Raw genomic sequence first — 62126 nt, 5'->3', positions numbered from 1 at the left:
ATAGTTCACTTCCATTTTTTAATAAAAAGATAGCAGCCTTCTAATATCTGCAATATAAATGACATCATTTATTTAATTATTTCTGTTTTCAAAAGAAGACTTCAGCTTCACCATCAAGGGTAATAAAAAATAGCTTTCAGAACCTATTAAAAAAAGCAACTTTCTAGCATCACAAATACATAAAGAATAACACCCTGAAAACTTTTCCAACCTTGGAAATCAATTCTGGTGGAAAAGGATACTAACTTTAAAGATACCTTTTCAAATGCTCCTAGCTTCTTTTCCAGTAGATCAAAGTAACATAAATGCATAATAATCCCTCTCCACAAATGATCCTCATTAAAAAGAAAAACAAAGCCACTTCCATGGCAGAACATTTTCATTTGAAACAATCTCTGTAAACAAAATAACTTAACCAGAACTGATTTGGAAAAAAAAGGAACTACATGAAGTATCGAGGAAACGCGAAAGCTTGCACCCAACAAAGCAATTTATATGATGGGATAAACCTATCACAGTAGTTGGAAGAACTCACCATTCTAGTCATGAATAGCGTTCAACTCCGCCCATCTATTAGCACCATGAAGACACATGGTAAAACATAAAAATTGGTCCCTTGATACATAATGTCACACCATGTTTTTTCTTAGTTTCTTTATTTCATTTTCCTGTAATAAAGAACTCATGATGTCTTGGGAAAATTCAATCCTGCTGTTATTGATGAAATAATGTCCAGCAAAAAGTACACCTTCTGTTTAAAACAGTAAGCCAACAGATCAACAGATGTTCCACCTCCAATACATCCATGGTAATCAAATACCCATTAAAGGACAATTTAATCAATCAATGCTCGATGACCTAAATAGGATCCATAAAGCCAAACCCAAATAGTTGGGAAAACTCCAGATGGTTATGGTTATGGATTACTCAACGAACTAAAGTTACAAGAAGCTTTGAATCATCCCTTACAAATAATAAGATGTTTGGCTTGTCTACTGATCCCATCTGCCAGTAAGTCCTTTCCATGAAATAAATGTACATTCTTTTCCTTTGAAATGCCCTAGGCAATTACCATGCCTTCCCCAAGCAGTGAACGTAGTGAATGATGGAAGGGTATAGGGTATTTTAGTTTTGAGTTGGAGTGGAAGCAGTGGCAGTGAAGGAGAGAAAAATGGACTACACTAGAGGTGAAGAAAGGTCTTCTTCAAACTCGAGAGGTCTACAAAAAAACTGAAATAAATGAGGTTTGCAGAAATGATTTTTTGGTTGTTTTCCTTCAAACCTATCTTGCCAAAATTAACAAATCACAAAACTTGACAAATGAGTTTTATGCAAAATAAGTATCCTCCTGTTTTTGGAAAACGTGTTTTACAGAAAACCATGATCTATGATTATATGTTTGAGAAAAACCCCATACAACCAAACAACCCCTTTTAGTTGTCACCAAATCTATCTTCCTATTGAAAGGCTCACAAAATCCATAAGATGAAAGAGCTGCATAATTTGAAGGAGAGAGTATGGTGTGAGTGATACTATCATCATCTATATTTGGCTTGAAAGATGTCATACACAGTTCTGGCTACAAAAACAATAATGGCATTGTACAAATGATGACAAACTGACAACAATGGTTTTGCAGTAATAACCTTACAACCATAAATCTACCTTAAAGGTACATTACTACTTGATAATATTTCTATGATGATAATATCATAACTTCTAGCTGAATTTGTATACAGTGAGGCAATGTTTGGTTAAATTGTATCATACTTTAATCAGCTTTTATATAAACATAAGGTTATGCTAAACCCACCTTAGAGGTTAAAAAAATTATGCATGTTGAGACTTGAGATAGTTGTTGCTAGGTTTCTTTTATTCTAGATTAATATCCTAGACCAAAGCAGCATTGCTGAGACACCTTGAGAATCTCATTCAGATTTTTTTAGTATCCTCTTTCCAAAATTCAAACCGTTCAACAAATTGAATAACATGTCATCAACTATTGCCTTCTCATCCCATCCCGCTATACAATCTTTCCTCTATATCCTCTTAACTAGGCAACTATTGAGCTGATTTGGATGTAGATTTATCTAAATTTATGATACCTAGTTAACAAGCCATCAACCTTGACATCTCAGTCTCTACTGCAATCATCTCACATGCTGTCTGAATTGAGTCAAATTAGAGAGAAAAATGGAAACCTTAGAACGCTAGCCGCTAAGCGAATTCATCTTCTATATTCCCATATCATAGATTAAACATACAGAACACATACTGACATAAATCAAGGAGAAAGTCCCAAAAAGATTAAAAAGAGAGTGGTCCTGCACAACCTCAAAACATTATCCCTTGGAAATATCTAAAAGATCATTACTATCTTCCTGTTACACATAAGCTTGCTGAAGAACTTCACAAAATCTCCTATGATGATAACATCTTGCAATTCCATAACACAGGCAAGCCAATCCACTAATACAAGAAAATAAATTGGTTAAACAGTGACAGAAACAGGAGCAATGAACAAGGAAAAAAGGTAAACAATGAGGGACTAAAGCTCAGCAAACCTGTAGTCCAATTCAAAATAACACCAGATGGGTCAAATATCCATTACAAAGTCATAGAAATGAGCTACAAACATTGCCTACCTGGCTAACCCCACAAACTATTACATATCATTAGCTTGTAGATGTCAAGCTACAAGTAGACACTTGTCCCAGGTTCCACAAAACAACAAATCATATGATATACCCAAAATGAAAGATGTTTAAGGAGAAGGCAAGAAGGACTGTATTTTAACAACCTGAATGAAAACCAAACATGATACTCAGCAAATTCACCATCCCATGAAACTATAAACACATTCAATAAAGCAACCAGAATGCAGGGAGGATATCTCCACTGCACAACCAAGTAATACATACTTAATTTGCACGGCTTCTTATGACATCAAGGCCCATCTCAGTAGGATCAGTTGCTTGCAATTCCACCTGGATGCCATCAAGCTCCCTCTTGAATCTATCCTTGGAGCTGGCGTAAAGCATCTTACTTCTCACTCTAGAGGTGTCAGGAGACCTTCATACAAAAGCAAAAAGAAAGATGGCTGTGATGTATGACGTAAAAATCGAATATTTAGTTGAACAATATAAAATAAAAAAAATACCAGGCAATAAAGAAGATTTTGCTTTTCTGGCAGTTCTCTTCAGTCACAAAATCAAAGTCATAAATTGCATATCTGCATTCATCCGCTGGAAGGCTGGCAGTGAAATCCTCATAACTCAAAGTGGGCTCACCAACCTTCTCCACAATGACCTGCTTCGATTTCTCGTCGATCTTGAAAACTATGAAACGGTAAGTTCTCTTTGCCTTCAATTCCAAAAACTTCAGCTTGCAATCATCATTCACAGCCATCCCTGATGCTGCGTTGGCCTGCAATTTAACAGGAATAGAAACATGTCATCGCATTATTGGGAAGAGCCTGAGGGCTCTTCTGTTGGACTTTACTCTTGTATTTCCTGTTTAATGAAACCTCACTGTACATTCTGGCCTTTAAACTGCCACTGATGTATATAACATAGTAAATACTCTTCCATTTAATAAATCTGGTGGCAATGGCTCATACCCATCTGCCTCAGTTACATTTCAAAAAAAAAAGAACTTAATATCCGAAAGAAGCCACAATGATTGTAGGCGTCAACAGGGGCCAGCGCATGAATATATATGCACTCTGAATCTCTGAAAAGATTGGCACATTGGCACAAACAGGAACTTGAGCATTATAATCCCACATACAATAAGGGTTACACAAATCGAAGAGGAATGATAGAAAAAAATCAAGATAGGCTCATCCAGTAACGTTTAAGAAGATTAAAGAAGTTAAAAGAGAAGGTTTCTTTTTTTTCTTTCAAAAAAGCAAACAAGAATGTAAATATTAGGAGACAAGTAAAGCCTAGCACACCATCTCCAAACAACTCTAGACTTACATATGTGGTAGTAGATATCAAAATTGCATCGTAATTCAAAATCAATCCAAGACTTACCTTCTTTTTCCCCTTCGGGCAAAAGAATCCAAAAGATCTCAATAAATGCGTCCATAAAACCAGAGAATCCACAAAATCCCTCACTCTCATCACATACTGAAAAGATCTACTCAAAACTGGCACAAATTCTCGACAAGAAAGAACGATCCATGCAAGAAGAAACATTAATCAGACACTTAGATGACTTCAACCGCTTCAGTCGAAAAAAATCAGATCAGATCTAGCCAAAAACCCTAACACAGGCAAATCGGGTCCGCTAGACGCAACTAAAGAAAAATGCACAAAATTCATACCTATTCGGAGCAAATCGTCCAATTTCGCACGATCGATCACAGATCGCTCGTCAAACACAGAAAATTCCATCAATAATATATCTGAAAAAGCGGTCCGGGAGAGAGGAAAGGGAGGGCAGGAAGAGCAAATACCATTTTCGTTGACGGCGATCGGAGCGAGAACCCCGGAGGAAGGTCGTGCCGCGGAGGGAAGGGATATCTCGAGAGAATCTAGGGCACCCGGAGACGAGAATAGGCTCCGAGATCAGGGGCTCGTCCACGACGCGACGAGGATGGATGAGATAAAAGGAGCCGACGGTCGGTGGGGTGCGGTGGGCATCAGATTTATATCGTGACGGCAATCATACGCGGGCCCGCTACAAAGCCACGTCTTTCCAATCAACATTCGCCACGTCTCCGGTGAACTGTCACCCGTGGATAGCGGCGTTGCTTTTTAAAGATGTATTGCTTAAATGCCTGCTTCTGTTGCGTTAACTACGATGGTGCCATCGCTTGACGGTTCGCGGAACGGGAAAAGGTGACGGCCGGCCGCGTCAGCCGTGACTCGCGGGGAGAGTTACCGTTGGAACATCGTCAGTAAAATTTCCGAAGGAAACTTTCTCATAGAGCACCTGCATCGAAGGCATTTGATCATGTGAGGCTTTTGTTTATTGGAAGATAGCTTTTACAGGATCGGGAGTTTATGATGGAAGAGTGATGGATGATGGGCTCATTGTGACCAAATGAGACCTCTACTTTGATGCGTTGCAAGGTATGTATACTAGATCTATTTGGAAGTTTATGATGGAAGAGTGATGGATGATGGGCTCATTGTGACCAAATGAGACCTCAACTTTGATGCATTGCAAGGTATGTATACTGGATCTATTTGGATACCTGCACGAGCTTTCCAATCTCCATGCACTCATAAATTTTAGACAAATACTTCACCCGAAGTTTGACATGAGATCGGCTAAACAACTGTACGTGTGAATTTTGGGGTTATTTATGTTTTTGCTCGTAATGGACAGTTATATTAGATGCTTCGAGTACAAGCGTGCCCGCGCATTGAATCGTTGGAGGCCATCAATGAAGGCCACCAGGTCTCTGGCCCACTCGTAACATGCTTTAAAAGCTTGAACAACATTATCTGTCCAAAAACATGGCTGCCTTGGGTTCTTCTGTTGTTTGGAATGAAAACTGGACCACCGAAAGTTTAGGTTATTAATCCACCATTCTGGTGGCTCTGATCAAAGCCCTCTCAACAGATCAGAGAAAAGATGTTAAGATCAGCAATTTCATTGGAATCCGACAGTTATAAAGGCCAAACAGAAAGCTAGGCTGACATAGGGAAGTGTTGCCTGTTAAGCACTCATATGGTTTCCCGGTTCCAAGACAAAACTTTTAAAAGAGCTAAAGGTAGTGTAATGGTTATTGGCTTGACTATCACAGCCTGGACATAAGATGGAAAAATAAAATAGTGTTATATGTCATGATAGAAACAGTCATTCACTCGTCCAACTATATCCGAGCCCTGTTTCAGACATTACCGCTAGATCAATATCCATAGGATCAATAGCATTCCACATCTGTAGGTACTAGGATACTATGGTCTCCACACAGTTTATGTCTCTATTTGGTAAGGAGTAATGCTATGATGACCAAACAACAAACTTGAGATAAGCATCATAACCACCGAATGGCCTTAAAAGAAATTCTCAAAATAAAGAGCTAGCAAAAACAACAAGACAGCCAATAAGCAGTCAACCAATCCTCTGCAGTATGTGGGATGCATTGTGCGTCGGCATACCGTATATGATATGGTATATATTTGTGGATTGCCTTATCTTCTGATGGCGGTTATTGAGGGTTGTAAAATATTTTGCAATTATGCTCGTAAGAACAAAAAAAAAAAAATAAAAAAATCACCCTCTCGCTTCCAAAATAGACAGCTGTCAATTTGAAAGAGCCCACACTACAAAGTAAATGAGCTATCCTGATATTTATATGCCGATGCTAGGTAGAAGCGTCGATAATTTTGGCTCCAGCCCCAAAATATACCGACGCTTTCAACCCATGATCAAGAAGTAGCGGAAACTACTGTGGTCAATTTTTCTTGGCTTGATCCTATAAATTTAGGGATTTGCTGTCAATATCAAATCGGACTAGCGTTGTTCATCACAGTACAGATGCCTCCATGACGCGTTAGAAAAAACCTCAAAAGATGAACGTAGATTGGGGGTTCATTAGCTCTTTGGTGAAAAGAAACAGAAACCTGTATAACTATTTGCTTCTCCTTGAGGACAAAAAGGAGATTCCATCTAAGTTGAAGGCGCATAAAAGAGAGGCTGGGTAGGAAAGTCACCTCTAAAAGCGGAGATCGGCAAGGAGGCAGGGGACTTTAGGATTTCGTCGGGAAAAAAGAAAAAAAAATGGAGCCTAAGGTTTTATAAGGTGCCGCCAATTAAATCGCTGATGGGGAACGCCCGAACGGTGTGTCTAAATTCTAGCAGGTTCAAACAACATTCTTTTTTTTTTTCTTTTTTTTTTGGTGGTAACATAAAACGGCGTCCCTCAGTGCATCCAACGTAACCTGCATCCAATCTGATTGCTGTGGATCTTGGGCTGGGTTTAGGTTTCAGTTGGGTTGTACTTGTCGAGCTAAACACAGATTGCTCGCAAATATTTTGCTCGATCAGCAATCCTTTCCATTAGCTTATGCACATTAAATCTGGCTGCAGATGAAGGTGTTCATGAGACATGGATACTAAGACAGGGAAGCTGATTGGGAGAGGCCGTAAAGCTAGCCGCTTGTTCCACTTAGAGTTTTGTCATCATCTACCTACTACTTTTCTTACAGCTGAAGATACAAATATGTCTTTGTTGGATATTCTAGCGGGCTTTATCACCCCCAAAGAAATAAAAGATTTGTATCCATGGATGTCACTTTCTCTTAAAATGGTAGGACTCTTTTGGATCCATACTCTCCTCAGGAGGAGTATGGAGGTCTGAAGGAGAGTAGTGTTCTTACTGTCGTCGGTTAAAATATTTCTATGTCTAAAGTGAAAAATTATATGGATTCGAAAGAGGGAGAGTCTCAAAGTAGTGAGCAGCTTGGTGAGCAAACTACAGAATTAAAGACGTATGTGAGGAAGATATTTGTAATTGATCATATATCATATCGGGAAGGAACAATATTATTTCCTTGCTACAAATATGGATTCATTGCTACAAATATGGAAAAAAATAAGATATGTTATTTGGATACTTCCCTTCAACTCCGAAGTATTATATTTCTTAATTGATACAAATAGTTGAAGTGGACTTTTCGAAGGGAGGATGGATTATGGGAGTGTGTGAGTAAAGAAAATATATGGGCAAATAAATTATTTTTTCTTGCATATATAGGAATTCATATATTTTTTGATACCCATATCCTAGTGGTCTTCATACCTTCCAAACTAGTAGTAAATAATGGGCCTTTGCAGGTTTCTTTGAGAACATGAGAGAAAGCCCAATAGACCTATAACAATCTGGTCGTCAAATCTGATCGGTTGAAAAGATCACTAACCGTCGCTTGAGAGATCCTTCTCACGTAAACTTCTTCCCACAAAGTAGATAAACTCCAAAAAGTAGATAAACTCCAAGGATAGCCTGCCTTTATCCCAAAAAAAGAAAAAACCCTAGAACTTTGATTTCTTCTATCGCAGAATAACCTTTCTAAAAGACTACGAACAACAGCACCAGAATTCTGACTGTCTTCCATCGCCATTAGTTCCGAGGGCAAACCCTTGAAAATAATTCGCTCTCTGTCCTTGCCCTCGAGATTTCAGATGGCAAAGAAGGTTAGTTTCTGCTTACCACCAAGTAGTACGAGAGAACTCCGTTTCAGCACTTACAATGCAAAGGAGGCGGTTCCGAGCGGCGGCTACTTCTCCAACGTGAGGCATCTGCTCGCCACTGGCTTGCTTGAAGGAGTCCCCGTTACTTACAAATCTAAGAAGCACCAAGTAAAAATGACTACATTCCTTTCTTATGTCCTCTTATCTTGGCTACGAATGGACGTTTTCATTTTTGCATGGCAGATAGAACTTCACGGGTTTATAAAAGGCGATGGGTATCAATGCGGCTGTTCGTCGTGCAACTATAATCAAGTATGTGGAAAGTGATTTATAGTTGTTCATCATGCTGCAAAGGAGAAGCAGAAGCAGGATATTGTTTTCATTATTTTTATTTTCATTAAAATGTTTATATATATATATATATATATATATATAGAGAGAGAGAGAGAGAGAGAGAGAAACATCTCTTTTTTTTTTTGATTCAATATAAAAAAATTCTTGTAGCATGGATGGATCTTTAGTAAATTTCGATGCTCTCTCTTTCTGTTTAAATCTAGCAGCCAAACAGTATTGAATGAAGGCTGTACAAGTTGAATATTTCGTGCCTGTTCAATCAAGATTTTTCCCCTATTATAGATGTTGTACCATAACGGATTTTCCATAGTTGCTTTCCTTCAAGTATTCAAAAATAATTGGTATGTTAAGAAATATCTGAATCTATTCTGAATGCGACTTTTATTGTCACAACAATTTCCAGGTGTTATCAGCATACGAGTTTGAGAGGCATGCAAAAGTCTCCTCAAATCATCCAAACAATCACATATTTTTGGAGAATAATAAAACTCTTCATGAAGTAGTCAAGCACCTGACGAAAATACCCCTTGAGTCCCTGTATGAAGAGATAGAAAAGGTGACCGGATGTTCCATTGATTCAAGGCGTTATGAGGCTTGGAGGAAAACTGAAGCTATTAGCTATGACGAAAAGAGGTTAGTAATTCATGCATAAAGAACATCACAATAGTGAACAACTGTATGCTTACATTCACCGTTTTTTAGCTATTATAGCAACCATTATGTCAAACAAGTTACATGCAAATCGTGGGGATTTACCCCTTGATCCCATATTAATAGCTATAATAGCTAAAAAAATAATTACTAAGTAAATAAATAATTACTTCTTGCTCTCCTTGCTCCCATATTAATGGCAACCAATATGCTGAGATCCCTCGTTCATGATGCAACTTGATTTAGGGAAACAATAATTACTCCAGCTAATTAAAATAAGAACTCATATACTAAGTAATGCGTTATGCCATTCCGAAAGCGAAAATCATATGAAATGTTTCAAATTAAGTAAAATATTTCCCAGATTACATACCGTATGGAAGGAACGTTAACATAGAATACATTAACATAGGAAGAAGTATGACACAATTATAGAGCCATTGCTTACCCCTGACCTAAGAGCTCGTTTGGTTCGCGGGAATCATTTTTTCTCCTATGAATATGATTTTTGAGAAGCAGATTTGTAGGAAGAGAATGTCTGGAAAAATACTTTTGGCATATTTGGTTGACAATAGGAAAGTGATAGATTTTTAGAGTGCTTATGTTTGGTTGACCATCCACTTTCCCAAAAAAGTTATGTATAATTCCTATTATACCCTTAATAAAAATTAGGTCTTTAATGCTTCTTTAATCCTGAAGGGCTTTTTTAGGAAAAAATAAAAATGGAAAAAGTAATCATGAAGAAAGTCTATAAATACCTTCTCATAACATCTTGTAATGGAGTTAATGAATGAATAAAAAAAAAAGAGCTTCTTTCTTCCTTAGCAATCTTGCTTTATCACCTTGAGAGAAGGTTGGGCGTGAGACCCTTGTTCCAAGTTGGGCGTGAGGCCTTAAAGCCACTTCCACATCCACTGCAGCCCTATCTCCTCTCGCCTTCCTTTTTTTTTGTGATTTCTATTCCTCTCTCACGCCAAACCTCTAATCCCTGTTTCTTTGCAGCATGTTTTTCATGGAAAAGAATTTCTCTTATGAAAATATAACTTCTTTTTATCTTTTTTTTTTTAAAAATTCTAACTAAATAAGAGGCATTTTATTATTTTTTCGTTAACTATATTTTTTTTCCTTTTTTTTTCCCGCGAACCAAACGACCCTAAGTAGGGTTTGAGGCTGTCGTCTCCTGCCGGCCCAAGGGACCAACAGAGTCCCGCTCGACATTGAAGCTGTGGGGCCCGCCAATATATTTGAAACCCACGTTCCAGCCGTTGCCCGTCGCCGGTTCCTCTCCCTCCCTCCCTTGCTATAAAATCATACCCCCTCCTTCCGCTCTGTTATTTGACCGTCCGTCGGAGAGATAAAGATCCCAATCACCCCATTCGCTTCATCTCAGACAAACCCTAGTTTGGCCGGTCTTCCATCGCTCAAGAGTGTTGATAGTAAATTGACGATCGAAACCCGAGTTTGTTTTCATTCCGAAATCTTTCCAATTCTTCATCGCAATTGCTTCCAGTTCGACAGCTCCAATCAGATTTTTTTTTTTTTCATCTCTGATTTAGAATGATTTCTTCTTTAAGCCATAAATGGTTTCTTGATTCGATTTCATTTATTGAATTATTTCTTGATTCGATTTCATTTCTTGAATGGTTTCTTGATTCGATTTCATTGCTCGAGTGGTTTCTTGATTCGATTTCATTTCTTTTTCTTTTCAGCTCAGTTTCTAATTCTATCCGCCATGGCGTTCTTCTATAAATCATTTCTTAGGACTTCTTGGTTTCCATTTCTTTTCTTGATAGTTTTCAGGAGGGGCAGCAGACGCCGAGAGCCTCCATCGGTGAAGCAGAGGCGACGACTGACGGCCTCCCTACTCTCAGTAATGCTTCAAGAACGGAGTCGAAGAGGCCTCACCATTGGCTCTCGAGTGCCCGTGATCTGGGCGACCCGTCTCCCAACAAGAAACGAGGAGTAGAATCTTATGCCGGACCGGTCTTGGATATTTCCGGCTGCGCCGGAACTATTTCATCCCCGTCCTCGATCCCCAGTGATGCCACTGATCCACCTCGTTGCCTTCAGTTAAAAGAACCCGAAAGAAGTAACGAGCTTAAGACCAATTCTAAGTTCACTGGCTCTGTAGCGCAGACCCCTGAAAGGAACGAGAGGAACAAGGGCGGTTCAAGAAGTGAAGGTTTCCCGCCTTGCACTCCTAATAAGAGGGAACCAAAGTTTCCAAAGTATACTCCAAATAGCCTCCTTATTGATGTCAAAGGCTTGCTGGCCACCAGACTGCTAGAAGAACTACCAGTGAAGTATAAGAAGGATAAGGTATAGTTGATTGAATCTTTATTGGTTTGTTTTTCTTATTGTTTTCTTATTGTTTAACTTGAATCTTTATTGGTTGATTGAATCATTTTCCTATTGTTTTACTTGCATGTTGGGGTGTTTGCAGGTAGAGGTGCATGGATTTGTAAAAGATCCTGGTTATCGGTGTGGCTGCTCATCTTGTAACTATTCAAAAGTAAGTCACTTTCAGCAATCTTTTGTACTTCATTTCTTGAACTTATTTGGCAACGGCCAAACAACATCTATTTGTTACTTTGTTTCTCTATATAGCATAACGCATCCCTTTTCTTGAATGCTATTTCTTCTACATCAATTTTGCAGCACTTCTTAGGCTGTACAATTTTTTGTGCTGAATTTGTGGTGATGTAGGTGGTTTCTGCTAAAATCACTCACTCTTAGCAATATTTTGTATTTCATTTCTTAAACTTATTCGTCATGGCCAAACAATACCTATCTGTTACATTGTTTCTCTGTATAGCTTAATGCATCCCTTTCTTGAATGCTATTTCTTGTACAGGAATTTTGCTGTTCTTCTTAATTGTGACTGTGCTGAATTTATGATGATTTAGGTGGTTTCTGCTTATGAATTTGAGAGGCATGCGAAGGTGACTACAAGCAACCAAAACAATCACATATTCCTCGAGAGTGGGATAAGTCTTTATAACCTGGTGAAAGAGTTGAAGAATATACATCTCCACTCATTAGGTGAAGTGATTGAAGAAAAGATTGGCTGCACAGCTAACATGAAGGGCTTTGAGGACTGGAAAGGTGAAATACTTCTTGATTTCCTGCATATTGGGTTCTCGAATAGTTTTGAATTTTCTTGTTGATTTCCTGGGCTGATGTAAATTTGCCTTTTTTCACCTAGAATCATTTAAAATAAACCATGATCTTCCAAAGACAAGCATAAATGGTGAGAAGATCCAACCGAGTCAACCAGAGCCTCATGGCAAGCCTTATTCAATTAGAAGGTCAGTTTGCCTTTTAAGAAAATTCTATAGTTGGAAGAAAAGTAGCCGTGTTTGAAATGCAGATAATGTTTAAGAAGCACGCTTAAACTCCTTTGAATCTTGGACATCTTCTTATCACACTGAATAATGTAGTCGTTTTTTCTTTTTTAAGTATAATTAGTCTTGCTACTAGATTTAAGCCTAAGAATATTAGTTTCCGTGCATTAAATGTTCTATGAAGTCAGATTAAACTAAAAACTACAGAGAAGAAGCATATTTGATCTTATATAGATTTTCTTAGTCTGTTATTTATTATCAGAACATAAATAAAGCTCTGTTCAGGCCAGAGAGAGATTATGTTTTGTCCAGTGATGATCTTAGAAACCTGCACTTCAAGAAGATTTCCTTCATGTCAAAACCAAGATAAACCTAAAAAATAGATAATTTATTCAAACACAACTTATTGAGAGAGTTCACTGCGAATAAAGCAAGATGAGACCTTAAGCAAGATGTTGTAGTTTGTGATCAACAATGTGAATCCTCAATCTAAAGAACCTACTCCAGAAGCCTCTGTCCTACTGGAAAATAGAATTCTAGTTACATACATACATACATACGTACATACATACATACATACATTATATATATATATATATATGCAGAGCATCTGGCATCAACTGAAGGATCCTGCTTTAGATGACAATATTATGCTAGCATGAGGGTTGGACTTTGAATGATTCATTGTCATAGATCTGAAAATGCGTTATGAAGGAAAGCACAACAGTCCTTGCATGATTAATGTCTAATTAAGGGCCTGTTTGGATCTGGAAGATTTTATCAGTGTGATAAAATCTTCCTGGCAGAGCTTCATGTTTAGCTGATGATGGAAGATGGTTGGTTCCAAGAGATCGGGGCCACTCCAGGGAGAACCAACCCTAACTTTAAGAGAGAACTAGTTCGGTTGTAGAGGTGGTTTTTCTTATTCCTATTTTATAGGGATTAGTTATTGCGCCAGCTTCTCCATCTTTTTCAAATGCCTGCTTCCACCAAATCTTTGGAACACCACCGAGAACATTGCCAAGAAGATCTTATCGTACTGATAAGATCTTCCAACATCCAAACAGGCCCTAAGGCAGAGAAAATGCAAGTATATCACGAAAGAGAACATGCCGTTATTCTATTTGGGTCTTACTGAGATATTTATATCCCATGAATGGTTTGTGAGACTAATTTAACCAACTGTTATATATTGAATTTTCTTTGACAGAAAAAGAAAGTCTGATAGTAAAACTTGTGCAGATAAGTGAGATCAAGACACTACATTTCTCTATGCTCTTCTGGTGAATGATGTTGACTTTTAAACAAATGTGATACGAAATACAGATCATAACTAATATAATTTGTAATACCACTCCCATTTTGCTGTGATCCAGTCTCTTACCTGCAATAGCATAAGATCTTGTTAACCTTTTATAATCTGTGGCCGCATGACCAGTGCCCTGAAAATTTTTCAAATTCTGCCATTCAGATAACAGAAAAGTGGATTGCCAATAAGCGAGAGGCATAATAAATCTCTCATGGTTCTTTTTCTTTTTCTTTTTTGAAATTTAAGCTGTAGGTAGGTTAGTTTTGAGTCCTTGCAGGTGTCGTGATACCTTGGTTTTCGTGATCAGTAACCAATTTTCACCAGTAAGGATAATAGAAGGGGAATAGAAAAGAAAGCTTGATTAGATGATATTTTTATTTATTGAGCATGAGTACGTTTTCGTGATCAGTAACCAAATTTTCACCAGTAAGGATAATAGAAGGGGAATAGGAAAGAAAGCTTGATTAGATGATATTTTTATTCATTGAGCATGAGTTCAACTTATTCTTTCTGGATATTGTCTCCTTCAAAGCAATCTTAATTTTGTGGAGCTTTGAAAACCATGAATTCAAAGGAAATGATTTTTAATCGATTTCATTGCCTGAAAATTATCAGAATTTTATGAAGTCTTACTCTTTAAAAATTGTTATGCAGACCATGCAAAACAAGATAATTAGGTGTGGTATTTGATGTTCAAAGAGCTTTTGTTCCCCTGATTCTAAAATGATGAAGGAACTCACAATACATTAGACATTTTCCTTAAAAACATTATTCAGCTCTGTGAGGCCAGCTACAGAAAGCATTACTGGTCCAGCTCCAAGCATTGCTGCGGAGTTCAGCTCTGCAGGGCCAGCTACAGAATGCATCATCAGTCCAGCTCCAAGTGTCATCATGGAGGATAGCTTGCCATGTCCATCTGCAGAAGGCAGTAGCAATCCGGATTCAAGTGTTAGGAAGAAGTTTAGCTCCTCAGGGCCAGATGCAGAAGGCCTTGTTGATCCAGCTTCCAGTATCAATGTCGAATTCACCACCGCAGCACCAGATGCTGAAGGTAATATCCATCCAGCTTCGAGTCTCTCAAGACATGGTCTACAGAAGCGTTCCATGATGGAAAGTAAATCAGGATCGGAAAGTAGAACAGAAAAAAGGTAAGTATCTCTCAATTCATTGCCCCTCTTATATTTTTCATTTTAGAAATCAAAGTTTCAAGTTTCAAACATACTAATTATTTTAATTTCCACTCATGATATTCTTAGTCAGCTTGCGATTGATGATCTCCTTGAATGCATTATTTTCTCCTCTCTAATGAGTTACCTTCTATTTAAATTATTCCTAGGTTGGGTATGCCAAAATCTCCTGCTGATACCCTGCAACAGAAGACTGCTGCTCAAGGTGGTGCTAAGAAAAGGTTATACACACTCTGATAGAAAAAAAGTGCTCGATTAACGTCATCTTATTGTTTCTGTTCATGTTTCGAGCTGCTTTTCTCTGTTCAGGGATCATGATTTGCATCGGTTGATTTTTAAGGAAAATGGTCTACCAGAGGGATCTAAATTAGCATACCGTGTGCAGGGAAAGGTTTCTGAATATTTATAATATTTTCAAGATGTTATCTTTCTTTGGAGATACACCTTCTCCCTATGGCTGAATTTTCTTTTTTACGTTCTACAGGATGTGCTTACAGGTTCCAAATCTGGAAATGGTATAATGTGTAGTTGCTGTAACACCAAGGTTTCTCCCTTGACCTTGTGTGAATTTTGGTAAGTATGCCTCTGAAGAAACCACTATCTTAATTTTTTTTTTATAATCAGGTTAGCCCTTCGCAATTTGAAGCTCATGCCGGATCAGCAAAGCGGCGCCAACCGTAAGTAAAATTTTTAGATGTCTTTTCCTTCTAGTGCTGATACGATATGTCAAGATTAATACTTGCCAATTCAATGGAAATATTCTATACTTGCAGCTATCATCACATATATACTTCTGATGGCTTGTCACTTCATGAACAATCAATGTCTCTGATAAATGGTCAAAACTCAACTGCAAAAAATTTGTGGAGATGGAGGAGTACTAATTTCTTGTCACACATGCTTTAAGGCCTTTCATGCAGGTATTCTTTTATTTTTTTCCAAAAAAACTTAAAGAAGTATTAGAACTGGTACTTAATATTTACAATATGCTACTGATTGAAATATATGCCATACTAAATTGCCACCCATAACTAATAGGCCGCTATTTGATTTTTTACTTTAAGTTTATTTCATAACCCACATACATACATGCACAGAAATGCATACAATCATGCAGAGAATGTTAGAGTTCTTCCTTTTTTTTGGAAGGCAAGAATGTGCTGGAGTATGCTGCAAGAGAGATAAGTATAGAATAAAAATAGAGAATGGTGGATAAAATGAAAAGGTGCTCCAAAGGAGTTGTGTGAATTATGCACGATTGCAATACTTGTGGAAGAAATTTATTGGACAACAGTAAGGCCAGAAATGCTGCAATGATCAGCATGTCAAAAACAGTCCACATATGGGCATTTTAGAAATGAGAATTTCTGAGACGGATAGCACCATTTTGGAAAACCTGATAGTTGATAGCAAGCAATGTCAACGTATAGTAAAAACCTTGTTCATGAGATGAGCTTTATTTATATTTTTGTGTGCCAAACGAGATGCATAAGTCATCAGTAAGGCAATGACAGCTTTAGAAGGCCTCTGGCTGTTTTGTCTTATGGACTTCGAATTTATTTGCGTGCAGTTCATGAGTACTTCAGGAATGGTTGTTGAGAAGGAGCGTTTAATGAATCATTGACCGCAAATACCATCATGGTGTTAAAATGAAGGTTTTGAGCAGATAATAACTTCATTGCATTTAAAAGAGAAGAATTCAAAAAATTGCCAAGACATTAACAACATAAAGAATCATGAGTATATAGCCAAGAAAATGGCTGGCTATATGCTTCGTTACTTAATCTGGCAAAGCACTCTTGCCAAAATACATAATGAAGGTGATATACTATCTCTAAACTGCCTACAGACCAATCATGCATTTTGGGAGATCTCTTGTCCATGCATCAAGTGGTCACAAACAGACTGTTTAAATAATACAATACAATACCCAATTGTGACCACTTGATGCATAGGCAAGGGGTCCCTAGAATACATGGTTTTGGTTTATTGGCAGTTTATAGGTAATTGATGACACTCAATGGCTCAGATTTTTGTTTCTGAACTGCTGTCTTCTAATTTCACCTAACAAGATTTGGCTTCAGATCAGTTCAGCTGGAGCCTAGTCCACCTCGTACAAAGTAATGTTAAATTGTTCAACCATGTTAGCCAAGTCACATGAAGTGGATGAAATATGAGTAACAGATAAAGGCATTAGACACCAGTAAACTAAAGGATTATGACAAAATTTGCCACCGTGACTTTGAGGTTTTGTCTATTTTCAACTTCATCAAGATGACAGACTAGATTTGTGTGGGTCATCTTTGTCTTATCTCTCTATCACATTTTTCAGACCTGTTTGATTCTGTTCTTGCAACTACTTATATACTTCGTGAACTTGAATATCGTTTAGGATCTTTGCACATTCCTACATTGCTAACCTTCAATCAGTCTTCTTGTTGTGCTTCTTTTAGCAGTCTTGTTATGCTCATGCTCTCCTATCTGTTGAATGTTTTAGTCATATCTTTGACACATTACTCCTTTCACAGAGCCTCTTAATACTTTTCGCTCTTCATAATTTCCCTAGTCACTGGGCGTTAAACCTTCTACTCTATTGGCAATTATCTTTCTTTCCTTAAGTTGCTTGTTTCTTCGAGGTCCACAACTTTCATTTGCATTCATATTCGCCTCTCCTAGCTTGGTATAGTCTCTTGATTAACCAAGTTATGTCAGGAACGGATTGTAAGATTCTTAACTCTTTTCATGTAATTGGTGGCTCAACTCCCATTAACATTCTGTGGCTGCAGATTCCTGCCACTGTTTGTCATTTTCCAGTATTACTTCATTATTGTCACTTGACTTTATTGGCCAGCTTTTCTTGTTTTGAGTTGACTCAGTTGATTTATTCACCTCAGCACCAGCATGCCTCGGGAGCATGGTTCTCTTTATTATTGATCCCATTGTTTCAGATCTTCAGTTTGTCATCCATGCTGCTGCTTGTGGCTTCTTCCAGAAGGTGGACCGCATCATATTTTATTGATATGGCTCTTTTAGCTCCATTAGTACCATCTCAGCTTTACTTTAAGCCAGTGCTGTCACCTATCTGTGCGGTTTTGCACATTAGCTTGACTAACACTTTATCATGTTTTTGATTCCTCATTTATAATCTTTGGTCCTCAATCATCTTCTTTATCTATCCTTTTGGTGTATGCACCTTGGTTTCTCTTTTGCTAGTTCTGGTTGCTCCATATCCTTATGCTATGTTGCTTTGCTTCTTTCTGAATTGGTAGTTTGTAGGTATGGTTCCCATTTATTTCTGATGGTAGAGTCTGTATGATTCATAGTGTAGTCAGCTTTATTGTACTGTAAATTATAGCACATGAATTCCTTACATGCGGCCATGCATGTACCCATTTCATGTGGTGTTGCCCATAAGGTAAGTCCACTCCAACAGTTATTATTTCGTTCATGAGTTTTGTGGCCAAATGTTTACACAACAAAGAGTATTTCCTCCCATCGGTACTGGTCATGCTCAACTTTACTTTGAACAGGGCAGATGGTAATCTGCTGGTATAGCCTGGCATTTCCTAAAATTCCAATACACCCTGCTCAAAGAAGCGCATATGAACAATATGAGTATATATCATAAAATATTATATTGATGGGCACCTGATGTTTGCATGGAATGTGAAAATCCGTGCTCATCATGGCATAATTTGCATGCTATTACACAGCAAGTGTTAAATATGGTCAAAGTCCAATTCTTCAGCTTCTCTAACATATGATAGACACCTCTGTGTATTATTACGTGTTGCTTTGACTTGTCTTCCTATGACAATACTGCAGTTTGCTTGAAGTTACAATGTGCACCTGTTGGTGAATGGCATTGCCCCTACTGCATGGATAATTTGAAGTCTAAATTAGCTCCCAGTAAAGGACTCTCAAGTGCTGTCAGACCAGTCGACCTTCGCTTGAGACGTATATTAAAGCATCGAACTGATGACCTTGAATATTGCGTCCTTTGCAAGTACGCTTTTATACATGTCTAGTCCATCAACTTGGCAGAGTTTTCTATTATTAATTCAAGTGTTTCTTGTAATTCATTCATGTCAAATTGCCCTACATGTTTCTATGTTGATAGATTTTCTTTTTGTTGCATATAATATACAGGGATGGCTCTTTCAGCACTGTTGTATTCGATGCAAAAGTATGTGTTTTCTGTGGTCAAGTAAGTCATATATTTGGCTCTTGTTTTCTTTTCTTTTTTGTTTTTTTGCTGATTTTGCTTATTGAGATCATTGCAGGTCTTTGAAATCGACATAATTCTCTTTCCTTTTAGTGTGACAGGCTGTATCATATTGGTTGTTTAGAGGACCCTGGATCATGTGACATAAAGGTGACAAGCAGACCCCACTTGGTTTTTTTGGTGAATTCGACTCACACATAAAAATCACAAACAATGCTTGATATATTACACGTTCATATTTTTGGCACATCTTTTGATACAGGAAGTCGTGAAGAACAAGTGGTTTTGTGAAAGAGATTGTGAGACAATTCATGCTGCTTTACAAGACTTAGTTAATAATGGACCAAAACTTATCCCTGAGTCATTAATGAGTATACTGAAAAGGAATCCTGAGGAGAGAAATCTACCCGATGATGGTGAAGCTGATGTTCAGTGGCGACTATTAAAAGGAACAGATTTTGAAGAGATAAATTTGGAGGATAAGGTTTTACTTAGAAAGGCTACTTTATTTCTTGAAGTAAGTGATCGCTTGCAAGCAGATCTTCATCACCTTTTTAAATGTTGAAAACTTAAATCCATCTGTCAGCTAGAAACTTGACTTTTGGCAAATGAAGTTTTTATCACCATTTTATCTGCAATATTTCCATGCCATCTATAATTTTCTATACTTTATGTTCGTTTTGTTTTTGTTTCTGCTTAATGCTGCGACTTAAATTTTTTAGGGAGTTTTATAGCGCATCACCAGTGCCAACCATAGGAATCTAGTTTCACCTTGGCTTTGTTTGTGATCCTCTCACACTCCCACAGACACATTTTCATGCATGCACATGGACCCACAGGTACATGTTTGAATGTATGCATGTGTGCTCATAGGCACGGACCCGCACGTGGGCAGACTCCTGAGCATACAGGGCACATATTCATTGACAAACTAGCACATGCGTATGCATGCAAACATGCGTGCACGTGCATGATTGTCCCCACAATCACACCCAAGTACACTCACCCACCTGCAAACCTGCAACCAAAGACATGCTCAGGTGCACTTGCTTGCAAATATATGAGCCAATGACATGGGATTTGACTTTTGCTGCTAAAAAGAGTTCCTACATTTGTCGCAACTTTCAATGGTGGAAGGATTCAAATTTCAAACAAAGAGAGAAGCGCATCTGACAGACAATAAAATGTTGGGCAGCGTGTTAAGTAGAGATTAAATGATTTGTTAATGAAACAGCTAAAAATCAATGGTCTTTTCCTTATTTGGCATTCTTATAGAGATTTGCATGCACTATTATGTTACCGAAAACTGTCATACATTCCCTTGTTATCTACCTTCTATCAACTCATCATTTTAAATAAATCCAGGAAACAAATGCCTCCTGTAAGTGTAGGAGATTATGTTTTACTGGTGTCAATCATGGATAACCTTTTTGAGTTTTGGTCTAATAAACAGAGTCATGTGGGAGTTTGCTCCTAGGGGTTTTAACTGTTGGTTGGGTTGATGCTGTGACATATGCTAGTATCTTAAATGTGTTGGTCTTTACAAATCAACCTTAAGATCTGCTGGTTTTCTAACCTCTAAATTATCATCTGAATTCCATGGAGCAAGTATTCAGGTGAATCATCATAACATTTGGGTGTACAAACTATATGTAAAATTTTAGAATTTGCACAACAATGAGCAAGTTGCCATACATGTAGTGCAGTATTTATTGACAATATAAATCAGGAAAGTAAAAACCTGTGTGTAGAATTTTAACAGAAGGAGCATGAGTTAATATATGAAATTATGAACACATGAAAGCTATCATACTGTCCCTATATATTTGCAATATAAGGATCAGCATACACCAATTTATTCTTTTGAATGTTATATAGTTGGTGGGGAAGGGTAAGCAAAAGATCATTGACTTGTTTAGGTTGGAAACTGACTGTCATATGTGTGCTAATCCTGTAATCTAAATTCCACTCCAATAAATTGCATGCATAAAACAAATTGTGAACTATTGCTTGTTGCTAATACTGTAATCTGAAATCCATTCCACTTCATAAAGTGTACATATATATAGTTTTTGCAATCTGCTCTGCGGTGTAACTTGGACTATTGCTTTTTGCTCAAAGAATCCAGATCGGATATTCTGTTAAGGCCTGATATTTATTGTTGACCCATTCCCTAACTGCTTAAGCTTTTGGCTTCTGGTAGTTAGTTGACAAAACCACCTAGTTGGATGCGTGTGAAAAATTAGTTACTTGTGGCAATTTCCTTAGTTGTACATCTTAAAAATTAGTAGTAGTCTGATTCTTTTTGTAGCGATTTCTACCCACGATAATGACATTAGATATGGGCTTTTAAGGCTTTTGGAGCTTGGTTAAGAATGAATGTTTAAAAAAAACTTTCTAAATTATCGTGTATCTTGCATCCTTCAGTTAATTTTGGGCACTAGTATTTTCCGTGGTTAAAAAAGCAGTTCCCCAAGGTTTCTGAAAGTTTATCACTGACATTATATATTTTGGTCTTGTTATAACTGTGTACATGATTTTGCCATGGCCGCATCTCAGTATACACAGATCCTGATTTCTGTTAGCATATTTTATTACAAATCAAATGCATGCCCATGATGTCTAAAAATGTACCTTTGTTGTTTATAAATTCTTCTGGCTTGAAATGCAACCTGAACTCACCGAAATGATGCCAGTAAGAGATCTTGTTTAATGACTCATCAGATAATGTTGCTAGAAAATCTTTACAACAAAACGGATTTGCAATTGGCACTGGGAAATAGACTATCTTGTTAATTGCAGTACTTGAAATGACTATAGGAAAAGCTGTCAGTTTCTTAAGTCAGAATACGAGTATGCAGTAGTTCATGAAGAAATTTTCACAAAACTTGTGCCTCTCACATGTACATCATTAAAGTTTGTATTAGTCAATAGTCTGACGTCACACGTGTATCTGTGTAGGACCATGAGATCTTGCAAGTTCATCCATCAGTTCTAGTTGATTATTGTTTTAATTTACTGGAATTAATTGTATATTAGCTTTAAGCTAGATAATCCTATACCTGAAGGATGTTTAGTAACTTGAGCAATGATACTATGGATTTTTTGCAACATTGTGGAATTACTAAGAATACTAATTGAAAAGAAAATCATATCACAACTATATCTGGCATAACTTCAAAAAATTCAAACAATACACATACAAAAACAATTTTTATTTCCATCCAATAAAAGAACAAGAGACACAATTCAGCAGCATGCGACCAGTTGCTTGGGATTGAGCTACTTTTTCTGTTCTCAGGATTCATTTCAGCCCATAGAATGTTGTGGTCGTGATTTAATACCTGCTATGGTTCATGGGTAAGATCTTGCCTCTTATTCTTTTTCTTTCCCTCTCTACTGTTATATATAGTGCACATTTAACTATTTTCTGCTGTGCATTCCCTTTATCCTGAAAGATATGATGAAAAAATTGCTTAAAAATTGTGAATGTTTTGCAGTTTAAAGGTGGAGGGGTCAGATTGCCTTGGAATGTATTGTGTAGCGATAACTGAAAAGTAATGCTCCTTGGCTTTCAAGCACTTCTCTTACCATGGTTAATGTTTTCAGTTTATTTGTATTCGTCATAACCATTGGCTTTTGGCTTTGCCAGTGCTTGTGGCACAATAACTATTTCATGCTGCCAATGCCTAGTCTGAGAACTGGGTTGGGAAGGGCATCAAATGGCAATATTTGCCCTTGCTCTTTGTCATGAAACTAGACCAAAACCCAAGTAGAATGGAATAATGCTTGTTCGAGATGATTAACTATGATGCTGATTTTAAATATTGCCCGTGTGGTGAATACAGAGCAGATCCTGCATCGGGAGATTTTAGCTTATTTGGTCTTCGGCCATTAGATCTTGCATCAGCTGGAGTTCTTAGGGTATTTGGTACAAAGGTTGCGGAACTTCCTTTGGTTGTTACTTACAAGGGATATCGAGGCAAGGTGAGACAAGCTTGCAACTCTCATTCTGTAATCTTCAATCTCATTGTTTAAGTTTCAGATGCGCTCGAAGGTCTCAGAAATAATATTCTGTTATTCTCTCATCTTGCCTGTTATGTTAGGAACTTGGGAAGCTGTCTATGCAGTGAAATAGATTAAGAAATAAACACAAGTTAAGGACAAGAAAATATGAGAGAAGGATAAATCGCCGTTTAAAGTTTTAGTTGCTTCAGAAAATGTACAATATTAACTCACGTTAGACTTCCGCTTTATTTTGTACAGGCTCCTTTGCAGGCAACGTAGGCTGTAGGTGTTCAGAAAATACAGAATATTCATGAAGTCCAGATTCTTATATATCCCTCTATGGAAAAACACAGTTATAATGACTCTAAGACTCATCCTATTACTAAAATAAAAGTTTACAGCACGTCCTAGCCAAAACAGGACTCAGAAACATTGCCAATGGTCCCCAAACACTTCTAGTCAAATTTGCTATCCTGATCTTTCTGTAACTAACCAATGATAGTCCTTTTTGGACTCCTAAAAGTGGTGGATAAACATAGCAAAGGTAAACGAGAACTAAAGTCTCAGAACTAAATGAACTTGGATTGAAATTGAGGACTCATATTTCCTATCTAGACCTCAGAGTCTTCAATTGGACTATGAGGCATTATTTGATATCCATTCTGGTCATCATGTTTCTTGGCTTGGTCATCATGTCTGTCAATCTTCTAGAGCTCTAAAATTTGATGAAGTTGTTATCTGCTTCTATAAATTCAATACTTGAACTTTGGTGCGGGGAAAGAGGATCAAAGTTTTCCAAATCCACAGTTTGGGTGATTGTGTCATCACTCACAGTTCAAGTGCAACTACAAGCAACCTTTGAAAAGATGTTATAATGCTAGAAGTTTCCCCATGTGATATTGATTAACTGCTTCTTTCCCTCTTGCCCTCATTATTGTCATCATACTCCAATTTCATGGTGAAAAGAAGTCCTTTTTTCTTGAGCGTCCATGGCCTTATCTTTCTCTATTAATAGATAATTAGAAAGATAACTTGCTGAAGTATTATTCTATTTTAGTATCTTAGTTACAAAAACAATCTTATTTATAGGGGACCCTTGCTCACAATCAGCTGGCTTGATTCTTCAAAAGAATCCTTCAGTTTATGACATAATCCTTCTACGCTCACGAAGGGCCCAGACATAAACCTTATTATGGAAGAGAACGATAATGGCTCAATTTCATTCACCTATATAAGTATAATAAGGCTTTTGGCACTACTCTCATGACCAAAATAAGACCTAAGAACATTGCCAAAGCAGTTCCTAAGCACTGTCTAGATAGCTGGTACATGCTCCTTTCCTAACTAATTCATCCTTTTCTTTTATGTCACTTGTAAAAACCAAGCAACTAGTCAAAGCATCCACAGTAGTCCTTTGTCTCAGAAATGTCAGTAAACGTTTTCCCCCTAAATATAGACGTAGAATAAGTGACTATGGCAATATAAAAATAGCACTTGAATTGAAATTTGATGGAGGCTCTGTATCCCATGTAGAAGAGTGTCATATATTTTAATTTGTGCTATGAAGACTTATTTTATGCATCGGTAGTGGCTGGGCTGCATCTGTTGCCTTATTTGGTTGGAGGACTACTTCTAGTAAATAGCTAGAGGCTTCATTAGATTAACCCCTTTTTTTTCCGCGGGGGGCATTGCAATACAGCAATGAAGGCTGGCTGTTTTTCAAAATAGTTCTTTCAGAATCCGCAACAACTTTGTGATATTGTTTCCTTCTCTAACTGATGTTTTTCATCAACCTTTGTTTGGTGTTCAATGATATAGAATTGTTGCCACCTACAGCTGTGCATGATTTAAAAAGAATAACAGATGATAAACGTTGACATTGTCTCACAGGGTTACTTTCGAACTCTTCTTTTATTAATTGAGAGGTTACTGAGTCGCTTGAAGGTGGAATTCCTCCTAGTTTCTGTTGATGAAGACATGCAGTCAATATGGACAAATAAGCTTGGGTTTGCAGAAGTAACAAAGGAGCGGGTAAAGACAACCTTTCCATCTTTGTAGTGAATAATATCCTTTTTGCCTTTCTTATGATTCAAGTTAGTTTACAGCATGCCGTTGCATTGTTATTGACAACTGGAAATTTGACAGTTGCAGGCATATCTAGAGCACCCGATAATGATGTTTGAGAATACAACCCTATTGGAAAAGGCAATACCTCGTTCCTTTGCTGATGAAAGCTGAAAGAGTGTGCATTAATTCCCGTTTCTTCTTTATCTCCAACTTCCGGTATTGTTTTCTGCTGCCGGTGTTTTATGGATGCTACAACAGCGGTTTTGACTTCCACAGGAAAGCTGGCACTCTGAGCGCCTGTTTGGATGTAAGAGAGAAAATTAACAAAGATTGGAAAAATGTCAGAGTAGAATGATGCTCCAAAAAGAAACCAAGAAAAACACTAACTACTGTGGTATGTTTTGGTGTTTGTTGTTTGAATAATTACAGGAAAAATATGGGGAAAAAATTAACTACAGTCCAAACAAGTTGATTATAAGATTACACTCTCGTTTGACTTAGGCCTGACTAACTAACTGGTCTGAGATTGCAATTTTGATCCAACACACTTGCAATCATGGTTGAAAGCTAGCTTGTTGAGATGTAAATTTCCATTTTTATGAAAAAATCACAGCAATATAGGAACAAAAGTTGCAATGCATATGCTTATCTCTGTAATCATTCGAAAGTTGCATTTCTTTATTTTGGACAAGTATAAGAGAGTGTTATGTCCCCAAAAAGGGGAAAAAACAAGAGATTGAGAATTCAGTGCAAAGATTTTTCACTGTAGTTAGCCTAAGTTATTATTGATAGCAAATCTATATAGCTTGACATATTCGGATAACCAGTGGATAAAGATCCATCACATGGGGAGGTGACATATTTGTTGTGGTTGCATACTCCCATTCGTAGCAACGTGATATAGTAGCTGTTTCACCGGAGGGACAGGATGGAGGATTAAGAGACAAAACAAGGTGTCCTCGAAATTACTAGGCCAAAACTAAACGCATCGACAATGAAACGCTCACAAGATCTGAAACTTCACAAACGAAGATCGCAATACGGGCAACCCACCAAAGACAAACAGCTGTCCCGTTCCAGCATTGCTTTACGTTTGGAAAACTCCAGCGTGCAGGTTGCTGTCTCCGTTTTTTTGATACCATCTGGTAGATGACATCTCAATGTGTATTCACCATTTCTTATTGTTTTATAAATCATTGCATGACCTGTGAAATTAAGCCAATCCTTTCACCGTGCATGACCTGTCATTTAAGCGCTTTTCTGGGTCCTCAAACCAAGTTCGTGCTTATAGGGCGGGCGAGACAGTGATTAATTTAAGATCTTGGAGTGGAAACCAGCAGATACTGTCGGTTCTGTCAAGAACTAATCCGGACATTGAGAATACAAGTATCATTGTTGCAACAAGGTTTCATTGCCTGGATAATTCATGATTGTCAAAGGCATAAAACCTGCAGTCTCCTACAGTCTACTGTTTTTCAAAGTTTCCCCAGACCAAATGAAGTACACCAAATCACATTGCACCAATGGATAGAGAATCTCAGTTCAGATTCAATCAAGGTCTGGATTGGGTTGTCAATAGCACGGGTGAACCTCGATCAATCATTATGTTTGGCCAGAAATTAAGAGAGAGGAAATCTAACAAGGGAGAGAAAAGAGAAAGAGAGAGGAGAGAGAGAAAGAAGAGAGAGACCCTCTCTTCTTCTCGGGAGAGCCGTCTCTCCCTTTCCTCTTCGGATTAGAGGGGGTGACAGCCACGGTGACCAGCTCCGACGACGGTGGCCACGGGTAGCGGTCCGTCGGCCGTTGCCTCGCCGGCAATGGTGGCCGGAAGGAAGAAGAAAAAGAAATCAACAAGAGCAACAAGCATAGTGGTACAGAGCAAGACTTTAAATACCATGCGATTAGGCCAACCAGAATATCTTATGAAACAAAATGTCCTATGTCCCAGCACCTAAGATGTTGGATGTCCCGTCTTGTCCCAGTCTATTTTCTAACTCGCCACGTCTCGATGCTTGAACGGTGGGATGCCCCACTATCTTACCAATATTTGAAACTTTGGTGCAGAGCAAATAAGAGCACATTTGATTTTGCTCTCTTATAAAAGGTTTTTGGTTCAATTTGTTGTCATCTACTATAAGTGCATAAAATGAGGAAGAACCTTTAAACTAAATGTCATCGTTGCAAGCCCGGAGAAAAGCAAAAAACGAAATAAAACAAAGAAACCAATATGAAAAAAATAAAAAAAGAGAGATGGTTGAAGAATGATGTTATGATGCAATATTATGATATCAGTTCTTTGTTATATATTTATTAATCTTGATTGGACTATTATACATGAAGATCGGATTGTTGACAAATTTGTCTTACCAATTCTCATGTTTATATATGACACGCATAAAAGATTTCAGCCTTTCGATTCTTCTATTGCAAGAATAAAATGCAGTTAGATCCCTCCGTAACACACACGCTCATGAATTCAAGCCACTGATTTTTTCTTCTTTTTTTTAACAAATAGACATCCATTCAGAGGAGGGAAAAAAGGACTAAAATTATACCAAAGCAACTAGAAGTCATCCAGTCAAAAAAAATAAAAATAATTTAAAAATTTATAATAATTCAAAGAATATTATAATTATGATCAGAAGCAGTTCAATAAGCTATCACGTGACAATTTCGTCATGACAGTCGGACCAAATTCATGGTCAAAGTTTCAATTGGACAAATTTAAAAATTCGATGGTGTAATCATACTGTACTAAAATTTATAAAAAATATTTTTTTAAAATAATTCAGAATTTTTTTGTATAATTAGTCGGTGTCCAAACATTTTCTTTGTTTTTTTGTTTTTATGGGCGGCGAAGAGTGAGTGATGTCCAGGGTTGATTCATTGATTCCGCGCGCAAAAAATTGGAAAACCACGGCTCGAAAGATCGCATTTGTGCAAACGTTTGGGTCGCGTCGTAATTGGAAATCGGACATATGGACTTCAGGTCAGTCTCCGCCGGACAACTTGCAGCGTCGCATTCCCTTTTATTCCGCCGCTCCCCAAAGCAGAGCTAGACAGTGGAATATATGCCGCCGGCTCCCTCCACTCTCCGCTCCAGTACTCTGGTTGTCACTCTCATCACTGTAGAGCCGTCGTCCCTCTCCTCATCTTCGCCTTTGCTCCTAAGCTAAACACAAAGAAAGCCAAGAAGGGATGATCGACGAGAACAAGAGAGTCTTGGCTTCTTAACCCGAAGAACGATCTCTCGTCCCCAATTCTATTTCTCCAACGACGACTCCTGAGATGGCTTTTGCCCTAAATCACCCGATCTTCACCCGAGTTCCTGAAATCCGTCGCTCAGAGGTGACATAATCCCGCATCTCCTTCTTTTATTTCTTCGCGGCTGTCAATGGCCTTTTTTTATATATATACATTCTTAATTTCAGAGCTGGAGCTTGTATGGATCTTGTTGGCGTCAAGCTAGGGTTTCCACTGTCATCTGTTCGAAAACTGATACAGCCTCTGGATACATTTCCGCGTCGCCGATTCTTCTTCCCGATGGACCATGGAAGCAGGTAGGTTCTTTCCCCTCTTGAAAGAGATGATCTTTTTATCCTCCCCTTACAGTAATCTTGGACCCTAAGGTCGAAACCCCAGAAGCTTATGGGTAATCCTTAGGAAGAGATCATAACGGCTTTCCAGGTGATCTCTTATCGATCTTTTTTTCCATTTAATAAAATTCTGCATTGGTCGTTCCTTGTCATGCCGAGTTTCCTTCCAGCTTCCACCAATGGCACAAACAATGGTTGGTTGGTTTGCCGAAACTCTTTTTCTCCTCGGAGCCTTGAGGTCTAATCAATGAGACAGAGACATTGGCAATAGGCTACTGGCTACGAGGAAGAAAGACTACTGAATTACTCGAACCATATATGTTCAAGTAGCTAATCGCCAGAAACATCATCTAAAGCACAAATAATTATGAAACTTCACAAGCCTAAACCTTTTTTGTAAGAGGAGATTCTGTAATGGTCAATCCATTGCAGCTGATGTCTCGTGAAGTGTATCATGAGCTTTTACTTAATGCTAGCTTCAATTAAGTTGTAGGTACCTGGTGGTGTTACTTCTCCAAAAGGATTCAAAGCTGCAGGCATGTATGGTGGGTTGCGGGCAAAAGGACAGAAACCTGACCTGGCTCTGGTGACATGTGATGTGGATGCAGTTGCTGCGGGTTAGTAGGAGTCCTCACTATGCTACAATGTCATTCCCACCCTAGCAATAAATTAAGGTGCATGACAAAAATCTGCATGTCTATGGACTAAAATAGGCTGTCATGTCTGGAGACATCCTTCTTTTTGTCAGCTGTTATTTGCTAAGATTGCTAGTTCTGTCTGTCTAATTATAGGTTTGCTCATGTCACTGTTAGCAAGTTCTAGAATTGTGTGTTCATGTTGAGTTTCTAACGCTGTTAACAAGTAAAATATTCTTTTTCTATCAATGATCAAGTGAAGAAGCTTTAATCATCGCAAGCCCCTATCGTTTCAGGAACTTTTACTACAAATATTGTTGCAGCTGCACCAGTTGTCTACTGTAGGCATGTACTTGAAACTTCCACATTGGTATGTGATTTCTACTCCAGTTGGTTGAGTTAATTTGATATGCTGGTTGATGAGCTTGCTAATATGAAGCAAAGAGGTGGAAGATCCTCTTTTGTTAATAGGGCTAACTGGCAGATAAGACAGATTCTGATAGTTTCCTTTATGATTGTTATTAATCAATTCTGATCCACTTTCCTTTCTTCATAAAAATTTATCAAGTTCACAATTTTGCAAATTTTCCAGGCACGTGCAGTATTGGTAAATGCTGGGCAAGCAAACGCTGCTACAGTAAGTGCATGCATCAGTTTTGTTAGTTTCTATGTACTGATGTATTAGAATGCTGTTCTGTACATTAAATCTTACTTCTACAACTGGGTTCATCAAATGAGGCTAAATTAATGTTTGGCATATCACAGGGCGATGCAGGCTATCAGGATGCAGTAGAATGTGCAAGCGCTGTTGCTGAGGTTCTCCATTTACTATATTAACTATCCTTTCTGTACCTCATATTAACTATACGAGCTTTGCGGATATTTTGTTATGTTTCTGCTTCAGCTTCTCCAAGTGAGACCAGAAGCAGTATTGATTCAATCCACTGGTGTTATTGGTCAAAGAATAAAGAAGGTACAGCAGCATATATAGGATAAGTGTATGTTTAAAGTTCTCTATGAAATTTCTGCAAAGCTTCATGTTGTAAGTCTCTATATCCAACTATTTCGATTCTTTTCAAAAAAAATCTAATATCTGATTTGTGCCTTGTCTTGAAATATATGTTGTCATTTTTTTAAAAAAAATGCTCAGCAAGTTTCTGCTTCTCTTGAATTTCTGTCTTCTTCCAATTAATGCTTGATTGTATGTCTGCAGGGGGCTCTTCTTAATTCACTCCCAGTACTTGTTAATTCACTATCATCAACTGTTGAGGGGTATTTCTCCCTGTATTCCTTTTTATGTTTGATTGAATAGCACACCTCCTGATAATTGAGCCTGCCAGTAAAATTTTATTTTGTAACTTTTGGAATATAGAAGCTTCCTTATATTCTAAATTTTTGCTTCTCTTTCGTAAATAGTTGTTTCACAAATTTATGGATGTAAAGAAGAGTCCATGAATCACAACAACATCTCAGTTTGTGCTATGAAGAAACTATAAGAAATGCCAAAAGCCATCAGTGAAACTTTGATGGCCTGGCCAAGGCCCAGTTCGCTAGACCGGCCTCGCAAAGAGGCTCTAAATTGTCCTAGTGCCTGGGCCGCCTACTGGATCGATCACTCCGGCCTTGTTAAGTGTCCCTGGAACCCATTGATGATGAACCCTATCAAACAACTTTGGCCCTAATTGAGTCTATACCCTATGATTCATTGATTGAGTTGCTTAGACCTGACCTAACCTGGCCACCGTCATTCGGCCAACCATTTTCTTTGTCTTATTTCAATCTATTAAAGTTATTGAATGGGAATTAATCTTACTCTTAATAGTTTTAAATAGGTTTAGTAGGTTCGCCTAGTGAAGTTTGAAGGTCTAAGACGGAAGAGGTAAGTAACCCAAGCATCCTTTATTAGTCTTCAAATTTTCACCTATTTTCTAGTATTATGAAAATACAAAAATAATATTAAATGTTGATGATAACATGTTTGCTTAAAATCAAGGATCAAGCATACAATATTATGAAACTCATGATTTATTGTGAAATAATGATTTCATGATTATTTTATCATTAAGCACTATTTATGAACTATGAACTCCATATTTATGAAATTTATATTTTGTTATGAAAAAAATAATTTCATGATTATTCTACTATTAAAATTTAATTATGGACTACAAACTCTTTATAGTCTTTCAGCAATTTAGGCCCTGTTGGGGGGAGCTTTTGGAGGGCCAAAAAGCACTTTCTGGCTCTCCAAAAGTACTTTTAGCTAAAAAATGGTGTTTGGTAAATTTTTTGAAAAGCTGTTTCAGCTTTTGCGGGAAGCTGAAAACAGCTTTTGGGGGGAAGCTCTAATTTGGAGCTTTCCGAAAATGCTGTTTTCAGCTTTTTCGGAAAGCTGTCTTTTTGACCAAAATACCCCCATGTAAAAAAAAAATTCCTCCCCCCAAAACCTCGTCGTATCGCCTGTTCCTCTCCCAACCGACCCGCCCCAAAACCCCCCCTCCCCCCCCGCCTTGTTCCTCTCCCAACCCACCTCCCAACCCACCAGCACCCCCACCCCTCCCCCCGCACCGCCGCCGCCGCTGCCGCTGCTGTGCCTCCCTCTCCCCCGCCGCCGCTGCAGTGCCTCCCTCTCCCCCGCTGCCGCACCCCCTCCCTCTCCCCCGCCGCTGCAGTGCCCCGCCGCCGCACCCCCTCCCTCTCCCCCGCCGCAGCTGCAGTGCCTCCCTCTCCCCCGCCGCCGCACCCCCTCCCTCTCCCCCGCCGCCGCACCCCCTCCCTCTCTCCCGCCGCTGCACCCCGTCCCTCTCCCCCGCCGCCGTAGTGCCGCACCCCCTCCGGCGCCGTCGGCCACCGAGACTGCCGCCGGCCACGGCCCGGCCCCCTCCGGCGGCCGCCGCGGCCCGGCCCCCTTCCGGTGCTACGGAGAAGGGGGCAGAGGAAGGAAGGAGAAGAAGAGAAGAAAAAAAGAAAAGGAAATAAAAGAAGAAAAGGAAATAAAATAAAATAAAAGAAAAGAAAAGAAAAGAATAAATAAATAAATAAATGCATAAATAAATATTTATATAAATGAATGAATGAATGAATAAATAAATTAGATAATAAATAAATATATTTCAATGGATAAAATAATAAATAAATAAATGCATAAATAAAAATATATATACGAATGAACGTATAAATAAATAAATATAAAGAAAAATAATGAGTGAGTGGCAAATAATCTGATCCTTATGATATTGATAAGTACAGTGAATTTGTCGCCATTGCAAATAGTTAAGTAAAGAGATAATCTATTAAACAGATAAATGGTTATTTATTGTTGTATTATACTATAAGTATATTATTATATTACATTATATCATAATACATTAATATGTAATCTTAAATAATTTAATATTATGTTATATTATGAAAAATTAATTTATACTAATAATATATTATTTTATACCTTTATTATTGTATTATACTATACATATTATATTATATTACCTTATATCATAATACATTAATATGTTATTTTAAATAATTTAATATTATTTTATATTATGAGAAATTAATTAATACTAATAATTATAATATTTTATACCTTTATTATTGTATTATACTATAAATATAATATATATTACATTATATCATAATACATTAATATGTTATATTAAATAATTTAATATTATGTTATATTATAGAAAATTAATTTACTCTAATAATTATATTACCATTATGCTATGCTATGCAATATCATATTACTATATTATAATAATAATATTTTATATTACAGTAATATTATACTATATCGTATATTATGTATTAATATATATTATGTTTTATCATGCTCTATTGTATAATACTATGCAATGTCCTTTATGGTAATTTTATCATATAAAAGTACTTTCTCAGTTTGTTTACCAAACATATGTTAAAGTGCCACAGCACTTTAAAAATATAGTTATCAAACAACAAACAGCTTTTTATAACAGCTCTACTTCAGACAGCTCCACTTCCAACAGCTCTACTGCCAACAGCTCCTCCAAACAGAGTCTTATTCATGTATGATTTAAGAAAATATGACTTAAAAAATTTTATTTTAAGAAAGATATGACTATAGGCATTATACTGTTATTATGAAATATTTTTTTAATGGTAGTTATCTTCTCTAAATGATTTATTGTTTCATGTAAAAACTTATGCTTGATCCGGTAAAGTAGTGAAAGATTTACTTACTAAGCTGTGTTTTTCATATATTTCTATTTTTATTTTTTCTCATTTCAGACGAATAGAATTGATAGGAACGAAGGATGGTACATGCTTGGTGTTTCATGCTAGCAAGTTTGACAATTTTGTAGAAGAATTTTAGTATTCTAAATTGACTATATTTTTGTAGTCAATGATTTTCTGAATATTGAGAATTATGGGTTTGGTATTTATGTTTGGATTTAGACGTTCTAAACCAGTATTGGTTGCATTTAAAGGATAATGAAATTAAACTTTTATTTATTATATTCCGTTTGAAATGAATTTGGAAGTTAAATGAAATGTTTGGCTTCGTGTTATCGTGGGTTGTACCGCTTGGTAGTATGGTTGTGTTATGTCCCAGATTTGGGGTGTGACAGAAACAATAAGACTTTCATAATGTGCAATATAAGTATATTAATTGCTTGGGTAACAGGTAATAGAAGTTCTAGCCGAAAAAAAAGGAAAATACAAGTTTCACCATTTCAGACCCAGATTATCCATTAGGTTTTCTAAAAGGTTTCTTAAAGCATTTATAAGAGGCATCCTGTGTAATGGTTTGAGATATTTAATATGTTCTAGCCTCAGGTATTTTGCTCTCCTGGTAAAGTTTTAGCTTACATTGTCTCTCTACCTCTGCAGAGCAGAGTCTGCGGCTATAGCCATTACTACCACTGACCTTGTAAGCAAGAGTGTAGCTGTTGAAACTGAGGTTTGAACTACTGGTTTCTTCCGTAGTTTAATATTATAATTTAACTATTGACTATTATGATAGTGTGGAAGAATATTCTGATTTGGAAGCAGTAAGTTCATTGCAGTTATTTATGCTCCAAAAATTGGTGCAAGTTAGCTTGATCATCTATCAAACTCTTTGAATGAATAAGGTTGCAGGGGTGCCAATAAGAATAGGGGGAATGGCAAAGGGTTCTGGTATGATTCATCCAAATATGGCAACAATGCTTGGTGTATGTCACATCTCTTTCTCTGTCTCTCTCTCCCTACCATGTCAATGCATCTCCTGAGTGAAATCTATGGTTACTAATTGATGTTATAGGTGGTAACAACCGATGCTCTTGTGACAAGCAATATTTGGAGAGAAATGGTGCAAATGTCAGTGAACAGAAGTTTCAATCAAATAACAGTAAGTAATGGTGCTTTCATTTTCTCAGGATACAGCATCAGCTTCCAAAAGCTTTTTCAATCAAGGGGACTTTGATAAAAAAATTCTAGATTTAACTATCTGATCAGTGCAGACTGACTGTGCAGTAAATGGTCTCATGGGACAAGAAGCAAATGAATATTGGACAAGTAATTTTTGGTTTATTGGGTGTTGTTTAGTTGGCATGCAGGCTTGCTGGAATGTTCTGTGCTTCGTGCCTTGTTGAAGTTTGTAACTTTGAGCTGCCTATGTTCATGGTTGATGTTAAATAGTGTTTATTTTTGGAACTCGTCTATTACCATTTGGTTGCATGAATCTTATATTGGCTTGCCGTCCTTGACTTCCTGCATTCTGCAAATCGATGTTGTGCTAGTTTTGACAGGATCCTTGTTGTCTAGATCTCTTCTTTCCATTTTTGTCCTCATTCATCTATCTATTCTCCCCTCTGCTCTGTTCTCTTGGGAGAAAAACAAAAAGGAAACCAAAAAAAAGATAGATCTGTCTCTGTTATCTGTTGATTTTATAATTTGTGCTTAAGCTTTAGCCAAGTAGCTGTAGCCCGATCATCAATATGGAAACTAAATATTATTTCATTTATTCCATTCCATCATTGGATTGGTGTCTGGTGGATGTGTTCTTGCATTTGGTGTTAGTTTAGCACCTAACTCAGTAGACTGGTGTCTTGTTGAAGGTAGATGGAGATACAAGTACCAATGATTCTGTTATTGCTTTGGCTAGTGGAATGTCTGGCTCAGCCAAAATTTCTTCACTTGATAGCTATGAAGCTCTTCAACTACAAGCATGCTTGGATGCAGTGAGTTTTCTTAGCTGTTGTTTTTTTTTACATGAAGATGATCTTTGTTCTATCGCATTATAACACTGACACTAAATTGCCTGTTTACTCGTATTCATTTTAGCTGTGGAGATTGATGGGTTAAAACATTAATCGGTGCCTTTGTTGGATACTGTTATCAAAATAGAGAGTGCGAAGCATGATAATTTCAATATTGTCTTCTTGAAGTGATTTTTTTGTAATAACTCGTTCAGATATCTATATCACCTCTGCAATAGATAGAGCAAGACTTTTGTTGTTTTAGTTTTGTCTCTTTAAGCCAAATAGAAACCTGTGGACCGGTCAAAAATTAGAAATTGCATACAAGTGAGAAGGTATGGACATAACAAAACTTAACATGTAGCAGAAGGAATCACATTATTGATATGTGTATACATATATAGTGTGTTTATATAAATATGGATGTAGGTAAATTTTTAGATGTAGATATAGTAGGGTCTATTTGATTTTTACTTGAGCATCCACATGGTAATGCATTAGTAACTAAAGTTTTCTAACCTAGTGACTGATGGATGGCCACAGGCATTGTTCGATCTCATGAGAGTGGATTTCATTATATCAATGTAGCCTTATTTTCATGTTTTCTTATTATTCTTTTCTATTTTATTGTTTGCGAGACCAGGCTCATTTTTCCTACCAAAAAAAAGGGTTTGCTAGGATAAAGAGTACACATAAGGATGCAAATATACTAGAATCTATCAGAAGTATCCAAAAGTACCAAGCACAATTTGAGTAGGGTAATCTCCCATATTTTCTACTCAATCTTTTGCAAAGTGATATTCTAACTGTGAATTAGATCGCCAAAAAAATTTTGTTTAAAAGCAGACTTCTCCCAAATGTTATCTTTCCAATCAACTAAGCAGCTAAAAAAAAATTCCTTTGTAAATCTCTTACCACGTTGGTCTTCAGTAACTGCTAGGCAAACTTGCAAACCGGTCTATGATGCACTGTAAATGTTTGGAGAAGTGGGTTTTTGTTGGTGTTGAAGATGCCTACTACAAATTGTATTGCACCATATTTACATAACCACATGCTCATCTATTACATCATATGCTATGACCTATCCAAGTATACTTTGGGAGCCAGCAGCTCCCCATTAGCAGATAATTATATTTTTGCATCATTATGACATTTGCTTGTCAAATTACACTCATTAACAGTATAAGAAAACAGGTTTGGAATGAGTGGAATAAGAGTCCTTGCATAAAGATTTTGTTATCCATGCAAATCCAACTGGCTTCATTTCCCATCAAGCTCTCTCCTGTGTGGATTCGAATTTTCTATTAGTTCCAATCCAGAATCATGTATGACATATTGATGGTCTGTAAATCTCGTGTGTCTGTTTTTACCTTCATTTGTCTTGCTCTTTTCCATTCCCTAACACATACTCAAGATTTCACCTCATTGTGGCCATCTGTGGCCTAACCACATTGGGACTAGACAATTTATTTTTTTATTACTTTATTCTCTTCTGTTGCCAAATTTAACCTTCCTTTTAAGTAGTGTCACGATTCTATCCCTCCTAAGTCCTACCACTAACATGCGTCCATCTCAACATCCCTATGTCTACTTTGCTCATTTTAATGGGCCCTCCTTGCTCCCACAGTTTTGATTTTTAAAAATATAATTTGCACCCTAACTATCTTGTAAAACCATATGATTGCATGATATGAATTCCATGTGTGATGTCTTAAACTTCATTCCTCCACTTGTGCACCTAATAAAGCAACATGAAATGAAGTCACCAGCTATGAGAAAAATAGGAAAAGTACCTTGATTTGCATGATTGCTAAGCATCTAATGCTCAATTGATCTAGACACATTTTATACTAGTAAACATGATGGTGGGGGAGATAGCATTCCATATTCCACTTCTTAGAGCATCTCTATGGCACAATATGAGGGAAGAAATCATAAAAATGAGTCCAGTGGAAAACCCTTTTTTTACTTTTACAAATCATCTTGCTCTATGAGAATTTGCTTGAGTATCCCTGTACAAGGAGGATTTAGTGATTGTTTCTTGAGGCAAGATAAGTATTATATATTTTAAAGAAAACTAACTTCCATATGTTTATCACAAGCTGCAAAATAAGCCAATTATAAATTTGTTAGTCTAAAAAACTTAGTTTATTGAGAGAATAAAACTAAAATTTAGGCGAAAAAGTCTGCTTACATTGAATTACATATTGATGTCCAACAGGCTGTAAGTTGTTCATCTAGTTTCTTGACGAGGCACCCATTTATGTGTGTATTTCTGTTATAATGCCCATTGGAATTAAATGGTACCATGGGTTTGTTGTCTTATAATTCCTTTTGTTGTTTCAGTCTATAAGTGCTAATTGATGTTCTGTTGCATTTGTTCTTGCTTTTGCAATTAAATTTATTTTATTTCATATGCAGAATATGCAGCTATTACTTATCTAATGGTATGGAACTCTTATTTCCTTTCCAGGTGATGCAAGGTCTTGCAAAATCAATAGCATGGGATGGTGAGGGTGCGACATGCTTAATTGAGGTTTCATGCAATGACAGAAATCCATTTATAATTAGCACATTTATATATAATGTATTAGCACTATGATTTCGAAAAGATGGATGAAAGCTGCATGATATTATAAACATAGCCCAGTTGGCTCTCTTTCATACTTGTTTATGATTTGATGCATGTAATTCATTTCGATTGGTTTCTTTCAAAATGTTCGATAAAAAATAGAAACAGCAATCACTTTATACAGACAAAATTGAATGGTCCATAGGTTTCTGTGACTGGTGCAAATAATGAGGCAGAAGCAGCAAAGATTGCTCGCTCGGTAGCATCTTCTTCACTTGTAAAAGTACGTCTTCTATGTTAAGGCGTTTTTCACTTCTTGATTTTAAAGGGAGTGAGCTTACAACTAGATTATATTTTGTTGCCAGTAATTGTTGCACTGTTATTTTAGCTATTTTAAAACATTAATTGAAGATCTATAATTTCCACTTAGGCTGCTGTATATGGTAGAGATCCAAATTGGGGTCGCATTGCATGTGCTGTTGGCTACGCAGGTGTCCGTTTCAATCCAAATGAGCTTCACATATCCCTTGGAGATATTCCACTAATGAACAATGGCCAGCCACTTCCATTTGACAGGTTTGAGAAAAGCTTGATATCATATTCAGAATGAGAATTTCATTTTGGCCGTTAGCATAATTTGCGCCTTCTGTTGAGCAACTCTCCACAAGATGAGATCATTAGCACTTTTAGTCTTCTACGGTTTAATTGATTGCAGTTCTTTGCGTGAATTTGTGTTGACTGCACAGTCAATAGCATGAAGAGAAAAGAACTGATGTGGACATTTTTGTGATGCCATAATTTTATCCATTTTGACAGTTTAGGGGACATGAGGGAATTGAAGATAATAGCATGAGACTATCAGCTGGTATCGATTTAGTGGCACAAGAAATTCAACGAAAACATTTCACAGCAAAAGAATTGTGAATTTATTAGATTCTTTTTTTATTTTCTTGTAATTGCAGATTTATATTTATTACTAGGGGTGTGAGGTGAGAAGCTATGTGGAGAAGTACATCTAATGAAGCATATGCACCAATAAGTTTGAGGAGAAGAAATTGGGCTGCTAAAGTAGGGAAAAGATATCTTCTGGTGGTTTAGTGGTTAAATAGTGGTTGACAGGTTGAGTAGAGAAGGAACTCTAGTTGTTGAGACACGGTATACAAGAATTGTGAACATCATAAACATTTGATCTAGGAGGAAGTTTTGGATTTGTTTGGATTAGATTCATCCATATTGAGGAGATTAAGAGACATGTTTTAGTAATGAATTCAACTTCTCTCAAGAATTTATTTCTTTGGTCTATTGCCAGTCATATTGAGTAGTTGCTCCCAAGCAGAAAAGAACACTGAAGCTGAGTAGAATCAAAAAGTTTCATGGCTAGAATGTGCGACTATGATACCATAAAGTAGCAGAACAAAATGATGAAAGAGTGGTGTCTCACAAACACATCATGAAACTTAATGGCAATTTTTCCTCAACTATTTGTGATTTGGATGATTCAGAACCAACACAAAAAGTATTGGCATGTCTGTTATGCACCAAAACAAAATAATAGCAACAGCAGATCCTTTATTGCATTTATGTTTAATGTCTGCTAACAAATTGGTAACTTTTCTGCTGCAAAAAAAAAAGCCCTCTGAGCATCTTGTTATAAATTTCATGCATCATAATTGATGAGTAAAGGCAGAAGGGAGGGAGCTAAAAATCTTGACTAACCAAATATATTTGCCTGGGGCATCATATCACCTTTTTCCCTCTTCAATATTATGTTAAAGCCTTGGATGCTTCTGCATTATTTTCCCTTGAATATTGTGTTGCAAAAACTGGCACATGAATGATAAATATCATACATAACCTGGATTCTGTTGCATCTTATCATTATATATTGCACAGATTTTCTTTTTAATCATTATTCATCACTCATTTATTAAGATCTTCTACATCAGTTTTCTTAAGCCTCAAAGCTTTTCTTTTTCTCAGGGCTGTGGCTAGTAATTATCTCAGGCTGGCTGGAGAGGCCCATGGGACTATTGAAATCCATGTGTCTGTTGGTAAGCTTTTAAACTCTTTCAAACTGTGCCTGCTGCACAATCACATCGAGTATATTATGTTCAGTATGTGCAGTTCCACATGGCATGTGAAATTAAAATAAATGCTATTCTTGGCCATGCAAACATTATAGCATCTCTTTCAAACTGTAGTTCTTCACCTGTGGATTATCTTAGACATTTTTTATCTGAGTTGAAACTTGAAGGTCGACTTTGTCCTCTCTTTTTGACTACTGCAAACATTGTTTTCTTTGCTGCATAGACAGCAACTACTTTGACAGCCTGAACCAAATAAAATGACAAAATTTACATTTTTGGACAACATGATCAACCAGTCAAGTTGATACCCATTATGTAGTGCCAGAGCTGCTGCATCCCTTTGCTAGAAAAAGTCCTTTATGATTAATAGGCCTCCTTGTCATTTTGTTGATTCGTTGTATATAATCCTTTTCTTTCATTTTGAGCTTATATTTCCTTCTCAAAACACTTTTGCTAATGACAATTTTTTGATATTACAGGAACTGGCCAAGGAAGCGGAAAAGCATGGGGCTGTGATTTAAGTTACGATTATGTCAAAATAAATGCAGAATATACTACATAAGACTGAAGACTGCATTTGCTCTTGTTTGCATTGGATTGACTTTTTAATTCTAAACTGGAGAAATGCTACCAACAAGCAGAAACATGAACAGAGGTAGAAAATTCTCCTCCTTATGAAACCGAATTACTGGGAATCGATAAAAGCACCCATTAGTTCAAGTTATTCCAATAGATACGCGAGAAGGACCTAGTAGTTTACTACATTTAAGTGCAGCAGCAAACCACGGGTGGTTCAGGTTGCAACGGTTTAACCCATGTTGCAACCCAAATTTCAGGATGATATGTGGTAACTCCGTGGTATAAATCACTATTTTAAACCATCGAAACTTTCTTTTTAGCTGTAATATAAAAACTTCGCAGGTTTTCCTACTCTAACCATCTGAAGGGATTCTCTAGAGTGGTGTAAACAAAGGTTCATCGAAAAGGACAAACAGACGTGCGATAATGGAACAACTGGTTTCCAAAAGGGAGTTTAAGGTCAGGATCTGTCAACAGTTCATGGAGATTTGTGAACTAAAATTTTGTAATCTTGGGACGCTGGTAAATGATGAATCACGTCCTCCATTGTCCTCAATGGTGAAAGACTGCGATCAACTTGCTGGTCGCACCAGCCTTGGTTAGCAATCGTTGGTTATTCATGCCATGTATATCTACAGTCATCAAAGCAGCATTTCCATCAGCGATCGCAGATGCCATCTGCAGACAGCCGTCCCACTTACAACAGCTGACAAAACCTCCAGGGCCCTTCCGGCAGGCAGTAAAAATTAAAAGAGAACCGGACCAATTCGCTTGTCATCAAGGCCCCTCTACAGTCGTGATGATCTCTTCTTCCATGCAAACTCCGACACAGGAAACATACCGCTTCAGACACTGGCACATACATCAGGACTGACTTCCCACAGCCATGGTCGATGATACATAGATTTCTGGATGACTAAGATAACAAATACCCCTCGACCTTAGACCGTGTCTTGTCCAATTCCAATTTTAGCACCATAACTAGGATCGACTAGATCTTTAGCATCTTTATTTCATGAGTTCGATTGTTCACCGTTTGCAACGGGTAGCAGAGGATCAAACTATTATTTCAGACAATTCCATGTTCTACCTCGTGCTGAACACAAACCCGAGGCAGTATAATTTAAAGCAATAAAACGATACACAAGCTGAGCAGAAAGAAAATGGCAAGATGCTGTATAACACTCGAGAGCATTACAGCAAGCAGCTGAAAGGTCATAAATTGCCAGGCATCCACCCTGACAGACATCCACCATCCATCACACACAAAATACACTTGTACCGTTCAGTTTCTAAATTTGAAAAACATAAAACATCACCGCCGCTTTATTGTCCTCGACCCACTAATAATCTTAGTGGCAACAAGTTCTTCCGATCACAACAAAACTACCAGGTACACACCGAGCATTTTTATCATACATTATTTATCTACAATCATCAAGATGATAATTTGTCGGCATTGCCAAAACTGGGATCCATTCAAGAGGCCTCAGCTGTAGAGAGATTTACTTTAGCAAGTGCCTCCCTCAGGAAGCCGCCGCCGCACTTGGATTCACGAGTGCTAACTGCATACTCTAAGGCTTCCGCGTTCGATTTGCCATATCGATCCAACAGTAACCTATCTCCAGCAACTGGGAACCTGAAGACCGCATAAATATTGCATTTAAAACTATGGTTCAGATGCATGGCAGAGAAGTGCCATCCATACAAAGCAAGCTGGAAACGAACCTCATATCCAAAGGATTGGACACAGTGCCTATACTGCTATGATTTGCACGTTTCCTTTCCAGACCACCTCCCCGAGAGGACCTGCCCTTGTTGTGCTTGTTCTTGTGGTTGTCCTTTTTCTTGGCCTTGGGACGTTGGTGATGGCTCTTCTTCACTGTATGTGACAAGGATGTGGCAGGTGGATCGTATACCTCGGGCGCCCATTTCACTTGCAGCTTCACAGTAGGGGATGCCCCATTTTGTGCACGGCCTCCCTTCATCGCAGAAACAAGCTTCAAAGAAGTCTGAAGCAAAACAACAGTGTCATCAATAAATCTGGCATAACAAATATAAAACTTCCGAAACACACCGAGCAGATGCTGCTTTTCAAGACTGACACCATGGATCATAATTCGCCGTATCTGTCCGAACCGAACAATACGGAATGTACCATACAGTACCAGTTCGATACCGTACTCAATACAAGTGGCGTACAAGTGGCATGCCGACACTTGATATGCCGAAAAATCCCGTGTCGTACCATACTGACATTATTAGCGTAGCACCAATATGGGGTCCGGTACTGAAGTAGTGAACCTTGCCATGGATAAATTATTGATACATTTTTTTGACAGGATTATACGTGTTTATAACAACACAGAAAACCTTACTACTGGACTACATGCATAAAATGTATATAAGTTCAATTTGACATTAGAAAAAATTCCTAAAAAACACAAAAGATGCATGTGGACCAACATACAGATGGTATCTCAGATGCAATACAAACAGGCAATGGAGGTTGCAAGTATATCTTAACTTTCATGGAGTTATTTGCAGTTCATAACATAAAAACGAGAAAAAAATACTTTTTTTTTTCTAAATCATTTGGCTGTTAATTTGTTCCATAACAAGTATAGAAGTCCACTGAGTAAAATTCATTCATATGAATCTTGACAATAGCTTATAAATTATAACCACTTTTAAGATTAACATTGACCTCTCTCGAACTGCTCATGAAACTTGAGATCAACCAGAAAGTCAACAAGAATGACAGGTGAATCACATGACAGAAGCACCACATGCACCTACAGAGCTGAAGTTACCAGTTAAATCAATAAAAAGTAATTAGATGAGAGGAACTTACGGGCAGAGACATTGACCGTGAATATGCAGGACTCTTAAATGTGGAGGAAGGTCGGCCTTGTACTTCTGTGCTTGATTCCTCATTACTTCCCTTGATTGGCAAAGTATCCAATTGTGCCTCTGATGAACATGGAAATGTTGCACATTTGTTCAAGCTTTTGAGCTTATTTGCATCCAATGAAACAGAACCACAGGACTCTTGGCAGGTTTCAATCTCTTTTGAATCGTGTGTTTCTTCTTGATCAGAAATTGCATTAGGGTCAGATAATCTTCCACCGAGATTTGAAGCATGCAGGAATGCACCAGGAACAGTACCAGCTTCTCGCACTATGAAGTTATCTTCCTCACTAACAAAAGAAACGTCGAGAGCCCCCTCAGGTGTGATTTTAGCAGTTCCTTTCATATTGCAGCATGTACCCTCTTTATGTTCTATGTGTGATTTCTCACAGCTAAGGCTATCTACAGATGTCTCACAGCCGATACTTTCAGACACCGTGTTAGCACGAGGAGTGGAACTGTCCATGCAGGTGCTATTGTAATGAGAACTGTCAGAGCATTTTTTGTTAAAGGTTGGTTCATCTTATTTATTCAAATTGGCATGGTATTTAGCAAAAGATTAAACAATATTGACATGAAAATCATCTAATATGGTTTGACTTAATATAAGTATCAGTATTACATCAAATTCTATTACATAATAGGAGACAACTGATTCATAAATAAGCTGGCAATCCACCAGTCATGCTGGATCGAGAGAATAAAGAGAGAATTAGTCAGCAAGAAAATCCAGTAATAGCAAAGGGCACATTGTTTTATGCTTCATAGATCGTCGTTGAGAAAATCAGCATTAAGAACAAAGCTTGCAGTATCAGATGAGGTACCATCTGGGTCCAAATGATAACTCTAATAGAAAAAATAGTTATGCAATAACAGGGAAAAAATCTAAGAAATGCTACATTTACATATGCAAAAATGCTGATAGATTGTTAGAAAGTGCAGTAATTGACCATAAAAGAAATAAATGCTTTAAACAGATCTAGAAACATTACATCCCATGCTTCCTGTTCAAGAGACCTGTTCAACTTTCTTGCACTCGCGGCAGTCCGCATAGGGTGGTTCGTTCAAGAAGATGTGATTTCTATTGGAAGCAATAGAAGATTTTAGCATTTCCATTCAAGAAACGGATCATGTTTAATCAAAGATACATGGCAAATTACAGTTCTTACAGTTCTAACCGGTAGACCACATCTAAGTGCAATAACTATCTAACAAAAATCACATGGAGATAGACCTTACCAAGTAGAGACAATCCAAATAGGAGATAAAAAATTTAACCACTGGCCATCAAAAGAAAGAGTAGAAGATTAGAGCTAAAGGACGTTACAGAAGTAGCACTGCTCTTATTTTGTATAGAAGCAGTCTACTGATATCCGGAAGCATGTATTTCTATGTATTCATTTCATTCACATGATCGTATTCACAGAAAACATTTTGCATAACATTTAGGCATTTTCGTACAGCATGCATGCATTACATGCATATTACTTTCATGGGCAATCAAAGAAGTCCAGTCCAACAGGGGATTAAAAGATTGATACTTGTCCCTCAAACAAAATAGAAGAATATTAGAACTAGAGGACATTAAAGTACCATTAAGCAATTTTCTGAATAGTACAGGTCTACTGTTATCCAAAAGTACATGTTATCCTGTATCCATTGACATGCCAACAAATAAAAGAGCTGTGCCATTCACTGTTGTGCTCAGGCACATGCATGCAGCACGCGTGCCTCATGCATATCACTATAGATGGCAGTCATGGATATCCGGTCAAACGTTAATTGCTACAGCACATAATGGATGCAACAATCCTTTATCAGGGCAGATAAACAGGGATCATCTTTTGTGGAATTCTTTACCAGATTGGAATGAAAGAAGGCTATAATTGGCCATAATGACATGCAATTAACAAATCCAAAAACTTAGGCCCAGCCAGTGATGTGAACATGCTTGATGGTTATGGTCATTATTTTGCAACAAAATTGCATATGATATAGTATTCAAATGATTATTATTTTAAGTAGCACATTTTCAAGAATGGTTTGTAAAAAGCTTACATAAGGCATAATTCTTTAATCACGTGAAATGGAGAGAACTTTTTGGAAAGTTCTCCTATGAATTTGCATGAGCTGACAACAAAAGTCTGATAGGCATTTAAGTTTGGAAGCCAGATCCTAAATTTTCCATCTGCTATCGTGTATGTCTTAAGGATCAAAATATAGTAATGCTCCATAGATAATCTCATTTCGATGGGAAAAGGTTAGATGATGATGACAAATTCGCATGTAAATAGTAGCTAATAAAACCATACATCAATCCTATAAGCAAGACCCTAAGTTAGTGCCAACCTGTTCCTCAACCATGATACTGTCTCTCCTACACCATCCTCATACCACCTTGATTTGTAGAAGACAGATTTTACATTCCCTAAATCACATGTTGTCCCATCCCAACCTTATTTCTCCACTTCTTTATAGTTGCAAGAGCACTTGTCCTCTGTATTTAAATTTGAGAAATGTAGCAAAGTTTCTAATGTTAACATTATTGCATGATCTAAGTGGTGCTCATGTTTGATCTGGACCTACCTTGAAAGCAAGCAAATGGAATTTAAAGATCAATCGGACAACAAACTGTTGCAACCTGTGCTGCATTAGTTCTTCTACCTAGCTAAGTACCAGTTGCTTGTAAACAGTTCAGATAAAGAATCACGAATTTACAGGAGTCAAGAAACCTGAAAGAACAGAAGGCACCTTCTCTAAGCTTTTTTTAAGAGATGAACTATTGCTGATGTGTCATTGAGTCTCACTACAGCATGTTACAATGTGTCAAAAATTCGAGCGTGTAATACTTTAAGGTAATAAATGAATAAATAAATAAATACAAGAGTTGAAATGTATATCAACATTTGCTAAACATTGCCTGTAATTTTTAAGAACCAGGTATCTTTATTACTCTGTTGATGCATTCATATAAAGTATTCACAAGTAGACGTCCCTGATGGTACAAGGCTCATGAGATTGATATTGCGCACACATGCAACAGGTTGCATAATGTATCTAATTAATTACACAGTTCCTGGTTGGACACAAACGTGCACAAAAAGACAATGCTAAAAACCCACATTTTATGAACAATAGATGCTCTCAAGTATTTAGATGCCTACATACATGCTTGCTGATGCATGCGTGTTATATTATGTTATATATGAATACTATATGTACATGCATATAACAACAGCTCAAATCAGAATACCATTGGACGCCACAGAAACAAGTAAAAGTTGTATCTGCTTGATGCCACCGCAGTGGAGATTTTCAGCTTTCTGGGTATGTGAAGACTATGCCTTAGTAGTTTTTTAGAGTGACTACCAAATGAGAAGGTTTCAAGGTTTCACGCACGAGTATCTTCGGAGTTTGATAGGTCAACATAACAATAATTTAGAGACTGAGAAAAGAAAAGGGGGGAAAAGAATCTCAGTGATGAGAAAATAACCTCCCTGTGTGAGGAAATGGATGGATGTGGGTGTTTTAAAGAAAGCAGCACATAGAGCAGGTGAGCACATTTTTCCAGTTTTCGGACTTAAAACCAATAAAGTTATTACACACAAAAGTTACTTTGGGCTAAACACTTGGGAAGTAAAGAATAAAACATAAACAAACATCAAAGAAACGTATGATTTTAAGTCGTCAAAAAAGAAAATAAAAAAATCATGTAAACGTATGATTTTAAGTCGTCAAAAAAGAAAATAAAAAAAAATCATGTAAATGTATATGTCCCCTTGATGCTATTTAGTCACATCTTCCCAATCACACAAACATCCAGAGATTAGGCCGTTGCTTGGTAATATCTAAATTTAGATATTTTCCTAAAATTGAAAGCCACACTAGTTTTTGGTTTCAGAACAATCAACTATAATTGCTCCCTAATAGTTTTGAAATGAACAAATTATCAGTGCCATATAGCTCGACACTAGAAACGTAGACTTTCTTTCAAAATGCATGGAGAAAAAATTGAAAGGCTACATATAACCAAAATAAATAACCGCAAAAGCTGGACCAAATTCAATTTTAACATAATCATCATTTTAAAAAGCAAAAAAAAAAAAAGCACAGAAAATTTTTCAAGTTCAAAAACTGATAAAAGTATACACATCCTCAGGAGATAACCTCAAACAACGGAGTTGACGAGGAAAAATAGCAAAATAGTAGCGATACAAGAGAGAAAACATGAAAATGCACCAAAAACAAAAACGCAGGGAATAGAAGGAGATCAGCAATTACCTCGAGCCAAAACTTCGCACTCTCCTCCCAAAAACCCAAAAAAGACACCAGATCCAGATCAAACGCTCCTCAGACTCAAATCTCAGCACCAAGATCTAATCCAGGAAAAGATCTAGATATTTCTAGGAGTTGGACGATAGAATAGACAGAAGAAACGGAAAGAAAATCCTAGAGGAACCGTATCGCCGCCATTCCCGGAAGCTATTGCTGATTCAGATTACCACGCAGACTCCACTTCTCGAGATTTTTCAGGCGATGCGAGCAAGAACCGCCATGGAAGGACGTGGCCGAGCGGATCAAGTTTGCGAACCTGCAGGGGAACTCTCCGAGCACCGAAGGCATGGTCGATGCTCGCAGAGGAGAAACCCTACCCAGAGATCCAACGAGCCCAATCCTATGCTCCCCTTCTCCGAATCAGCCCATAAAAAGAAGAGATCGGGAAATTTGGGGGAAAATAAAGCGACCGGGAGCGCTTTCAGACCGGAGGAGGAGAGAAGATCGCAATTCGCAATTCGCAAATGATGGCAATGAAAGGGAGCTAATAAAGAGGATAGGACGCTCGGCCAAGGGACCGGCAAATGGCGGTTGGTAGCCTTACATAAACCGACACGTGGCTCTGAAGGTCCGTTGCACGCTGGATCATGATAAGGGAGACAAATTCTGGGAGCATGTGTACCGCATAACGTTTTTATGCAGAACGATCGATCCGCCGTCGATGTCTCGGTGAGGACTGCAGAATAACTTGAGACGTGGATTTGTACTCGCGTACATCAAGTCACTGTCCGCATAAACGTATTTTATAACTGAAGGTTATCCAAGATCGGACATTTATGGTACGGGGCGAGCTCTTGTCGCGTTGTGGACGAATCGAGAAACCCTTGAATGGCACTTTTAAGGACTCGAGTGATGTGAGCTCAAGCTATTCACCATATAACACGGTACAGCCGCGAGGACAAATGGGGAGGTGAGGAAGTGGATGCCACCGGCGTTGAGCGCAAAAAGCGCAAGGGTAACGTACCCGGATGATGATGCGCTTGGACAAGGGTTTTGTCCTTCCGCGCGAAAAAAGGATTCACCTGCCTTTGCGCGACTCCATCGTTGGATGAATCAGTGATCGCGTTGCGATCTGTGCAGACGGAAGAATGTTGGTTTTGGAGCGCTTTGAGAGCTGTGCTTGGAAATCCAACGGTGGATTCGCGCAAAGGAAGGAGCATCCTTCTTTCGCGCGAAAGATACAACTTCTAACCGACGCGCGTCGGCGGGGAAATATTTCGTTGAGTGGTCCTGCCAGACGTGGACGGATAAAGACTCACGATGAAAAGTTGAATGAACCCCGAGAACATGGAATTCTGCCTGCTGGTTATTATTTGGCTTGATCGACCGCGACAGCCAGCCGGCCAAGTTCTAGATGGAACGAATCATGGATCAGGCCTTGTAGTCCCGCACAATAAGAGAGCCCGAGTTAGCCAGCGTCTTTTAACTTCGGTTAAAATCGAGGGCCTCTTTACCTTTGATTATAACCGACATGCGCACAAGACAATTACAACATTTGACCATTAATCTCCATATTGTTGCGGTGGTATTCTGACTTAAACATCGAAAAATTCTATGCCAAAAATTTTTCGGCAAGTAAACTTCTTACATGTTGGCCGCAGTATTGATCAATTCTAATTTACCTCAATCTCAACCAACTTAATTTCTCTTCAACTCTCACCGACCTTAGAGCACACCGAGCGACAACTAATCACAACTCAAAATTTAGCAGGCATGCTCCAGCTGATACCTTTCTCCTCGCTTTGATCATGAAAAGTAGGGTATTAAGTCTGGTTGGGGGGCTGGATTGCACCCAATGTTGGTGGATTTGGACTTAGCTGTTGCTACGGGCTTGCGGTACTAGATTTGTTCCATGTGAGATGTCATAAGTTTAATATTTTTTATTAAAAATATTATGTAAATAAATAATTGCATTATATCTAATAATAGATACTATTTCCTTTGGTTCGATGAATAGATGGTGCTACATGAGGAGCCAAAAACTAGATGAGATGTAGGTGAGGTGCCCGAACTTGTTGCCTTGTAACCTTTATTTGACTGCAAATGCCTAACCAACCATCACCCATGCTTCAAAAAAAAAAATATTTTTATTTCATGCAAGAAGGTCTAACAAAAATCAAAACAAATATAAGCAAAACACCCTGCCCCGAACAAAAAGATTTGTCTTGAGGAAAAAAAACAGAGGGAAACCAGATCTTTGAAACAAACATGCACAAGCACCCATCCCCAAAACAAAAACCAAAAAAAGAAAATTCTTTAAACAAAATAAAACAAAACCTGAAGTTAAGCATTTGAATTTATCTAGCAAATTCTCATTCTCCAAGATCTGAGTTTTAAATCATTGATGAAAGAAGAGGATGGCTAAAAAAAAAAAAAACAATAAACCAATAATTGTACTATAATACCCAAGCTCTTTTAGAGTCTAATAGAAGAAAAAAAGGACACACGTGCTCACCATGTGCGGTAAAGGCAGAAAACATTAATCTCATCAGAAGAAATCCAACCTTCTACCCTATTTAAGGCTCCTCTGATTCTCTCTTTGATATCACCGGACAGCCCAGGTCCCCGATCGAAACTATCATCGGAATCTCTATTTTTTTTTCTCTCGAAACGCTAGATGCCTTTAGCACTTTTGCGGCGGCCAACATCACTAAAAACCAAGTAAGAACTCAATTCCTTCGATTTGCCCCTCTCTACTTTCTTCCAAACCTCTTGAAACTTTGATTTCGACCGATGATCGTCAGATTTTTTGTGAAAAAGGATGATACTATATTTCCTTATTTTCAAAAAACCAATGCTTTATCTTTTGATTCCAGTTGCCTCCATCGGCCGCACTTGTTGCCAGATGCCTTCCTCAATTTCTCACAGTACTTGAAAGCCATGGCCAGAAAAGTGAGGTCGAAACCTTTGTTTTGTAAATATTGGCGCTGTCGGGCACCGGCTGCCTAATGATCGGCCATGATTCCCCAAACCTCCTATCTTCCACCAACAACCACTTCTCCTCCTCTTCCTGATTAGAAAGAGAGAGTTATGCTATCTCCTTTCTCTCTCTTCCCATCTTTTTTCTCTCTTATTTCCCTCTCTACAAAGTTTCGCTTTCTAAACTTTCTTTCTCTAGACTTTATTGAACCCGTAAGTATGGCTTTTAGTAATTTCTAGATCTACCTAGGTGAGGAGTCCTAATCTAAAGTCGTCGGATGGCGTATGAGCCCCTACCTTGACCCCTGCCAAATACTAGTAGATTTGATCATCCTGATCTTTGTTGAACCACGTATGCCCTAATCTTAGTACAATCCAATAAATTTAACTTTGATCGAACCAAGCAGGGCATCGGACACTCCTGCTTTAGGAAAAGGATACTCTATTTGATCAACCAAGACCACATCTAATCCCTCAAGTAGGTTAGATTTGTAGATCATTAGAGCAGTCTCAGCTGAACAAACTCACAAATGAGAGAACATAAATGCCGACACATAGATTCTCCCTGATAGTCTTGGGTCCAAGCCCATACATAATCTGCCTTGGATCCACCCAAAAGGTCATAAAGTCATCAGATTACCTTTTTTGATGGCACCGGCGGTGGAAGACCCAACTATTCAGTATCCAACAATTCATACCACTCGCCTCTGAAATTTCCTGTGCAACTAAAATGTCATGTATAACGAAGCAAGGAGGCCATTCAGATCACGTAAAATAGAAGACAGAATGTTTCTTTCAAAACTCTGTATCCGAGGAGCCCCCGCATGAAATGAGGAGCGGTCAAGCACATAATATGAAATTCAAAAATTAAGTAGCCTACGGCACATCCTCCTTCGATCTGGATTTTGCAGTCTCCACAAAAATCAATCTTCCGCCAAATATCTGCAAGAACAAAAACTATATACTAAAGTAGAATCATTTTTTAGAATCAAATACCTAAACACTAGTGAACATAGCAGCAGATATAGCACAGAGAACTGCTATAATGACGATGCTGAAAGAACATGAAAGAAGCAAAATTCTTTCTCCCGATCTCAAAAGTTCTTTTATGTTAAATTTTACAATCACAAAAGATTAGAATAATATCTAATCAGACAAAATATGAGCATAAAACTATTGTAAATTTCAAAGGCAAAATTTTCTAATATCATCGATGGATATCGTATGCAAATCAATTGAGCTCAACTATAATAAGCTTTACTCTTTGATGAGCAATCATCTATCAAAATGCTATCAATACTTCGAGAGGCATGAATCCACCAATCCATGGCCATTAAGCTGCTTATCCCCATTGAAGGTGATGCAAAGAGTTGGCACCTCCAATTTATTTCAATAAGGATCCCAAAGAACATCTTTGCCAATTCTGATTGGTCTATAGCTTGAAAGGTAATTGCCAAGGAAGTAACAAGGAGGGCAATATTGACATGTGAGAATTAATCAATTCACCTACAACATTTTGGCTGCACCTGATTTTAGACCTCATCATGATTGATTTTCTAATAAGTTGGGTCTTGCTGATCAAAATTAGATAGTGCTAATGGTGGAAATGCTGAGCAGCCTATACAGAGCTACAACTATTTTGCATTTCTACTCCTCAACTTCCTGGAAAATGTGAAAGTCCTCAAGATTCCTAAGATGAAGCATGATTTCATTATCCATAAGACAAACACATAAAACTTAGTGAACACCCAGAAAAGAAAATATGGTTGAAAGTCCACCACAAACAAGCTTGAATGCATTAGAGAACAAAGGCAATCATTTCCTATGCAGACCATACGCCACCATCTATCCAAGGACCAAGGCTCCGGGGAAAAGCAATAGCGATGATATTAACTATTCTGACGAGACATAAAAATGGTGAGTACAGTTCTGATGCTATAGGTCTCCTGTAACTCACTTTCCATGACCATATTATACCTAACAATACAAAAATTCTCCAAAGAGCACCAGTATTATTTGCTGTATAATGTATGAGAATAAATGACACCAGAAATGCCAATGAAGCCTAGGGACATCGTACATACACACCCCGATATATGATCACACCTGCAAGCAAAGGTATCAACAGTTGCATCCAACACTGCAACCAACTACTTAAGAAGCATATGTAGCACATGAAATCCAGCAGCATGCACAAAATAGTGCATAAAGGTGCAACGCCTATGGCGCTTAACAGAAGCCACAGTGAGCTAAAGCCACAAGTAATAACTTCTTGGAGACATTATAAGAATTGCAATACAGAGCTTCTATCAACTTTTCCTATATAACTAAAATGACTCATGTTCCTGGTATGAAGCTAAGGCATGTCCAAATGCAGCTGAGCATTGAAGTTATGACGGATGAATCAGGAAAGAGAAGCAGAACAAAAATAGCAAAGAACAAAACTACAGAACCATGCCAAATTTTCATAAACCAGGAAGAAGTTTGCTAGCAGCTGAATTCCTTAATGTAAATAAACAGACGCTACAAAGCCTGACATGATGCCCAGTATGGAATTGCTAGCCAGCACAAGCCTGCATAGGATAAGGGCCTGCTAGTAAACTTAAAGGGCTGGACAATGGCTGGAGAGTGCCTATCATAAGCTCATGCAACAAAGGACCAATAGTCCAAGGCTCCCCTGTAGCTGAAAAAAGGGTAGCAAAAGGTCATGATGATAATGGGACTTGCATGGAACTGTCTGACAGAAACTTCCTTTTTCTATCCTGTTGCACTCTTTCTTATTACCCCACCAGAGACAGCCCCGAGGCACAAGCAGAATCCCTACATATTATGGATGAAGAGTTGCAGATAGACCATGTGAAACGATGTTTGGGCATCATTCTTCAAGGAAAATGATACAGAGCCTCAAAATACGAGGATTAATGAAGAATCCTAAAGTCGCCAAACCAGGCAAATTAAAAATTGAAGTGAAAGGAAAATATACAGATTGTGGCATTTTCACAAGTTGGGAAAGCTTGATGTCTGTTTACTGTCATCAAAATACACAGTTCAGTATGGCATGTTATACACAGGTCAAAACAACTTAAAGCATGCTGTACAAAAGTTTGTCATTTGCCAGGATATAATAAAGCAAAAAAACTTCTAATTTGTAACTGATAGATGAAGTTCATTCAAGGTGGTAGGAAGGTTACATCACATAATCCTTAAAATAACCAAACATTAAAACATCCATGCATTATAATTAGTTAGAATCCTTATGCTCATTTGACTTAAAAAATCCATCCACCTGAATTTTGAGAACACTTAAAACCTGTCTGCCCTGTCCTCCCCAGTGATCTTGCCAACCACACCATCTCTGAGGGCAGAAAGGCCATCACCAGATTCACTAGCTCATAGATTTCAATTTTTTTTTTTCTTTAGTGTGGTTTATAATTGCCAGATTTTCTTTTTGAATCAATATCCAATTCCTTCTGTTGCTTCTACAGTTTAAGATTTGCCATTTTCGGAGATTTTAAAAAAATGTGTAATATCATGATATTTATCTATTTTCAGAGCATTACCAATTCAAGAATATGAAATAAATGAAAAGACTCATACCCTGCCATCCATAGCCTTTATCGCCTTTTGTGCTTCAGCTTCAGATTCATAAGTCACAAAGCCATACCCTTTCGTCCTTTTGGTCCTTGCATCTCTAATAAGCCTGGCTGTGAAGTAACACACAGACACACATCCCAAAAAAAAAAATTAAATGATTGTCCCAAACTCCATGATAGTGAATCAGCACAAACAAGCCGTTCCAAAAAGGTCAGAGAACGAGATGCTAATAAGGTTTTCTATTTATGCTCCCGCATTATAAAAAAGTTTTAGCACCATAGGTGGACTTGTCATTGAAAACTTCAGTCACAAAAGCAATCAAACATGACTAACATACAAAAATAAACCTATCACTGAAATGTGATTCTAACAGCACACGTTAGAGCGAAACTTCTCCATAAAACCGGCTATAAACCAGTACCTTCCTTGACACTGCCAAATGGCAAAAAGGCTTCTCGAAATTCTTCATCGGTTGTGTAATATGACAATCCTACAAACCCACAGCAAAAGCATCAGAACTTGATTAAATCCTGTCCTGGGCCAAATAAACAGAGCAAAGGCTACATAACCTAAATAAAAATAACATTCCTTTAAAGCTACACCAAGTTAGCTGTGAATCAAAGCAACCCCACACCCAAAAGGGCGAAAAGAAAACCAGCGAAACCAATTAAGATCAAATTAAGGGGAAAAGCAATGGATGAGAGAATGTTAAGAAGGAAGAAATGCTACTGCTGACGAAAATCTCGGAGCTGAACTCCCTTCCAAGAAGCATCCACCTTAGTGGAGAGGCATATGCCGTTCTCCTCGCCAACAGACTAATCCACATCCTCCCGCCCGTCTCCGATAGAAACCCTGGAGGATCAAAGCGTGCCCTAGGAAAATAGCCAAAGATCGCATACAATGGTCCTCAGGAACAACATAACACCACAATAAAACCTTAAAATCCACTCCATCCAGAAATAATCAAAGCCATCAAACAGTGGACCCCGCTCAAAAAGCGAACTGTAACCTAAAGTGTTCCAGCGCGGAAGAGTGCACGTGGAAAACCAGGAAACCATAATATTAAAAAGCATTGTAATTAAAAATCATCAAAAGGTGAATTTTGACAAAAATATGTCCGATATTAGGAGTTACGACTCGAAACTAATTCCTGCGGGGGGCGACACCTGGTTGGGATGACAGACGGCTGTAGAACTTTTCAGACCATATATGCATATCGTGAGATAAATAGAACTAAAAATGAATCACTCTTTTGCTGTTCATTATTACGATGAAATTCTCTGGACACCGAAGGTCTTCTCTTTATTATTTTATGATTTTCTGTCTCTCGATTCTGCCGGTGTACTTAAACTAGAGTAGCTTAAAAAAAAAAAAAAAAAAAGCATCTCAATTTAAAGAGAGCCTAACGGCAATGCTCCAAAAGCCTAGAAATTACATCGTAACACCGCCCCCGCCCCCTCCGCCCCTGCCTTCCAGGGAAAAAACGATTCAAGAACTGGCGAACTTGGTGACGGCCTTCGTGCGTGCTTGGCGAGCTCGCCGGGAGAACGAGGCGGACGGCAGTCTGGATCTCCCTGGAGGTGATGGTGGGCTTCTTGTTGTAGCGGGCGAGACAGTATGAAGCTCATCAAGCCTCGAAGTTTCATCAAAGCTCCGTCCCAGAACACACCAATGTACAAAACGAGCGACGAGTGATGACCCATGGAACAAAACAACCACGAATTTCGATGGCAGCAAATCGCCCGCAAAACACGCGCATGAAACGGTACGCGCAGCGACTACAAGAACAACCAATGAAGGAATCCAATCAATCACGAAATTTTATCCCATAAGAGCTGCTCAAACTATTACCATTCAAAACGATTCTTTTCTACAGCTATAGAAAACACATCGGAAAAGATGAGAAGTCCTTAAAGAAAGCTAGAAATTATACAGAAAAGGGGCAAAAAGCAAAAAAATTCTAGATCTACGAGCTAGTGAACTTGGTGACGGCTTTGGTGCCCTCCGAGACGGCGTGCTTCGCAAGCTCGCCGGGGAGGACGAGGCGGACAGAGGTCTGAATCTCCCGGGAGGTAATGGTAGGCTTCTTGTTGTAGCGGGCAAGCCTGGACGCCTCCTGGGCGAGCTTCTCGAAGATGTCGTTGATGAAGGAGTTCATGATGCCCATCGCCTTGCTCGAGACCCCGATGTCCGGGTGGACCTGCTTCAGGACCTTGAAGATGTATATCTTGTAGGTCTCGCTGCTCTTCTTCGCCTTCTTCTTCTTCTTCTTGTCGCCGGCTGCCCCCTCCTTGGACGGCAGCCGCTTCTCGGCCTTGGGCTTCTTCTCGGCGACCGTCTTCTTCTCCTTCTCCTCCGCCGGCTTCTCGGCGGCGGGCTTCTTCTCTGCAGGCTTCTTCTCGGCCTTGGGCGCCATCAGGATGGTGAGGAAAAAAGGCTTGGGGGCAGAGACAGAGACCCGGTGCGCGCGAAGAGGAAAAAGGGATGAGGGATCTGTCGAAGCGCGAGGGAAGGAGTCATTATATTGGAAAGGGCAGAGGACGATCATTGGCGGAATAGCTTTGGTCTGGACTGGTGAGTTGGCATTTTACGGCCGTTGGATTAGATATGGTTCTAGGTGAAAATAGACGGACAGGATGTCATGTATCGCGGCGGAGCGGATCGGGAGGCAATGTAAACGAACGTACCCCTTATTTTCGTATGTTGATTAGGAAAATGCTCTTGAACCGAAGATTGAGCTTGATGTGGAACGGGGAAAGAATCTCGACCGTTTGAGAATGAGACGGGATGTTTCGATTCATTTATCGCGTCCGAGACTCCGATACCCCTGTAGTGGATGATACCGGTATCCGGTCGCTGGGGGCCGGGTTTGAACTTTGTTAGGCCCTGTTTGCGGGAGCTTTTGGAGGGCCAGAAAGTGCTTTCTGGCCCTCCAAAAGTACTTTTAGATTAAAAACTGTGTTTGGTAAATTTTTCAAAAAGCTGTTTCAGCTTTTGCGGGAAGCTGAAAACAACTTTTGGGAGGAAACTCCAATTTGGAGCTTTTGGGAGGAAGCTGTTTCAGCTTTTTTGGAAAGCTGTATTTTTGACAAAAATGCCCATATTAAAATAACATAATTACATAGTTTGTCCCTTTATAAACCTAAAAATCTGCCGGAGCCAAGAACCCTAGCCGTCAGACTCCCTTCCGTAAGAAAAGGTATTTTTCTTTTCAATTTTTGTATGCATTTCTTGAACCACATTTTAGAATAAAAAATTTTTAATCCTTTTCCATACCTTCCAAAATCAATCTATTGTTTTTTTTTATCATCAACCTCGCGGCCCACGCTGAGGTCCTCCTCGAGCGTGGACCACGAAGAAGAGCCCCTAGACCGCGAGAAATTATTTTATGGAAAATTATGGAAAATTATTATGAAAAATTATTTTATACTAATAATTATAATATTTTATACAGTTATTTTTGTATTATACTATAAATATAATATCATATTATATTATATCATAATACATTAATATGTTATGTTAAATAATTTAATATTATGTTATATTATGGAAAATTAATTTATACTAATAATTATAATATTTTATACCTTTATTTTTGTATTATACTATAAATATAATATTATATTATATTATATCATAATACATTAATATGTTATGTTAAATAATTTAATATTATGTTATATTATGGAAAATTAATTTATACTAATAATTATAATATTTTATACCTTTATTATTGTATTATACTATAAATATTATATTATATTACATTACATACATTAATATATTATTTTAAATAATTTAATATTATGTTATATTATGGAAAATTAATTTATAATAATAATTATAATATTTTATACCTTTATTATTGTATTATACTATAAATATTGTATTATATTACATTACGTTATAATACATTAATATGTTATTTTAAATAATTTAATATTATGTTATATTATGAGAAATTAATTTATACTAATAATTATACTATTTTATACTTTTATTGTTGTATTATACTATAAATATAATATATATTACATTATATCATAATACCTTAATATGTTATGTTAAATAATTTAATATTATGTTATATTACCAAATATTAATTTACTCTAATAATTATATTACTAGTATGCTATATTAACATAATATTATTTTATATTACAATAATATTATACTATATCGTATATTTATGTATTAATTTATGTTATGTTTTATTATGTTCTGTTGTATAATACTATGTAATTTCCTTTATGGTAATTTTGTCATACAAAGTACTTTCTCAGTTTGCTTACCAAATACAAAACAAAGTATCACAGCACTTTACGAATGTAGTTACCAAACAGCAAACAGCTTTTTATAACAGCTCTACTTCAGACAGCTCTAATTCCAACAGCTCTACTTCTAACAGCTCTACTGCCAACAGCTTCCCCAAACAGGGCCTTAGAACGGTGAATTCTCAAGCACAAGATGGACCCGGTTTTTTTTTTTATATAAAAACAAATTAGAACGTGGTGGGTCCAAGCAATGCTTCCAGCTTCCAGCTTCCAGCTTCCAGCTTCCAACCAGAAGTTGATCCGATGAGTCTAAACTGGATTCAGCTTCTGAGCCACATGTTTTGCGGAAACCCAACTGAGGGCCTATCTGGAAAATCCTTTACCATTCATTCAATACGATTCATTTTTGACATGTTTTACTCTAAGAACTTGGAGGGGCATAAACTCAATTAAGGACCTCCTTGGATGATCCTTCGCCATCCAGTAGGATCCATAGGACCACGAGGAGGAAAAGAAAGACAAAGGTCCGGCTAAACCTAAATTCACATGATTCATAGAAATACTTTTAGGATTCGTTTGGTTGGAATATGTCGGGTTACTGAATAATTTGGCAATATTTGGTAATTATTTATCTAAAAACATAATTGTTGCTGGAAATTGGACCCGGAGGCGACCGCGAGCCGAGAGGGGAGGAGCTCCGCTGCTGGAACAGTGGGTGGCGGCGCGTCGGCTGGTGGCGTCCTCCTGGAGAATTCTGCAGGAAAGCCGGTGGCCGGTGTCTCCGGCACCGGCCCTCCGAAGCTTAAGTCAGAGGGGGCTAGTATATGAGTGGAGTAAAAGAGGAGAATGTTTGTTCCTGTGTGTGTCCGTCCCCTTTTCTTTTTCCCCAGGTTTTCTTTTATAGAAGGATATTATGTTACCTGATAGGTGACAGGGTAAATTGTCTTTTTCGTGATAATTGGGCACGATCATGCTCATAAATGGCGTTGTGGAGAATAAGACCGGATCAGACCGGAGTCAGCAAACTGTCATAGTTGATCGGACCTGTTGGAGTGGTTGAACCGCCGGCCGTGGTGGGCCTGGAGTTCGTAGATGGCAAGTGCATTGATTGCTGAGTGAACCGGTGATCAGGAAGAGCCATACGCTTTGATGGTCCAGTGATCCGGAGATCATCTTGAGCCGTGTTCATTTAATGGTTGAGTGCATCGGAGGCTCGCAGGGGTCATACGCATTAATCATAGGGCGTGCCGAAGGCCTGCGGAGGTCACGTGCCTTAATGGCTTGAGGATGGTAACAGAGTACGGTGGAGTCGTGTATTTAGTTGTCAGATCCTCTAGAGGATTAGGCGGGGGTTGGATGTTTGGCTAAGGCATGGGCTCGGCACGGCCGAGCCGAGCTAGTTGCTCAGCGAGGTATCTCCAGTTTGAGCGTTGTGAGGTCGGGCGCCTTTCTGGTCGGCGCTCCTTGGTCGGGCGCCTTCCTGGTCGGCGCTCCTTGGTCGGGCGCCTTCCTGGTCGGCGCTCCTTTTGGTCGGGCGCCTTCCTGGTCGGCGCTCCTTGGTCGGGCGCCTTCCTGGTCGGCGCTCCTTCGTCGGGCGCTTTTGAGCTGGCATGACTTGGGTTTTCCCCGCAACAATAATTATGATAGAAAATAAATTTTATCATATTTGGTTAGTGGAAAAATTACTTTGCAAAATGATATCAAAAAAAATGTTTGATTAGAGGTAATCTTATATTGAAATATTAACAAAATTTCAACAATACCATTGAATAAACAATTTAAGTAATAATATTTTTTTATTGATCTATTTGTTGGTCATTTATGGCTCACTCATATCAATATTAGCTATTTCGAATATTAAAATATATTTATACAAGTTAATAAATATTTTTAAATTATATATATTAAAAATATAATCCTTATTATGCATAAATTTTAGTATGTTTTGGTACATAAATAGATATATTAATTATTAATAAATCATATATTAGATTTATTGGTATCTAATAAATAATTTTTAAAATATTTTATTTAATTTTAATATTTAATAGTGAATATAAAATTATATTAAATATATTATTTATTAATAAATAATATTAATCAATATAATAATATATTTATAATATATTAATATGATATATAAGAATAAGATTAATATTAATTTTAATATAATTAATATAATATTAAAAAAATAAAAGTGAGGATATTTCTGTCAAGAAATGATATTTTCAAATTATATCCACCTGGTAATCCAGCATGGAAAAACAAATACCGCCTTAATGGTGGTATTTGTTTTACCTCCTCTCTTAAGAAAATAAATATGGGACCTATTATTTATTTTACCATCTCTTTCATCCACTGTTCGTACCAAATATGATAACTTAATATGAGATGTATTTTTTTATGTCAGATTACCCCCAATGAAATGGCCCTTAAAGTGGGACAATCTAAATTTTACAAGAAGGAAAAAAAGCCTTAGCAAGTTTTTTTTTTTAACTTTTTGTGAGAATGAGCTGAGAGAGGTCTAATTGACATAGGCTATATTAGGTCTCATTTTCCATAATACTAGAAAACTTGTTTGCAATCCCGAGGATCCAACAAAATTACCTAACTTTCAGTAATTTTATCAATTATGCTTAGGGCTAGGCTGCGACGGGCCATGCTTCTACCCGATCCTGGCACAGATTATTTTTTTCAGACTTCAGGCTGGGTTTAAGCTCAAAATTTTTTGGATAATCCAGGCTTGAACTTAGGCTCAGGCTTGGCTTGAACCCAATTGGGCCGGTACAAATTATCCCCAAAATAGGTCTGGCTCGAACTTGATTGAAATTTAATATTTCATAATATTGCTTTGCAAGTAAAAATGAACTAGCTAAAAATTGGGCTTTCTCATACAATACAAATAAATGATACATGACATACTTTTCTCAGCTAAATTCGTCATATTTATCCTTTACTTTTCCTCATTATTCTCTTTAAATAATAGCACACAAAAGCAAATTAATCTGGACCGGAATTCAGACTACACACATTAACAACATACAGCATATCCACGCCTGGCCCGAAAATAAATGGGCTCTGCATTTGAGGCCGAATTCAGTATCA

General features: G+C 37.8%; 6 protein-coding genes across 14 annotated transcripts; 2 read left to right on the top strand and 4 right to left on the bottom strand.

The window, feature by feature from the left end:
• Positions 1-2549: 2549 nt before the first annotated feature.
• LOC120112916 (actin-depolymerizing factor 7) lies at positions 2550-4641 on the bottom strand. Of its 4 annotated transcripts, none has more exons than XM_039133093.3 (3): positions 4463-4641; positions 3161-3732; positions 2550-3072 (listed from the first exon to the last, which is right to left on the bottom strand). In XM_039133093.3, the coding sequence occupies exons 2-3, from the start codon at positions 3406-3408 to the stop codon at positions 2922-2924; spliced, it is 399 nt and encodes a 132-aa protein (XP_038989021.1). In that variant the 5' UTR covers positions 3409-3732; positions 4463-4641; the 3' UTR covers positions 2550-2921. The 4 variants fall into 4 exon arrangements, with proteins under 4 accessions (XP_038989021.1, XP_038989019.1, XP_038989020.1 ...); XM_039133091.3 differs by having other exon boundaries at positions 3161-3426; positions 4463-4640; XM_039133092.3 differs by having other exon boundaries at positions 3161-3426; positions 4331-4471.
• Positions 4642-8142: 3501 nt separating this feature from the next.
• LOC148699684 (uncharacterized) lies at positions 8143-25723 on the top strand. The gene is made up of 20 exons (XM_089928059.1): positions 8143-8319; positions 8395-8463; positions 8909-9142; positions 10918-11475; positions 11600-11668; positions 12063-12303; positions 12362-12464; positions 14586-14957; positions 15146-15217; positions 15306-15387; positions 15481-15540; positions 15621-15673; positions 15770-15873; positions 18822-19002; positions 19146-19203; positions 19315-19371; positions 19484-19781; positions 23009-23208; positions 25120-25260; positions 25375-25723. The coding sequence occupies exons 1-20, from the start codon at positions 8143-8145 to the stop codon at positions 25465-25467; spliced, it is 3222 nt and encodes a 1073-aa protein (XP_089784185.1). The 3' UTR covers positions 25468-25723.
• Positions 25724-28129: 2406 nt separating this feature from the next.
• On the top strand, positions 28130-41127 carry LOC103720013 (arginine biosynthesis protein ArgJ family). Of its 2 annotated transcripts, none has more exons than XM_088713458.2 (17): positions 28130-28644; positions 28728-28856; positions 29386-29509; positions 29824-29897; positions 30120-30164; positions 30293-30343; positions 30432-30500; positions 30741-30799; positions 34400-34469; positions 34642-34722; positions 34812-34902; positions 35612-35730; positions 38222-38284; positions 38526-38603; positions 38751-38896; positions 40301-40371; positions 40887-41127. In XM_088713458.2, the coding sequence occupies exons 1-17, from the start codon at positions 28585-28587 to the stop codon at positions 40967-40969; spliced, it is 1413 nt and encodes a 470-aa protein (XP_088569584.2). In that variant the 5' UTR covers positions 28130-28584; the 3' UTR covers positions 40970-41127. The 2 variants fall into 2 exon arrangements, with proteins under 2 accessions (XP_088569584.2, XP_008807747.3); XM_008809525.6 differs by having other exon boundaries at positions 28171-28644; positions 34812-34898; positions 35608-35730.
• A 1008-nt stretch (positions 41128-42135) lies between these two features.
• On the bottom strand, positions 42136-48714 carry LOC103720010 (uncharacterized). Of its 5 annotated transcripts, none has more exons than XM_088713459.2 (5): positions 48178-48695; positions 44889-44977; positions 43841-44384; positions 42715-42998; positions 42136-42625 (listed from the first exon to the last, which is right to left on the bottom strand). In XM_088713459.2, the coding sequence occupies exons 3-5, from the start codon at positions 44360-44362 to the stop codon at positions 42466-42468; spliced, it is 966 nt and encodes a 321-aa protein (XP_088569585.2). In that variant the 5' UTR covers positions 44363-44384; positions 44889-44977; positions 48178-48695; the 3' UTR covers positions 42136-42465. The 5 variants fall into 5 exon arrangements, with proteins under 5 accessions (XP_088569585.2, XP_088569586.2, XP_008807744.3 ...); XM_088713460.2 differs by having other exon boundaries at positions 43841-44369; XM_008809522.6 differs by lacking the exon at positions 44889-44977 and having other exon boundaries at positions 48178-48714.
• Positions 48715-51915: 3201 nt separating this feature from the next.
• On the bottom strand, positions 51916-55626 carry LOC103720009 (glycine-rich RNA-binding protein 4, mitochondrial-like). The gene is made up of 4 exons (XM_008809519.5): positions 55474-55626; positions 55166-55234; positions 54748-54854; positions 51916-52092 (listed from the first exon to the last, which is right to left on the bottom strand). Exons 1-4 carry the CDS (start codon positions 55568-55570, stop codon positions 52027-52029), a joined length of 339 nt encoding a protein of 112 aa, XP_008807741.1. The 5' UTR covers positions 55571-55626; the 3' UTR covers positions 51916-52026.
• A 914-nt stretch (positions 55627-56540) lies between these two features.
• LOC103720008 (histone H2B.1-like) lies at positions 56541-57254 on the bottom strand. Its single transcript, XM_008809518.4, has one exon. It carries the CDS (start codon positions 57158-57160, stop codon positions 56711-56713), a length of 450 nt encoding a protein of 149 aa, XP_008807740.2. The 5' UTR covers positions 57161-57254; the 3' UTR covers positions 56541-56710.
• Positions 57255-62126: the final 4872 nt, after the last annotated feature.

Source organism: Phoenix dactylifera, chromosome 17 (genome assembly GCF_051530095.1).
Source record: "Phoenix dactylifera cultivar Ajwa chromosome 17, Ajwa_hap1_PhDact_Kaust_v1.1, whole genome shotgun sequence".
Classification (NCBI taxonomy): Eukaryota; Viridiplantae; Streptophyta; class Magnoliopsida; order Arecales; family Arecaceae; genus Phoenix; species Phoenix dactylifera.
The sequence above is the reverse complement of the archived record's forward strand: the minus strand, read 5'-3'. Positions and strand labels throughout refer to the sequence as shown.

Excerpts from the sequence above, each read along its gene's own strand:
- LOC103720010 (XM_008809522.6), bottom strand. The coding sequence starts at position 44,362 with ATGGACAGTTCCACTCCTCGTGCTAACACGGTGTCTGAAAGTATCGGC. Across the intron at positions 42,999-43,840 it reads CACGGTCAATGTCTCTGCCC|ACTTCTTTGAAGCTTGTTTC; the intron begins GTAAGTTCCTCT and ends GTTTTGCTTCAG. Across the intron at positions 42,626-42,714 it reads TCCAATCCTTTGGATATGAG|GTTCCCAGTTGCTGGAGATA; the intron begins GTTCGTTTCCAG and ends TGCGGTCTTCAG.
- LOC148699684 (XM_089928059.1), top strand. The coding sequence starts at position 8,143 with ATGGCAAAGAAGGTTAGTTTCTGCTTACCACCAAGTAGTACGAGAGAA. Across the intron at positions 11,669-12,062 it reads CATCTTGTAACTATTCAAAA|GTGGTTTCTGCTTATGAATT; the intron begins GTAAGTCACTTT and ends ATGATGATTTAG. Across the intron at positions 15,388-15,480 it reads CATACCGTGTGCAGGGAAAG|GATGTGCTTACAGGTTCCAA; the intron begins GTTTCTGAATAT and ends TACGTTCTACAG.
- LOC103720009 (XM_008809519.5), bottom strand. The coding sequence starts at position 55,570 with ATGTGGATTAGTCTGTTGGCGAGGAGAACGGCATATGCCTCTCCACTA. Across the intron at positions 55,235-55,473 it reads CTCCGAGATTTTCGTCAGCA|GATTGTCATATTACACAACC; the intron begins GTAGCATTTCTT and ends GTGGGTTTGTAG. Across the intron at positions 54,855-55,165 it reads ATTTGGCAGTGTCAAGGAAG|CCAGGCTTATTAGAGATGCA; the intron begins GTACTGGTTTAT and ends GTTACTTCACAG.
- LOC103720013 (XM_088713458.2), top strand. The coding sequence starts at position 28,585 with ATGGCTTTTGCCCTAAATCACCCGATCTTCACCCGAGTTCCTGAAATC. Across the intron at positions 29,898-30,119 it reads TACTTGAAACTTCCACATTG|GCACGTGCAGTATTGGTAAA; the intron begins GTATGTGATTTC and ends CAAATTTTCCAG. Across the intron at positions 34,470-34,641 it reads GTGTAGCTGTTGAAACTGAG|GTTGCAGGGGTGCCAATAAG; the intron begins GTTTGAACTACT and ends TGAATGAATAAG.
- LOC120112916 (XM_039133090.3), bottom strand. The coding sequence starts at position 4,127 with ATGAGAGTGAGGGATTTTGTGGATTCTCTGGTTTTATGGACGCATTTA. Across the intron at positions 3,427-4,037 it reads GCCCGAAGGGGAAAAAGAAG|GCCAACGCAGCATCAGGGAT; the intron begins GTAAGTCTTGGA and ends GTTAAATTGCAG. Across the intron at positions 3,073-3,160 it reads AAAATCTTCTTTATTGCCTG|GTCTCCTGACACCTCTAGAG; the intron begins GTATTTTTTTTA and ends TTTTGTATGAAG.
- LOC103720008 (XM_008809518.4), bottom strand. The coding sequence starts at position 57,160 with ATGGCGCCCAAGGCCGAGAAGAAGCCTGCAGAGAAGAAGCCCGCCGCC.